The 72089-nt window shown below is 41.9% G+C and overlaps 1 protein-coding gene across 1 annotated transcript; it reads left to right on the top strand.

Moving 5' to 3' along the window:
- Positions 1-35841: 35841 nt before the first annotated feature.
- Positions 35842-69570, top strand: LOC147633183 (uncharacterized). Its single transcript, XM_086806202.1, has 4 exons — positions 35842-35982; positions 50470-50642; positions 57223-57424; positions 68764-69570. The coding sequence occupies exons 1-4, from the start codon at positions 35904-35906 to the stop codon at positions 68997-68999; spliced, it is 690 nt and encodes a 229-aa protein (XP_086662328.1). The 5' UTR covers positions 35842-35903; the 3' UTR covers positions 69000-69570.
- The last annotated feature ends 2519 nt before the right edge of the window (positions 69571-72089 follow it).

The raw sequence follows: 72089 nt of genomic DNA, 5'->3' as shown, positions 1-72089 counted from the left end.
CATGGAACCATTCATGAGTGTGCAATCTTGGCTCGCCTATATAATGCTATAGCTCATATCTCATGAGATTGTTTTGCCTATAAGGATAGATTTGAGATTGGATGCTTTGAACACCAAATCTTGTTTCAAAGCCAATTTCTATTCTAGGAATACATTTTAGGTTGTGGAGTCTTAGGTTTTAAAGCTTCAAGTTGTTGAGCTTCCAGTTGTTTTGGCTTTGGCAAGACAAGTTCAGACTCAACAGTCTCACTCTTAGTCAAGGTTCCTCTGGTCCTAAGAGAAATGTGAAGGATGTTTCATGGATTTCCAAGAAGATGGTTTACTTGCTTTCATCAATATAATACCAAGTGTTGACCAACCACCTCTTTTAGTTATCCTCAGAGATAACTTAAAATTCACATTCGATGTTACCATCCTAAGTAAGAGTTGTGTGTGAGAAGTAACCTCAGACTATGATGTCTTGGCCCTTAGCATCTAGCACATTCATTTGTCTAGGAGTGAGTGTGGTTTGGCCTAAAGATGCCCAGATTCTTCCTGAAATAGTATTATAAGTATCATTGAGGCTAATCACTACTCGTTTTTGTTAAATGTTTTTGTCCACTAGGAACTCTAGCCAAATGTTGATTGGATCCTCAAGAGGTAGCATAGAGGTTTCGATGAATGTTTGCAATTCACTTTCAGATTCATTCATTTGAATTTTATTTCTAAGCTCATATTCTCCTGAAGCACTTTCAAGTCTACAATTATTCATCAAAGGTTAATCAAGAGTTTGAAGGTCATTGCCAAGGTTTACAACACTAATTGTGTACAAAGATGCATATTGTTTACCCCTTCCCATTAGTTGTGTTGACATTCATGTCTCAATTGAATGGACACTTTTGGTTTCACTTGCTTCCCGCTTATCATTGCAATAAGCCAATGACATCATTCTGGCTTTGTACAACACCTTGAGTTTTTTCCAATTTGTTTGTCCCAAGGGTTGAATTGCACTTGGCAAAGGAAAATTGCTCCATTTGGTTTTGTTTCTCTTGTGTGACCATTTGGGAAGTCGATGGGGAGGAGTCAACACAGGTGGTGTAGTGTACCAGTTAACCACATTTCACCCTTGGAATTATGCTCTCCCACGTTTCACCCTTTCTATTAATTTGTCTTCATTTGGTTGGAAGGGTGCACGTGCTTCTATTCCCTTGTTTTCCCATGTGGTGGCATAGGACAAAGTTTTGTTTTTCGTTTTTGTTTGTATCCCTCCATGTAGCACTTTCATCCCTGTCTCTTTATCTTCTATCAAAACTTGCTTTTTGCTATGAACATCAATAGTTTCACATGAAAGTTTTAATGTTTCTTGTGTAGGGGACGTTCCTACATCGAGAGCTGACTTGACTCCCTTTGGTCAGACTATTTTGATTTTCCCTTCCTCATTTGAGCTTGTTTCTACATCCACCTTTTTTTAATTCTAGGTTTTGTTTGGTTTTTTAGGTTCTAGATCCCTTTTCTTTGGTTGAGCTTTTGGTTGGTTGGAAGCTTGTTTGTATGTGTTTAGTTTCCATTTCGATTTTTGAGATTCATCCTTCAGCTTTGGTTACTCAGTGCTCTATATGTATCACAACATTTTCCTCAACCCATTTTGAAGTTTCAGCTTTGGCATATTTTATTTTGGTTTGCATCTTAGCTTGTAGCTATGTCAAAATATTTAATGGTATGGTGGTTAACTGCCCATTATGCACACTAACAATGTTGAGTGGTGTAGTTTCTATTGTGTTTGGCACACTAACAATGTTGAGTGGTGTAAGCCTCTATTGTGTTTAGCATTACTATGTTTAGTTTCAAACAGTCTTTGAACAAACGGTGCAACACACATTTCCTCACATAGGGGTTTCAAAGTGTTGACAAATGTTTGAGAATAGAATGTTCTAGATTGGACAATCTACTATCTTGTGTGGTCCATGAGAATAAAATCATTAGAGTGACGGTCTTGTCACATCCTTAACAATTTCTACCCCTTGTTTGGTCTCATTCGGGGCTAAGGGTGCACCAGAATTTCAAATGTGAGTTCTTGAATTCGTAAGGTTTGAGGGTTTTATATCTCGCATCGTTGATTCATTTGTAGCGTATTTTGTCGAGATTAATGTATGACACTATTCCACCAAGGTTAGTGTACAACTTGTGTTGTGGGATTTATTTGGATCCGTTACACAAACTGTAGGACAAAGTGTGGTTTCATGGCCTTGTTTGCAACAATGATTGCAATATTGTTTATAAACCTTTGTTTGGTTGAGAGATTCCGTACTAAGTAATCATACAGCATGTTGTCATCTAATTGAATAGCCTCTTTGCAACATTGGTGGTCAAAGTTGTGTAAGCCATTTTTCTTTATCCCCATCATAAAACATCATTTCAATTGAGCATCATTCAAATTTCCCCATGGTTCACACCATGAGTCCAAATTTTTTATCAAAAGGATAAAATCTCATATAGTTTCATCAAATTTTCACAATGGCAAAAGGTGCCTTCAAAGGTCTAAAATTTATTTTGATTTCGAGTCATAGTGTGTAAACCATCACTTGGGTTTGCCCGTTAAGCATAATGCAAAAGCTTGAACCTTAGACGGGTAGTTAATAGCTCCAAAAGCTTCACAACGCTTTTCAAACACTTGCATGAACTCATATGAACTTGTGGAACCATTAAATTTATTCATATATTTGGATATTTTCTAGGCAACAGGATTAAGCATATCCCTTGAGCTATGTGGAGCTCCTCCTTGTCCTAGGGCATCTTTCAATCCATGTGCGACCCCTCTTCCTAAATTGTTCAACATGGAAAGAGTTTATTTGCTAAAGGATAAAGGGGGTTAAAATCAGTGTTATGCAAGGGACTTGAGATTGGTAAAATTGGGGTGGTTACTATAGGTTTCCAGTGGAGCACTCATGTGTATAGTGTTAGTCCAATGTAGGTATGAAGTCCCTAAGGAGTGTGAGGCCTCAATGGGTGGCATAGGCCAGCTTTTCGAGGTCTAAATCAGACATCTGCATGTGTAGGGGTAAGTTTTAATCTCCTAGACTAGCCATTATTTCCTCTTTTAATCTTGTTCTTAACAAGCCTCTTAGCTAAGGAGCTCCCTTTTCTCTCAAGTTTCTAGCATATGGGACCCCTTAGTTTGAAAGACACACGACTTTGAGATACCTCTAGGTTGTAGAGTTTAAACTTAAACTTACATTAATACTTCATAGAAAATGCAATTGGTGCAAGCATTTTAGATGTGTAACACTCGTCAAGGCTGTCAGTTTGGACCCCTAGATTTGGACCCCTAGATGACCAAAATTGCACTCGGGTGCAAAACAAGGCCTTTGGAAAACTTTTAGATAGGTTAGGATTCTTGAGCCAAAGTGTAAGCTCCTAGCTTCTTAAAAGCTTCTCCCCACACCCTTTTGCTGTTTCAGGCTCCATCTACCTTCTTTTGATCTTGCTTTTACACCGTGATTTTGTAGGTTTTTCAATTTTCACGATCGTGATTCTGCAAGTTTGCTCATACACAGTGATTCTAGTCATACAAGACGTCATGATTTTTACCATAATTGCAGAATCACGTGGCTCAGATGCAATGATTTGGTCATATGCCGTGTGACTACAAAATCATACAATTTTTGCCTGACTACAGAATCGTGTGGCTTATACACACCGTGATTTGTCCGTATGCCATGACTGCCATGACTACAAAATCATGTCAAGTTTCACCACCGTGAATGACTACAAAATCATGTCGCTTTTACACCATGATTTGTTGATATGCAGATAGGTAAAGGAAAGGAAAATCTTACAATAGTAAGAGTAGTAAGCTTGTGATGTTACTCAGCAACCCATTAGTTAGGTGCTAGCTCTTCTAGATGTTGGACGATAGCTTATAAGAGGGAGGAACAAGTTAGCCTATAATGGGCCACCTTGGGTGTTGTCTAGCCTACCACATCAATGTAGACTTGCTAGTGTGGCTAGAAATAGCAAAAACGCCTACAACAATATAGCTACTAGTGTGGCTAGCAATGAAAAAAACCCCATAAAAGACATTTGTCACATTTTTGCACATATAATGATTGTGCTAACTAACTTCAAACATTATTTATCTATATGATCAATTGTTTCTACTCCCTAAGTTGTTTTCTTTACACATACACCCACCCACCCGAATCCATGGGTTAGCCTACAATCCAACCAGCAGTGAATCTACGAATTTGGTATTTAGGTACACACCCACCCCTAGCTTTAGTTTTCACTCAGGCACACTCATGCACAGCTCCAAAAGTAGGTACGCACATACTCCTCTGAAGATAAATCTTTTGAACAAGTATCATAATATATATTCAATTACAATTTGTACACAAAGATGCATAGAGACCTCTAATGTATAGATTCATAGAGGCCTCTTATGTATCCTCATAAGCCTTTATGCATAGTCTCTATTCATAGGGCTTTATGGTCTCTATTAATGAGGATTTATACATAGTGTATCAGATAGCTTTATTCAAAAGGTATGCATATTGATTACATTAAATGCAAAACCTAGTACTTTTCCCCATACTTATGCTTACATTTCATGCAAAAGGTCATGAATGTCAAGTTAGCATTGGATGCACATTCCTCAAGTGGTTTGTCAAGGCTAAGAGATAGCTTCAAGGGAACCACTTACCTCTACTCACCTTGACATGTGGGGATCTTTTTGATGGTCGAGCTCATAACCCTTGACATCTCCAAGCTCAACATTAACATGGGTAGCTTATCATTTGCCTTCTCTTGCAAGCTTTATCACACGGTTGCATTGCACTAGAGGAACTAGTCCCTTCTCTCACCTCAAATCACTTTACAAACACTCACTAGTATGTATAAGCGACAAGATTAGAGAGAGATTTAGCAAGAAGGAAATCTCAATTGCACAATGGGAGAGTGTTCTTGTATCATAAGAGAAATCGCCTTATATACATAGCGAAAAGTGTTCTCACACACTTAAACTATCACCGGGCAGGCACCCAAAGCTTCTATTTGGTCTATTGCTTGTTCATTTCTTCATCTCATAATACATTGATGCATTACAACACAAGGGAGCACATCCTAGCTCACTTCCAAATGCTCTTGGAGTGGGCAACACCATTAATTATCTATCGGACCTTTAAAAGCGCCCGTCCAAGTTTGAGATTTGGACACCATTACTTGATAGCTTGTTTGTACATGAGTGTGGTGTGTCCATTCTTGATATTTGATATAGATTACTCATGTTTTTGCATACAATTGGTGGGTGTGGCAAACCTTGTTAACTCTAAAATGGGTTAACATCCCCCCATTCTTGATGTCGATTGTGTCCTCATGATCAGATTAAAGACTTTCTCGAGGGGTCAATGCATGCTTGGTGCTAATAAATCGATGTTGTTGTCTTTGACACTCTAGAGAGATGATGAAGCTAGTTCATTAAAAAATGTCAATAGCGGAAGGGATCCTAGTTGGTATAGGTGCCATTGTGTGTAGAGCCATTTGTTGTAAAGAATCAGTGGGCTATTTGGACAAGATCATTGGCTCTGTTGGTGGCTAGGATAAACTTTAAGGAATTCCAGGTGATGGGTCGTAATAAGGGTCAGGTATACACTCGCCATGGTCCCCCAATCCAGAGATGTACCTCAAAGGTGTCTTTAATGAGGTTTCCACCAATGGGTGAGTTAAAGTGTACTCACACACTGAGTAGCTACTTCCTTTTAGACAATAATGATTGGGCAGTAGTGAACTTTTATGAAACTACATAAGAATGGTTTCTATGAAGAGAAAACATTATGGCCATGTATGTAATGTTCCTCCTCAGCTTGAATATTGAATAAGCTTTTACTTCAATGTTTCTAAATACAAGAAAATATTATTTTTCTTTATTTTTGTCTAGTGAGATAAGAATTTCTAGAGAGTGGTAATTCAATATTGAGATATTTTTAGATATATAAGTTCTACAAATATCAAAAATATGTTTCCATGAAACAAAAAATCAAAATAAATTTTCCAAGGTGCAATTGGAATTAATTAAAAATGATTTAACAGACCTTAGCCTAAGGGTCAAGATTTTTTGAAAAATTTGGATTATGGTCCAATTAAGGTTCCTATGGACCAATAAGATTAATCCAAGTGTTGGGATGAGATAAAACAAATGAATAAAAGAAAATACCCAAAAATGAATAAATGCCCACATAAGATGAAGAGTTGACTCAGTACAAGATTTATTAGGTAAAAATTATGAAATATTACTAAAAAAATGAGATATTTTGGAGTAATCATTCATTTTTGACACCTTGGTAAGGAAAGGGGGAGCCTTCAAGGAGGTGCCTATTTCACACATGTGAAGGAGTTTTAAACTCAAAAATATTAAGATATTTTTCTCTCTCCTCTCTTGTGGATCAAACCAAATAAAAAAGGGAGCCAAACTTGTTCAAATTCAGCCAAAATAAAATTCAGCTAAACTGAAGCCAAAAAAATTCTAGAACTTAGTTGGACTCAGTTAGTGGCCTCCGTCACCTATAAATAGACCCTCATTCTTCTGTATTCTCATCTGTGAAACTAGACCATGCTAGTATTGCTCTAAAATAAGCATATTTTCTATTATCCTCTTAAAATCCTCTACAATTTGGAGAGATTGGAGCTTCTCTCTCTCTTCAGCCTTCTTTGGAGTCTTCATCAACATACTAAACTAATTGATTGGTTGGGGACCTTTCCTAACACTAAAGAATCAAGCTAAACAAGAGATAAAGTGTGACTTTATGATTTTTTTTCTTCTTCTAAAATTTTTTCACCTCTCAACCCCTCTCAAGCTTGAGAAGTATTCAATTTAATGGCTCTTCGATGTAAATGAAGCTCTCTAATAAATTTTAGTGATTAATAACATAAATTTTATATTTATGCTTAAATTAAAATGTTTTTTGAATGCATATCTCTCTCTCCCCCAAAGAATGGTCATTCCTATGACCTATTCTATATTCAAATGATGCTTCTCATGGAGCAATTCTCAATTCCAAAAATAAATTCTATAATTGTCAAATTAGAGACCAAAGAAGTGGCTTTTTAATGCTTTTATGCTACTTAAGTTATCAAAAACTTAGGAATCAAGTCCATAATTGGATATTGATCCAAATGATAGTTATTCTATCATATTATATTGCTAAACTTTCCTTACTCGAGTCTCATCTCATTTGCCTTTCACTTGGATTACTTAAACTCAATCAAAGCCTTTGTAACTTACTTCATGGATTCTCCAAGGGAAAGCTAGGCCTTGTGCAAAAAGGCTCCAAAGATAAACTAGTTGCTAATTAGAGTAGATAGGTAAAGAAAAGGAAAAGTTTATAATAGTAAGAGTAGTAGGCTCCAAAGATGAACTAGTTGCTAGTTAGATAGGTAAAGAAAAGGAAAAGTTTACAATAGTAAGAGTAGTGGGCTTGTGATGTTGCTCACCAACCCATTAGTTAGGGTGCTAGCTCTTCTAGATGTTGGATGATATCTTATAAAATGGAGGAACAAGCTAGCCTATAATGGGCCACCTTAGTTGTTGTCTAGCCTACTACCACATCAATGTAGACTTGCTAGTGTGGCTAGAAATAGCAAAAAACCCTACAGCAATATAACTACTAGTGTGGCTAAAAATGGAAAAAACCCTATAAAAGACATTTGTCACATTTTTTCACATATAATGATTGTGCTAACAAAAGTTGGCATTGTTGTTGTGGATTACATCCATTGTAGGCAATTCCTCCAATTTAATCAAATAACGTTAAACATTATTTACCTATATGATCAATTGTTTCTACTCCCCAAGTTGTTTTCTTTACACATACACCCACCCACCCGAATCCATGGGTTGAGCCTCATCCCATCTGGCCCATGGGTTAGCCTATTGTCCAACCACTCAATCTACAAATTTGGTATTTAGATACACACCCACCCCTAGCTTTAGTTTTCACTCATGCACACCTCTAAAAATAGGTACGCACACACTCCTCTGAAGATAAATCTTTTGAACAAGTATCATAATATATATTCAATTACAATTTGTACACATAGATGCATAGAGGCCTCTAATGTATAGATTCATAGAGGCCTCTAATGTATAGATTCATAGAGGCCTCTTATGTATTCTCATAAGCCTTTATGCATAGTCTCTATTCATATGGCTTTATGGGCTCTATTAATGAGGATTTATACATAGCGTATCAGATAGCTTTATTCAAAAGGGATGCATATTGATTACATTAAATGCAAACCCTAATACTTTTCCCCATACTTATGCTTACATTTCATGCAATAGGTCATGACAAATGTTAAGTTAGCATTGGATGCACATTCCTCAAGTGGTGTGTCAAGGCTAAGAGATAGCTTCAAGGGAACCACTTACCTCTACTCACCTGAACATGACATGTCGGGATCTTTTTGATGGTCGAGCTCATAACCCTTGACATCTCCAAGCTCAACATTAACATGGGTAGCTTATCATTTGCCTTCTCTTGTGAGCTTTATCACACCATTGCATTGCACTACAGGAACTAGTCCCTTCTCTCACCTCAAATCACTTTACAAACACTCACTAGTAGAGAGATTTAGCAAGAGGGAAATCTCAATTGCACAATGGGAGAGTGTTCTTGTATCATAAGAGAAATTGCCTTATATACAAAGCCAAAAGTGTTCTCACACACTTGCAGGCACCCAAAGCTTCTATTTGGTCTATTGCTTGTTCATTTCTTCATCTCATAATACATTGATGCATTACAACACAGGGAGCACATACTAGCTCACTACCAAATGCTCTTGGAGTGGGAAGCACCATTAATTATCCATCTGACCTTTAAAAGCGCTCATCCAAGTTTGAGATTTGGACACCATTACTTCATAGCTTGTTTGTACATGAGTGTGGTGTGTCCATTCTTTAAATTTGATATAGATTAATCATGTTTTTGCATATAATTGGTGGGTGTGGCAAACCTTGTTAACCCTAAAATGGGTTAACATCCCCCCATTCTTGATGTCGATCATGTCCTCATTGAATCAGATTAAAGATTTTGTCGAGGGGTCAATGCATGCTTGCTCACACTAAGTAGATACTTCCTTTTATTATAGTAGACAATAATGATTGGCAACTTGAGACTGAGAACCATGGCAGTAGTGAACTTTTATGAAACTACATGAGAATGGTTTCTTTAAAGAGAAAACACTATGGCCATGTAGTTTAACAATTGAGTGAGTTAAGCCTCTATGATTTTGTGAATTAAAAGTCACGGTCGTGATGATTTCTAAAGAATCACAATGATGAAAAACTTGTGTTTACACCATATGATGCTTAATATATATTTAAGCATAAACAAGGGGAAACACATGTTAGAAATGGTTTTTATGGAATTTAAGATACTAAGTCAGTGTGATTATTCAGAGATAAGAATTATGGGCATGATTCCTAGAAGAATCATGGTGATAATATTGCATGTATATTGAGATTAGTAGTTCATACATGATGAGAGAATATCAAAATACCATGCACTTTGAACATTTAGATGAATATTTGTTTGCATGATCACAACATATGAATGTAGAATATACGTATAGAGTGTAATTGGAAAGCAATTCGCATGATTTGAATGCATTTGGACACATGTTAGAAACTATGATTTTGCAGCGTGATTAACCGATCATGGTAATGTTGGCATGATTTTTGATGATCTGGCACACAACATGATTTGTTTAGCATGATTCTTGCAGACATCAGGAATCACGGTGACATAGCCTTGTGGTTTTCTACATTATAATGATGTATAAAGCATATGCAACATCCATGTGTGTGTAGATGGTTGAGCTAAGTGACTCTTTGTTGGCATGATTATTTATTGATCGCGACCATTAACTGGAAATCATGGCGTGACTTCAAATTCACAACAACAAGACCAAACCTTATGGGATTGCTAATGTAGAGGTTCAAGCATACTCCTTCATACGTATGGATTTTTGCTCATACCATTCCTTGCCTGTCTATTGAGTTTTAGAAAGCCTGATTGTGGAACCACGGGTGTGATAATCACGGTGAAAACATATTTGTAGAATTGAGCTTATGTAGCTTCTTTGTCCATTCTAACATGAATTTATTAGTAATCACCACACCTAATTAGGAGCCACAATACCTAGGGCTCAGCTTCTTATATTTTCCAAGTGATAGAGAACTTCGTTTGGGTCGCACTCGTATAGAAGAACTTTGTCTCCTTCCTTGAAGATCCTTTCAGACCTCTTGGTGTTAGCATAATGTTTTTGTCGATCTTGGGCAGCTTTAATATCCTTTTGGATTGCTTTGGTTTGTTCCTCCATTTCTTCGAGCATTTTCCTGGATGCCTCAACTCTTATGGTCGGATCAGAGAAATTTAGAGGAGACAAGCATTCTTGCCCATAGAGTGCTTTGAATGGTGACATTCCTATGCTCTGATGATAAGATGCATTATAGGCAAATTCTACCAGAGGAAGGTATTAAATCCACCTTCTTAGTTCCCGTCCACAATATGCTCTGAGAATGTCTTTAATTACTTGATTGACTCTCTCAGTCTTGCCATCGGTCTCTGGATGATAAGCTGTGCTAAAGCAAAGTTGAGTTCCTAGGGCTTGAAATAAGAACTGCCATAACATTGAAGTGAAGTCAGAATCCCGGTCACTTACTATCCTTTTTGGGAGACCATGAAGTTTGAGGACTTCCTTGATGAATATTCGAGCAACATCAAAAGCTTTGAAGGTCTTCTTTGCTGGTATAAGGTGAGCTACGTTGGTAAGTAAGTCCACTACTACCAGAATGGAGTCATATCCTCCTTGAACAGTGGGGAGACTTGTGACAAAATCTATACTAATGCACTCCCACTTCATTTGGGGAATATCCAAGGATTGAAGTTTCCCAGGCATCTTGACCTTTTCAGCTTTGATCATTTGGCATGAGAGACATTGCTTCAAGTACTGAAAAACATCATTTTTCAAGCTTGCCCAATGAAAGCTCCTTCTTATGGCATTTAATGTTTTTGCATAGCCTGGGTGTCCTGCAGAGCAGGACTATCATGAGCTTCATGGAGGATTAGTTTCTTTAAAGCAGGATCCTTAGGGATACATAGCCTATGATTGAAGTAGAGGCTTCCTTCATGAGTGGAGTATCCCTTGATTAGATTCTTCTCTTTCTCTGAATTTCCCCCTTCTTGTACTAACTTCATCATCCACTGATAATCTGGATCATGAGATGAGACTTCTTCCACCTTGACTAGTATGGGATTATTTGGCATTGAAATTGTACTCAAGAAAGATTTGCGGGGCTAGGTGCATCTGCTACCACATTATCTTTCCCAGGGCAGAATTTGATGTCGAAGTCATATTCTTGTAGAATTTCAATCCATCTCCTTTGCTGCATGTTGAGGTTAGGCTGGGTGAAGATCCACTTTAGACTTTTGTGGCTGGAATTTGTCCCCCAAGAGTTAATGTCTCCATAATTTAAGGTAATGAACAACTACTAAAAGCTCCAAATCATGGGTGGCATAATTTGCTTCATATTGCTTCAGCTTGCGGGAAGTATAAGTGACTGGTCTTCCTTCTTGGCCTAAGACACCACCAAGTGCTAGACTACTGGCATTAGTGACCACTTCAAATTCCTTGGTGAAATCAGGAAGTTTCAGGACTAGGGCAGAAGTAATAATGACCTTGAGCTGATCAAAACTGTTTTGATGGATTGGCAGCCATACTATTTTGCAATCCTTCTTAAGAAGATCCGTCAAAGGTGCAGCTTCCAAGGCATAATCTTTGATAAAAATCCTATACCATCCCATGATTCCCAAAAACCCACGAACTTCACGAACTAATTTAGGGGATGGCCGCTCCAGAATATCTTTGACCTTGGTAGGGTCTACTGAAATGCCATCTTTGGAGACAATGAACCCAAGATACTCAATTTGATGAGCAAAGAAGGTACATCTGCTCTTCTTGGCATAGAGTTTGTGTTTGCGCAACAATTGCAGAACTCTACGCACATGCTCCTCATGCTCTTCCATTGATTTGGAGTAGATTAAGATGTCATCAAAGAAAACAAGCACAAATTCATCCAAGTAAGGATGGAATATATCTTGCATTGGGCGGTTGAAGGTTGCAAGACCATTGGATAACCCGAATGACATTACAGTAAACTCATAGTGGCCATAACGGGTATTGAAGGCTGTCTTGGGTATATCTCCTTCCTTGACTTTGATCTGATATAGTAACCAGACCTCAAATTTATTTTTGAGAAGACTTTGGCCCCATGAAGCCTGTCAAGAAGTTCGTCGATGTGCAAGGGATAGGATACTTATTCTTGACAATGACTTGATTCAGCCCTCGATAATCTATATAGAGGCGGAGAGTTTTGTCCTTCTTTTTTTGGAAAAGGATAGGTGCCCCCCAAGGAGAGCTACTGGGGCATACGAATCCTTGCTCAATGAGTTGGGAAAGTTGCTCTTTAAGTTCAATGGCTTCAGGAAGGGACATTTTATAGGGCATTTTTGAGACGGATTGAGCCCCAGGGATCACCTCGATTTATGATTGACTTCTTGAGGAGGCGGTAGCCCTGTAAGCTCGTCAGGGAAGATGTCAGAGAATTCTTGGAGCCAAGAGGGTTCTGTCTCCTTACTAGGTTCAATGGCTTTGTTGAGCTTGACTAAGAAAACTTACTAACCCTTACGTGTTCCCTTGAGAAGATGTTTTTCCTTGACTACCCTAGATTTAGGTTTTCCTGTTATCCCCTGAATGGATATTACTTGGCCATGCTCATTTTCAAAAGTGATACTCCCCTGGTTACAATGAATGCTAGCCTTGTTTGCAATTAACCAATCCATCCCAAGGACTCCATCATAAATTCCTAATGGCAAGACTCTAAAGTGGCCATGAGTTTGCTCATTACCTAGCTCAAAATCAAGGTTTCCTATAGAGTGGCGAGATACTACTTCTTTCCCACTGGCTAACTCTACAGTCATTCTTCTAGCTGTTTTTTGACCCAAGTTTAATTCTTGCAAACACCTAGGAGAAAGAAATGAATGGGTACTGTCACAATCAATCAAAAGCTGAAATGGCTTACCATGATGAGTGGCTGGGGTTTGGATTACACCAAATTGTTTATTCAGACCTTGGTGTTCTACTGTCGCATGGACGTGGTGCACTCTTCTTTAGCCATTTCCAAGGTCGGTTCTTCACTTATAATACATGCGGTCCTAGCAACTACTCCTCCGCGGCCTCTGCCACGCCCACCGCCTCTTGCACCTTGGTGGATAGGGGTTCCACGGCCTTGATTTCCTCTGCCACCTTGGGGAAATGATGTTGCCATCTTGGGATAGTTGGCCCTAAAGTGTCCTTGCTCATTGCACTCAAAACACAGAGGGCCTTCTCTGGAAGAAGCAGCATATGAGCGGGGGACAAAAGAGTTGCCTTGTCGCCCTCTGTTGTAGTAGGAAAAATTCTGTTGGGGTTTCTTGTAGGGTTGATCTTTAGGATTTGCCTTAGGGTAAGATGTCTTTTGATGCTTAGGTTTGTCAGTCCTCATTTCTTTCACAAGAGGCTCTGCTCGTATGAGAGCATCCTGTAATGTGCTTGGCCTCATTGCTTCAAGGCGGGAATCTAAGGGTTCATTTAACCCTTGGCAAAAACGAGCCACTTCCTAGGAAGTAGTCATAGCCACTTGCTTTGGGAAGTAGTGATAGCTGGGGCATACTTTCGAAGAGTGATAAATTTGGAATAGTAGTCCTCAAAAGTTAAGCTGCACTGCCTAAGACTAAAAAACTCATTCATCTTTATGGATTCATGGGATGGGGGAAGATATCTTTCCTTCACGGCCTACTTGATGTCTTCCCACGTTTGAGAATGCTCGGTGACTCCCTTTTCATGGCACCACTGTTTCCACCAGAGTTTAGCATCTCCGATGAGGCGAAACCGTGCAAGCATAGACTCATTTTTTGCTACTCCAGTATCGACAGCAGAGAAATAATTGTCCATCGCTTCAATCCAGACTTGAGCATCCTTCTCAATCTTTGAACCTTCTCCTTTAAAGGAGGGAGGTTGCATTTGCTTGAGCAAGAGCTTCTTCTCCTGGATATCAGTGTAAAGTGCATTAGGAAGAAGTAGAGGGTGATCGTCCTCCTGGCCATCATTGTAAAACCAATTTTAAGATTACAAGATTCATATTTGCACAATGCTTATTTTGGAGAGTAAAACATTGAAATCATTTTATTTTCAAATATTTACAAGGACAAGTTTTATTACAAAGATCTGAGACTAATATAATTAGTCTTATTTGCCATCAAGGGAAATTCCTAGGCTTGACTATGACATAAGGGTAGAGCGGTCCACATAGGTGAAATATGGGGGTTCCACTGTAGTTTCTAAGACTCTAAAAACTGATGGGTAAGGGTGGTAGACTCTGGTTGGGGTAGGTCCCAACACAATTACTCTGTCACAGCAGCAGGTAAGACTTGCATCACTTGGTCATACACCCAGCGATCCTCCTAAGGTATGCGAATCCCATCTATAGTCACAGAGGTGTCGGCCTTGGGGGTACCGAGACAAACCAAAATAAACGGATCATCTTTAACTTTTCAATCCAACGAATCCGCTTTAGGTCGGTGGTAAGGTTCCCAATTTGATTTGCTCGGATGAAGAAATATCTTGGCCCACGACTCCAAAAATCTCTACCCCATCCTCTTTCAATACGAGAGAAATGAGGGAGGGACATCTTCTCTAGTATCTGCACCATGGTGTCAGCAGTCTCGAAGATGCATTGGAAAACTAGAAACTTCGAGTAGGCATCTTCCTCTTCCTACAATCATTCAAACATCAATTCAACTTGTTTGTTTTAGTAGGATGTTTTTATTAATTAGCATTATGTTAAGTAAAACATTCATTGCAAAACAGTCCTTAAATGGCAATTCCTATAGGAGCTAAATGGGCTCGGATACCAATTGTAAGGTTCCCCCTTTCTAAAATAGGAAAAACACTTAAAATAGTCCACTAAGTCTTAACTTGGAGAAAATTTCCTATTCATCGACACCTTGACCATGTAAAGATTCAAGGATATGATTCATAGTAGGTAAGAGCTTGTAAGATTCCTCCCCAGCCTCTCAAGATATCCAGCATCTTTCCCTGTAATCAATTCCCTCTTCAGAAATATAAAAGATCTTATTTCTAACTGTTTTAACCTACAGAGAGAAAATATTTTAGAGAGAGAATATTCAGATTTTGAATATTTTTAGATAGAAAAATTTCTCATATTATTAAAATGAATTCCCCTGAAACAGAAATTCAAAAAGAACTTTCCAATGTGCAATTGGAATAAATTAGAAATGGGTATAAAGGACCTTAGCCTAAGGGTCTAGATTTTTGGATTATGGTCCAATTAAGGTTCCTTTGGGCCAATAAGATCAATCCATGTGTGGGGAGGAGATAAATCTAATTTTGTAAAAGAAGATACCCAAAAATGAGTAAATGCTCACATAAGATGAAGAGTTGACTATGTACAAGGTTTATTAGTAAGAAACTATGAGCAATATTAAAAATATGAGATATTTTGGATATAATGATTCCATTTTGACACATATGTAAGGAAGGAGAGGCCCTTCAATGCTCACATAAGATGAAGAGTTGAATATGTACAAGGTTTATTAGTAAGAAACTATGAGCAATATTAAAAATATGAGATATTTTGAGTATAATGATTCCATTTTTGACACATATGTAAGGAAGGGGAGGGCCTTTAATGAGGCACCTACTTCACATGTGCAAATTGACATCAAAAATTGAGATATTTCATCTCTCCTCTCTCCTAATTCAAGTCTAGTTCCAAAAAGTTAGCTTAACTGACCTAAAAATGGTCAAAAATTGACCAAACTGATTTGGAAAATTCTAGAATCAGTTTGTTTGGTTAGGAGCTCAATTTTTCCTATAAATAGAACCTCCCCCTTTGTTGAAAAATAATAGTGTTTAATGCATTGTTACTCTATTTCACCCAAGCCAAGAACTATGAATTTATTAATAATTCACTAGTTTTTGACATTTCCCTCTTCCAAAGATTGGTTGGCCACTCTTGTTCAAACAAGAGTTGAACCCTCAAACCATCAAGCCAAAGGAAAGCTTTCAAAGTCATTAGTAAGTTGGTGATTCTTCTTTTCACTTATTTTATGGTTTTTATGGCTTTAAATGTTTTTTATGCTTTATGTCTTCTCTAAAAATGTTATACCTCATTACAAAAAGGTATTTTCCTCTCTTTTCTAACAAACCAACCATTCTCTATTCTAGGTGAATGGTTAATTGATTAATGTCAAGTTTTTATAATGAATATTTTATTGTAAAAGTATTCCTTTTAGCATAATTGAATTTCATGCATAGAGGTATGCATAAAAGATGAATATTTTATTGTAAAAGTGTTACTTTTAGCATAATTGAATTTCATGCATAGAGGTATGCATAAAAGATGATTATTTTATTATAAAAGTATTACTTTTAGCATAATTGAATTTCATGCATAGAGGTATGCATAAAAGATGATTATTTTATTATAAAAGTGTTATTTTTATCATAATTAAAATTCATGCATAGAGGTATGCATAAAAGATGATTATTTTATTATAAAAGTGTTACTTTTAGCATAATTGAATTTCATGCATAGAGGTATGCATAAAAGATGATTATTTTATTATAAAAGTGTTACTTTTAGCATAATTGAATTTCATGCATAGAGGTATGCATAAAAGATGATTATTTTATTATAAAAGTGTTATTTTTATCATAATTGAAATTCATGCATAGAGGTATGCATAAAGATGATTATTTTATTATAAAAGTGTTACTTTTAGCATAATTGAATTTCATGCATAAAGGTATGCATAAAAGATGATTATTTTATTATAAAAGTGTTATTTTTATCATAATTGAAATTCATGCACAGAGGTATGCATAAAGATGATTATTTTATTGTAAAAGTGTTACTTTTATCATATTTGAAATTCATGCATAGGGATATGCATAAAAGATTATTATTTTATTATAAAAGTGTTACTTTTATCATATTTGAAATTCATGCATAGAGATATGCATAAAAAAATGATTATTTTATTATAAAAATGTTACTAAAAATGATTATTTTATTGTAAAAATGTTACTTTTATCATATTGAATTTCATGCATAGAGGTATGAAAAAAATGATTATTTTATTATAAAAATATTACCAAAAAATGATTATTTTATTGTAAAAGTGTTACTTTTATCACATTTGAATTTCATGCATAGAGGTATCATAAAAGATGATTATTTTATTGTAAAAATGTTACTTTTATTATATTTGGATTTCATGCATAGAGGTATGCATAAAAGATATTTTTATACTAAAAGTGTGATTTTCATCGTAAATGGATTTTATGCATATATTAGATGCATAAGAGAAATTCTTTTATTCTAAAAGTGTAATTCCTACTAAATTGAATTTATGCATAGGAAGATGCATAAAAGATTGATTCAAAAGTGTCATTCTCATTTAAAATGAATTTATGCATAGGAAGATGCATAAAAGATTGATTTTTATTTCGAAAGTGTTATTCTCTTTAAAATGGAATTTATGCATAAATAGATGCGTAAAGAAATCTTATGTCAAATATAAGAATTCTCTTGTATTCTATAAATAGATATTGAGATGTGATAAGATGCGTATGGGAAGTGATAGGATGTGATAAGAGGTGTATGAGATGTGATAAGATGTGATAAGATGCATATGGGAAGTGACAGGATGTGATAAGAGGTGTGTGAGATGTGATAGGATGTGATAAGATGTGTATGAGATGTGATAGGATATGATAAGAGGTGTATGAGATGTGATAGGATGTGCTAAGATGAGTTAGGATGTGATAAGATGTGTATGGGATCAAGTAAAGAGTGTATCTGATGGGATAAGATGTATATGGGTTATGATAGGGCGAGAATGGATGTGATGTAAAAGAATAGATGTGAAGGCGTATGGGGTTATATGAATGGGAATGTGGAAATGAATGTATGTATGTGGATGTGTGGTTGTGGAAATGGGAGTGTGGATGTATGAATGTGAAAATGGAAGTATACATGTAGAAGTGTATGTATAGATGTGAATGTGGATATAGATGTAGATGTATGGATGTGAATGACAATGTGGATGTGGATGTGTATGTATGGATGTATGCATATAGATGTGGATGTATGGATGTGAATGTAGATGTAGATGTATGGATGTGAATGTGAAGGTGGATGTGGATGTATGCATGGGATAATGTGGAAAGACAAGAGTTCGATATAGAAACTATATTTTGTGACCTGTTTGTAAATGACTGTTTTATGTCAAGAATGCTGGGAAAGCATTTTGACCGTCTTGTGGATTAAGGTCATGGAGTCCTAACTGATAAAGTTGCAACTGCTGACGGAGAGTCAATGGAGGACGTCTCGTGTAGCAAGGTTGACCGAGGTCTTGACCAACCTCGGTTCGATTTAAATGGTGAGCTTCCGGTACGGTGGATGAGGAACCAAGGTCCAAGCGGCCTATGAGTGAAGCGCTAGGTCACCTGCGAAGGATCCTAGAGGGTGCTAACCATACGGTGCTCGGGCTCTGGGTCGCCGAAGATACCCACATGTGCGTCGTGGAAGATATTGGAACAAGGAGTAAGAGTTGTTTTCTAAAACCGGGCATGGATCTGGTTGATTGACCTTGCTGGTCCTCAACGGATGAGTCCATGGCTCTCTTATGGATCTATTGATTGATCTTGCTGATCTTCAACGAGGATTCCATCTTGATTTTTATATGTGAAAATATTGTCGGGTACTATGAGCTAAGAACTATTGAAAAGGCCCCTGAGTGAACAGGTGGTGGCGTTCTGGTTGCCAATGATGCCATAAGTACACTGATGAATGATTGGAAATATGGATTCAACTAGAGAATTCAAGGATTGTCATCAATGACATAATGGTTTCATTAAAGGATTGTTTTTAAGTTAGTTAATGCTGAGAAAAAGGCAATTTCATATTGGGTGTGTAAGGGGTGTGACTAGTTTTATGTTTGCATGAACTTCCGACTAGGGGGCCTGGGAACTCTTTTCCCTGGTACCCGGGACAAAACCTAACCAAATTCCTAATTGGATCCCATCACTACAGTGGTTGGGAGGTTGGCTAACCCATGGGACTGGATGGGGTTAGGCTGGACTGATGGATCCGTAAATTGAGACTCAATTTTTGTTATTACGATAGAAAAAGTAAATCCCGGATAGTAATTGTTCTATGGATAGGAATCAACGGCTGTGCCTCTTGATGGGGAAAAAAGCATTGATCTCAATGATCCAAGTGCAAGTTTCTTCCTTGATCTGACCGAGTATCTTTATAGGTGCAATCGGATCAGCTTGATCAGTAATGGTCTTGACTACGTTAGAGTAAAGAGTTATCCTGGTGGAATCGCCCATGCTTTCCGGGTGAAGGAAGTTTTTTCGGGTTCAGTTTTGGAAAAACTGATGGATTAGTCTCTTGTCCGGATATCCGTGGGTGAGGCCCCGAGTGTGGGACCCCTGCCGCGTGCATGATGTGCTACTTCCGTTGCTAGCACCCCGAATCCGTTGCGCGGTGGGGACAAGGATTTCACAGTTGGTATCAGAGCCAAGTTGGCTAATAAAGATCAACTGAGAAGCCAAATATGTCAAAAATTTATCAAGAAGCACAAAAAGGTTGTAATTGTGTGATATAAATTCATACAATTTGATATTCAAACTAAAAAATTCGTAAACTAGTAATTGGGTCTGCTAATTGAAGTACTGCAATTGTATGGAATCCTGACTTGCTTGAGGCCTAGACATGATGGTATTTACCTTACAGTTCCAAGTATCATGACTACCCGTATATACCGAGGGTATAACTGCAGCTCTTTATCAGCAGTATATACGAGTAAATCTAAGACTTGAAATTATAAGCATTAATGCTATCCAAATGATGATTTCGAATGTGGTTGATATGATTTTTTAATTCTGTTTGAGAACTGATGAGTTGATTTGGATTCTGAATTGAAAAATGATGATTCCTGAAAATTGGTTGAAATGTAATAAGCTGAGCGAAACCACAATGAGGATGAATGGGACGAGTCCCTGTGATGATATTCATATCTAGAATGATGATAATGATTTCAGCAAATCACTATGAGATTAGTGGATTGTGCTGTCAAATTGCTACTATTAACACTTGACTCGGTAGATCAAGTTAAGGAATGACAAATTGAGAACTTGCCTGACTGAAATTCCCCTGGGGAAATATTCAGAAAGAAATTTTTCGGTCTAATGGACCATTATCGTGTTAAAGATATGAATGATATGATCTGAATGAATTGTTACTTAATGATCAGTTCTATATAAGGGATATTTATCCCAGTATTCTATTGGGTTGACCAGAATATAAGGAACCCCAGAATAAATTGGATCTTAAGAAAAAGAGTTGTCCTCTACTTACGAGATGAGGACATCTCGCACTTTTTTAAGTGGGATAGAATGTAAGATTCTCCCCCAACCTTTGAGGTATACAGGAGTAAGAACCTCCCTTCTGATCTTGTAATTATTCCCTCTCTAAAATAAAAGAAAGATTCTGTTTAAAAAGGAAGACCCTTTCCCCAGAATACTTCTCAGGAGCCCCACCTGTTTTAAGGATTCATAACGATGAGTTTAGAAGTGAGAACCGGTGTTTTGGATGCCAAGGATTTGGTCATCAGTTAAAAGACTGCCTAGGATCGACAGAAGCAGTATGCAGATAAGAAGAGGACAGTCAAAGAATTCAAAGAAGCAGATATGGTCTTCATTCAAGTACGGCCCAAAAGAAGTTCTTTATCTCTTGGGAAGTATAAGAAGTTATCCCCGAGATATTGTGGGCTATATCGGATTTCAATGAAAGTAGGTGACACAGCCTATGAGCTTTTTCTACCTCATCATCTCAAAGTTCATAATGTATTTCATGAAAGCCTTCTAAAGAAAAATGTACCAAACCCAATTCATGGAAAGACGGTAAAACTTCAGTGGCAAGATACCCCGTTGGCTTCTAGGTTACGCTAGTTCCTTCTTTTATATAAGTCGTAACTCTTACTTGTCACTCACAGTAATCTTACTTCCATCGATCTCCTTTCTTTCTTAATCTCCTTTATGGCTTGGCAGTAGGAATTGGTTTTATCCATGATGATTTCTCACCTTCAAGACGCAAGCGAGTCTGTGAAGAAGGATTTTATAGAACTGTATGAGCGCTCACTTTTCCCTCACTTGGGAACTTCTGTAGCTCAGACCAAATGGCGGACCTATCGAGACATAACTAGGGTAACACCGTGGGGTCAGCAGCACTTTCGTAACAATGTCCGCTTGGCTATGGTTATTGAAGCTTTGGGTTTGGGTCCCCGATACTATTGCGTGATGAGATCAAGGCATGTTGGGTTTTCTGAGCGGGTCTTCTTACTAGCGTGTTTTCTTCCTCATCACAAAAGATATGCCTTTGTCAGGCATTTTTCTGAGTGATGTTTTGGGCTCGTGTATATATGAATGCATGGCAGGTGTGAAGGTTTTGGTTTTGGAATGCGTTGCCAGGTGTACAGGGTGGACGGATTTGTTTTGAGCCTGTTTTGCAGGCCTGTCTGGAACATGGGTTGCTAGAGATGATATTAGCTACTCGATGGCTTTGATTGTGGGCGCGTCAAAGAAATAAACGGGCACTCGAAGCTGTTTGAAGGTATGTGGAAAGCATGGGCAAATAAAGATGAAAGTGACCAAGGTAGTATTGGGCATTTGGTGTGAAAAGGTGAGGGTGGCCATCCATTAGGAGAGAGGAGGAAAATAAAAAACATGATATCAACGTGGCCTTCAGGAAAGTATGCGTGGAGTTTGGAGCTGGCGAGAGATGCGCAGCGGAGAGAATAAGCTGATGGTCACCTTGTTTTGTAAGTGGAGGCTCTCAGGCGAAGAGTTCTGGTCGTGTGGGCCATGTGGAAGCCAGTGGACAAGCTGCTGGAGTGGCTGGCGAGGACAGACGGGGGGCCTCCCGTGTAAAGAGGCGCTGGGGCGCAACGCATGGCTGCTGCTCGTGTAGCGGACTGGAGCAGCCGATGTGATTGAGAGGGACGGTGACTCGAGCAGCGACGGGCTGCTGAGCGTGGAGGGCGCGCGTAATAAAGAAGCAGAGGCACAGCTGCAAGACAAAGCAAAGGGTAGCTGCTGGTTACAAGCACGCAGGGTGGCTGCTGGTTACAAGCACGCAGGGTGGCTGCAGGAGGGCCGACATGTGTAGAGGCCGCCTATGGGCTGATGGATGCAGTGGTTGGTGCAGAGCAAAGTACAAAGAGGTAGCTGCAGAGGCTAGTGGGGCCTCCCGTGTGAAGAGGTGAGCGCAGCTGGTAGGAGCTGAGCATGGGCTGAAGTATAAGGACCGCCAGAGCTGGAGGTTTTGGCTGGTGGACAGGCGAGTGGAAGCGAGGTGCTGATAAGCTTGGTGAAGCCGTGTGGGAGCTAGTGGAAGCACTGGTGGGTGATAGCAGTGAAGGGACAGCACAGCTGATAGGCTGGCAAGGGGTTGACAGGTGATCTGCAAGGTTGGTGTGGACATGTAGGTCGGGCTGACAGAGATGGGTCAAGTGGAAGCCGCCTTGGTTTTGGGCATGAAGGGCGAGTGGTGGCGTCAAGTGACAAGCTGACAGGAGCTGTGAAAGCAAAGCGTAGGCTGGTGTGGGCCACGTAAGCTGAGACAGGGCAGTGGACAGAGAGTAGGGTGCCGAGTGAAGCACAGAGGGGACAATGTTGCTGCTTGGTGGTGGGCCGGTAGTAGCAGGGCAGATAAGCTGCAAGAGGAAGGGTTTGAAGAGGCTGGCAGAGGATCAGCACAGAGAGAGAGAAAGAGATGATGGTCGAGCTGCTGCTGCTGACGACACATGCAGAGTAGATGGGCTGCAAAGAGTTGAAGGTTAGCTGGTGTGGGCGCCTTCTGAAGTGAGAGTGGCCGGGTTCTTTCTGGTGTGTATTGGTACAACAGGCAGGTAAGAGGTTCGTGATGATTGGGGATGTGGTGTATCCTCGGCGGTGACAGGCCTGAGTGAGTGTTTGTTTATGGTTGTGTGAGTAAGGCTTCTGTGTCGAGAGAAGCTTGTATGAAGTGTTGATTTGGAAATATATGGCTGGGTGTTTATCTTGGTCTATGGTGCCCCTGTTTTTACTGTCTGTCTAGCGTGGGTTGGGTGGTAAAGTGTGAGAGAGTGTTCCAGCCGGTGGGGCTGGTGGTGCCCCCGTTCGTGTGTGTATTCCAAGTTTGCGAGGTGGAAGGGCTATAGAGGCAGGGTTTTCTTTCTTTTTTTCACCTCACATCCTTCTGGTGCCCCCACTGAGGATAGCTCTGGTGTTGTTCTGTGCCAAGAAGGGCGTATGTGCCACTGAGGAGAGCTCAAGGATTGTTACAGGTTTGTCATGATGTGGTCTTATCCGGAATTTTATGGCAGGAAGGGTGACGATGTGTGTGACTTTTTGGAGCAGATGGAGTTGGCATGCATTAGCAATCATGTCACAGATGAAGAGCAGGTTCTGAAGCTGATAAAGATTTTCTTGAAGGGAGATGCCCGAAGCTGGCTTAAGGATTTTGAAGCACAGGATGTTGGTGTTTTGACCTTAGACAGGTTGAAAGAAGGCCTTTTGGAGCATTTTCAGCAAGTGGAGGATCCTATTGTGCTGTGGGGCAGGAGTTGAGCATCTTGAAGCAGGTACATGGGCAATCATTGGACGATTTTGTGGAGGTATTTACATGTTTGTGGAGTAAGTGGTGTATGACATTGAAGCAGGAAGTTCCTCCAATGTTTCTGAAGAAGAGCTTGTTTATTGATGATTTGCTACCCCATTTGAGGGTCAGGGTCGAGTTGAAGAATCCCAGGTCATTTGATGATGCAGTTAGTGTTGCTAGGGAAAAGGAAGGCAAAGTTTTGAAGCAAATGGAGATGGGTATTTATCCGTATGAAGATGTTGTGTCTGCTGCAAGGGATATGTAGGTAAATTTGGTTGAGGTGGATAAGAGTTCTATGCAAAGTTTGATTAGACAGGAGCCTCAAAGGCCAGTACAGGTACGGAGGGGGATGTTTATATGCCCTCTGATTTTTTTCCAAGGTTTTTAAAGCATGTGCAGGTGGATGAAAAGCAGGTGAAGGAGCAAAGTGAAGATGAGGAGTTGCCAGTGGATTCTTCTTTGGATTTGGAGGTCGTGGCTGTTCATGACAGTGATCTGGATGATATGCATGCACATGGAAGCAAAGAGGATGATGCCTTGGGATTGACTGATGACGAGAAGGAAGAGGAGCTGGATACAGGATGTTTTGAGGAAGATTTTTTACTAGATTCTGCAAGGGAGGAGGATGGGGTAGAGACGTGTGATCAAGTGAAGATGGTTTGTGATGCGGATGTAGAGAGCGTGGAGGAAGATCCTATCATCTTGGATTTTCTTGGACAGCTTGATGGTCGAGTGCCTGCGAGCGATGAATGAAGTGGATGTTTTTCCAATTGATGCATTATGTGCTGAGGAGTCTTTGGACAATGACACCAGGGGGGTTGGCAGCACTCAAGAAAACATGCATGAAGATTTGGCTGATGAAGAGCATTGTGAGGAGAGTATTGTGCCTGAGGATGATATCTGGGAAGTTGCTAGCCTTGATGAGCAGGAGCCAGAAGTGGAGATGGATGCAGATATGGCTGAGAGTGTAGCTAAGGCTTCTTTGCGGGTTGCTGAGAGCTAAGAGCACAGTGCATGGATGACAAGGGTTCTGAACCAGTTGAGCTGTATGGTTGTGAAGAGATGCCTGAAGTGGAGGAACTGGAAGTGCTTGTGGACACTCCCATTGGAAAGGATGTGGATTTTAGTGTGCAGAAAGGTCAAAATGTTGGAACCTGGCCTTCACTGGTGTGGATGAATGGGATGCTAAATGCTGGAATGCCACAGATTTTGAAGACAAAGAGGGTTGTTGTGAGTGAAGAGCAGAGGCTTGAGGATGATGTTGTAGGTGAAGTGGACATGGATGATTTTGTGAGCTATGTGGTTGATGTCTGGTATGCAGTGACGCAGCCATGGTGTTTAACAGATGCTGGGGAATGGGATGGTGAGTTGGAGCTGTTCCCTTTTGATCCTGGTGGATAACTACTGGATTTGCTTTTTGCTGCTGAGCATGAATGCTCTAGCAGACGGGGGGGTGGCAAAGTATGTCAGGCGTTTTTTTGAGTGATGTTTTGGGCTCGTGTATATATGAATGCATGGCAGGTGTGAAGGTTTTGGTTTTGGAATGCGTTGCCAGGTGTACAGGGTGGACGGATTTGTTTTGAGCCTGTTTTGCAGGCCTGTCCGGAACGTGGGTTGCTAGAGCTGATATTAGCTACTCGATGGCTTTGATTGTGGGCGCGTCAAAGAAATAAACGGGCACTCGAAGCTGTTTGAAGGTATGTGGAAAGCATGGGCAAATAAAGATGAAAGTGACCAAGGTAGTATTGGGCATTTGGTGTGAAAAGGTGAGGGTGGCCATCCATTAGGAGAGAGGAGGAAAATAAAAAACATGATATCAACGTGGCCTTCAGGAAAGTATGCGTGGAGTTTGGAGCTGGCGAGAGATGCGCAGCAGAGAGAATAAGCTGATGGTCACCTTGTTTTGTAAGTGGAGGCTCTCAGGCAAAGAGTTCTGGTCGTGTGGGCCGTGTGGAAGCCAGTGGACAAGCTGCTGGAGTGGCTGGCGAGGACAGACGGGGGGCCTCCCGTGTAAAGAGGCGCTGGGGTGCAAAGCATGGCCGCTGCTCGTGTAGCGGACTGGAGCAGCCGATGTGATTGAGAGGGACAGTGACTGGAGCAGCGACGAGCTGCTGAGCGTGGAGGGCGCGTGTAATAAAGAAGCAGAGGCGCAACTGCAAGACAAAGCAAAGGGTAGCTACTGGTTACAAGCACGCAGGGTGGCTGCGTGAGGGCCGACATGTGTAGAGGCCGCCTATGGGCTGATGGACGACATGTGTAGAGGCCGCCTATGGGCTGATGGACGCGGTGGTTGGCGCAGAGCAAAGTACAAAGAGGTAGCTGCAGAGGCTGGTGGGGCTTCGCAGTGTGAAGAGGTGAGCGCAACTGGTAAGGGCTGGCGTGGCTGAAGTGCAAGGGATACTGCTGGCGACAGATTGGCTACGCAAGGAGCGTAGAGGTGTTGGCGTCAAGGTGCAAGACGTGTGGAGGCCGCCAAGTTGATACTAGGGTTCTGGTCATTCTGAGAGCAACGACGAAGACGCAGCTGCTGCTGCAGGTGTGAGAGAAGCCACCTTCGTGACTGAGTGGCTAGCCCCTTGTGAACTGCAGCGAAGAGGCTGTGGACGCCGACGTGTGGGAGAAGGCCAGGTGGTCGCGTGGAGACAGGCTCGTGGGTGTGAGAGGCGAAGACAACAGAGTGGTGAGTAGCTGCCTGGAGGGACGCTGCAGCAGCAGACAGCTGGCGTCAAGACGTGTGCGGTTGGTGGCTGACAGCAGATGTGGACAAGTGATCTACGAGGGCTGGTGTGGGCTGCGTAGGTGAAGCCGACAGTGGACAGAGAGCAGGGTGCCGAGTGAAGCAGAGACAGAGACAGGTGTTGCTGCTTGGTGGTGGGCCGGTAGCAAGGTAGATAAGCTGCTTGGGTTTGTTGTGAGGCTGGCAGAGAATCAGCAGAGAGAGAGAGAGAGAGAGAGAGAGAGTGGAGTGAAGCTGCTGCTGACGACACATGCAGAAGTGATGGGCTGCAGAGACCAGAGGGTTAGCTGGTGGGGCGCCTTCTGAAGAGAGTGAGTGGCCGGGTTCATTCTGATGTGATTAGTACAGCATGCAGGCGAGAGGTTCGTGGTGATTGGGGATGTGGTGTATCCTCGGCAGTGAGACAGGTCCGAGCCTGTGTGTTTGTGAGCTGTGTGAGTAAGGCTTTTGTGTCGGGAGAAGCTTGTATGAAGTGTTGATTTGGAAATATATGGCTGGGTGTTTATCTTGGTCTATGGTGCCCCTGTTTTTACTGTCTGTCTGGCGTGGGTTGGGTGGTGAAGTGTGAGAGAGTGTTCCAGCCGGTGGCTGGTGGTGCCCCCGTTCGTGTGTGTATTCCAAGTTTGCGAGGTGGAAGGGCTATAGAGGCAGGGATTTCTTTCTTTTTTTCACCTCACACCTTTATCCCGTTTTTGGCTTGCCTCTCAGAGGTCCTTTTAATAGGTCACCTCATACCAATGAGATAGGTGCTGCAATAACCGGCTGAATTATTCCCATAGACGAGTTACCTTATACGTGTGCAGCTTGTGAGTGCTGCTTTTGTGACCATATGATGGATGGGCTTATGGACGTGTAAAAAGTTTTTCTATCTTTACTGTATATGTTCCAAGAGTGAATAAAGTTGAAATCTTTGTTCTTGTCTTGAGTCTTGCTCTCTTTGAGACTTTTCTTGGTGGTTAATCTTAATTAAATTTTCTCTCAGTCTCATATTCGAGCATCTTGCGAAATTGTCCCCAGTTTGCGAGATGAGGACATCTCGCGTTTTTCAAGTGGGAGAGAATGTAAGATTCCTCCCCAGCCTCTCAAGATATCCAGCATCTTCCCCTATAATCAATTCCCTCTTCAGAAATATAAAAGATCTTATTTCTAACTGTTTTAACCTAGAGAGAGAAAATATTCTAGAGAGAGAATATTCAGATTTTGAATATTTTTAGATAGAAAAATTTCTCATATTATTAAAATGAATTCCCCTAAAACAGAAATTCAAAAAGAACTTTCCAATGTGCAATTGGAATAAATTGGAAATGGGTATAAAGGACCTTAGCCTAAGGGTCTAGAAATTTGGATTATGGTCCAATTAAGGTTCCTTTGGGCCAATAAGATCAATCCATGTGTGGGGAGGAGATAAATCTAATTTTGTAAAAGAAGATACCCAAAAATGAGTAAATGCTCACATAAGATGAAGAGTTGACTATGTACAAGATTTATTGCCTTCTCCCGTGAGTGTTGTCACACCATCGCTTGCACTACGAGAACTATTCCCTCTTCTCACCTCAAATCACTCACACACACTCACTAGCATGCATTATATAGAAGATTAGAGAGAGTTTTAGTAAGAGAGAAACCTAAATTGCACGCATTATAAGAGAAATCGCCTTATATACCTGGCCATAAGTGTTTACACACACTTAAACTGTGGTCGCACAGGCACCCAAAGCTTCTATATTTGGCTTCTTGCTTGTTCATTGCTTCATATTATAATATATTCATGCATTACAACACTAGGGACGTCATCCTAACTCTGTACCACATGCTCTTTGAGTGGGAAGCACCATTAATTATTCGATGGACCTTTATGGGTGCCTATCCAGTTTGAGATTTGGACACCATTACTTCAAGGGAACCACTTACCTCTACACCTTAACGTGACATGTGGGGATCTTTTTGATGGTCGAGCTCATAACCCTTGACATTTCCATGCTCAACATTGACATGGGTAGCTTATCATTTGCCTTCTCTTGTTGCGAGCTTTATCACACCATTGCATTGCACTTCAGGAACTAGTCCCTTCTCTCACCTCAAATCACTTTACAAACACTCACTAGTATGTATAAGCGACAAGATTAAAGAGAGATTTAGCAAGAGGGAAATCTCAATTGCACAATGGGAGAGTGTTCTTGTATCATAAGAGAAATTGCCTTATATACATAGCCAAAAGTGTTCTCACACACTTAAATTGTGGCCGGGCAAGCACCCAAAGCTTCTATTTGGTCTATTGCTTGTTCATTTCTTCATCTCATAATACATTGATGCATTACAACACAAGGGAGCACATCCTAGCTCATGATGTGATACAAGGATCAAATTGTGTAAGCCATTTTTCTTTAGCCCCATCATAAAACATCATTTCAATTGAGCATCATTCAAATTTCCCCATGGTTCACACCATGTGTCCAAAGTTTTTATCCAAAGGATAAAATCTCATATAGTTTCATCCATTTTTCACAATGGCGAAAGGTGCCTTCAAAGGTCTGAAATTTGTTTTGATTTCAAGCCGTAGTGTGGTAAACCACCAACTGGCTTTGCCCGTTAAGCATAATGCAAAAGCTTGAACCTTAGATGGGTAGTTAATAGCTCCAAAAGCTTCACAATGCTTTTCAAACACTTGCATGAACTCATATGAGCTTGTGGAACCACTAAATTTATTCATATATTTGGATATTTTCTAGGCAACGGGCTTAAGGATATCCCTTGAGCTATGTGCAGCTCCTCCTAGTCCTAGGGCATCTTTCAATCCATGTGCAACCCCTCTTCCTAAATTGTTCAACATGGAAAGAGTTTATTTACTGAAGGATAAAGGGGGTGATTGGGTTAAAATCGTGTTATGCAAGGGACTTGAGATTGGTAAAATTGGGGTGGTTACTATAGGTTTGGGGAAACCCAGTGGAGCACTCATGTGTATAGTGTTAGTCCAATGCAAGTATGAAGTCCCTAAGGAGTGTGAGGCCTCAATGGGTAGCATAGGCCAGCTTTTCGAGGTCTAAATCAGACATCTGCATGTATAGGGGTAAGTTTTAATCTCCTAGACTAGTCATTATTTCCTCTTTTGATCTTGTTCTTAACAAGCCTCTTAGCTAAGGAGCTCCCTTTTCTCTCAAGTTTCTAGCATATGGGACCCCTTAGTTTGAAAGTCACACATGACTTTGAGATACCTCCAGGTTGCAGAGTTTAAACTTAAACTTACATTAATACTTCATAGAAAATGCAATTGGTGCAAGCATTTTAGAAGTGTAACACTCGTCAAGGCTGTTAGTTTAGACCCCTAGATCACCAAAATTGGACTTGGGTGCAAAACAAGGCCTTTGGAAACTTTTAGACAGGTTAGGATTCTTGAGCCAAAGTGTAAGCTCCTGGCTTCGTAAAAGCTTCTCCCCGCTCCCTTTTGCTGTTTAAGGCTCCATCTACCTTCTTTTGATCTTGCTTTTACACCGTGATTTTGCAGGTTTTCCAATTTTCATGATCGTGATTCTGCAAGTCTGCTCGTACTACACAGTGATTCTAGTCATACAAGACGTCATGATTTTTACCATAATTGCAGAATCACGTGGCGTGGATGCCGTGATTTGGTCATCTGCCGTGTGACTACAAAATCATACGATTTTTGCCCGACTGCAGAATCGTGTGGCTCGTACTACACACCGTGATTTGTCCTTATGCCATGACTACCAAATCATGTCAATTTTCACCACTGTTAATGACTGCAAAATCATGTCGATTGTACACCATGATTTGTTCATATGCCATTACTACAAAATCACGCCGATTTTCATGACTTGTCCATACGCCGTGTAACTACAAAATCACACTTATTATCAAGATAAGGTTTACCATTTTTTACCCCATAATCTCAAAAACTGTGGCGAGAATCTTGGGGAAGATAATCAGGACTATTGCTTGTTCATTTCTTCATCTCATAATACATTGATGCATTACAACACAAGGGAGCACATCCTATAAAACATCATTTCAATTGAGCATCATTCAAATTTCCCCATGGTTCACACCATGTGTCCAAAGCTTTTATCCAAAGGATAAAATCTCATATAGTTTCATCCATTTTTCACAGTGGCGAAAGGTGCCTTCAAAGGTTTGAAATTTATTTTGATTTCAAGCTACAGTGTGGTAAACCACCAACTAGCTTTGCCCGTTAAGCATAATGCAAAAGCGTGAACCTTAGATAGGTAGTTAATAGCTCCAAAAGCTTCACAACGCTTTTCAAACACTTGCATGAACTCATATGAGCTTGTGGAACCATTAAATTTATTCATATATTTGGATATTTTCTAGGCAACGGGTTTAAGGATATCCCTTGAGCTATGTTGCAGCTCCTCCTTGTCCTAGGGCATCTTTCAATCCATGTGCGACCCCCTCTTCCTAAATTGTTCAACATGGAAAGAGTTTATTTACTAAAGGATAAAGGGGGTGATGCAAGGGACTTGAGATTGGTAAAATTGGGGTGGTTACTATAGGTTTGGTGAAACCTAGTGGAGCACTCATGTGTATAGTGTTATGCAAGGGACTTGAGATTGGTAAAATTGGGGTGGTTACTATAGGTTTGGTGAAACCCAGTGGAGCACTCATGTGTATAGTGTTAGTCCAATGCAGGTATGAAGTCCCTAAGGAGTGTGAGGCTTCAATGGGTGGCATAGGCCAGCTTTTCGAGGTCTAAATCACACATCTGCATGTATAGGAGTAAGTTTCAATCTCCTAGACTAGCCATTATTTCCTCTTTTAATCTTGTTCTTAACAAGCCTCTTAGCTAAGGAGCTAATATTTCATAGAAAATGCAATTGGTGCAAGCATTTTAGAAGTGTAACACACCTCAAGGTTGTTAGTTTAGACCCCTAGATCACCAAAATTGGACTTGGGTGCAACACAAGGCCTTTGGAAACTTTTAAACAGGTTAGGATTCTTGAGCCAAAGTGTAAGCTCCTAGCTTCATAAAAGCTTCTCCCTGCTCCCTTTTGCTGTTTTAGGCTCCATCTACCTTCTTTTTGATCTTGCTTTTACACCGTGATTTTGCAGGTTTTTCAATTTTTAGGATCGTGATTCTGCAAGTCTACTCGTACTACACATTGATTCTAGTCGTACAAGATGTCATGATTTTTACCATAATTGCAGAATCACGTGGCTCGGATGCCGTGATTTGCCATAAGTGTTTACACACACTTAAACTGTGGTCGGGCAGGCACCCAAAGCTTCTATTTGGCTTCTTGCTTGTTCATTGCTTCATCTCATAATACATTGATGCATTATAGCACTAGGGAGATCATCCTAGCTCACTACCACATGCTCTTGGAGTGGGAAGCACCATTAATTATCCGTCGGACCTTTATGGGTGCCTATCTAGTTTGAGATTTGGACACCATTGCTTCATAGGTTTGGTGTGTCCATGCTTGACATTTAAGGTAGATTACTCATGATTTGGCATATAATTGGGTGTGGAAAACCTTGTTAACTCTAAAATGGGTTAAAATGGTGCCACATTTTACACTGCAATGGTGGTGGCTTAATTCTTTGGGATCTAGTTGAAGTTTAATCCCACATGGAAACCACCACTTTTGTACATAGATATAGAGAAGAGACAATGATGGTATGCCCAATAATGTGTCTACGCGAGTACTTTTGAGTATTTCCCTTGTGTTAATGATTCTTGTTACACTCTTTTGTGAAATGATTTATTGAATTTGCAAGCTCTATGATGCTTGTGAGTACTCTAGCTCTCATTTCATCTCTTGTTTGATGCTATTATGGTATCTATTGAAATTTAAGGTCTATGTTGTGTATGATTCTTACATAGATTTCTCATGAGTGGAAAAGAAACCCTGTACATGCTTGAATGAAGTTAAGCGAGAAGTGAATGGAGCTAGTGAGTTGAGATAAATTAGTGCAAGAGGAAGTGAATAAATTAGCTTTATGAATTGACTATATTGAGGAGTAGTACTATGGGAAGATTAGTATGAGTCTCGTTTGGAGGCTATGACCCATATTGGGAGACTATTCTTCCATTTGTGTTTCCATATGAAGGGTATTCTTTCACTAGGAGAGTAGCTAGGAGAAGGACTTTGCATAAGCAGGCCTCTTCCTTGTGGATGGAAGCTAGCAAATAGAGGATTAACCACTACTTGATTCTCAATTAAGAAGCTTACACTCTTACTCGAGTCTCATCTCATTTGCCTTTCACTTGGATTACTTAAACTCAATCAAAGCCTTTGTAGCTTACTTCATGGATTCTCCAAGGGAAAGCTAGGCCTTGTGCAAAAAGGCTCCAAAGATGGACTAGTTGCTAGTTAGAGTAGATGGGTAAAGAAAAGGAAAAGTTTATAATAGTAAGAGTAGTAGGCTCCAAAGACACAGACTAGTTGCTAATTAGATAGGTAAAGAAAAGGAAAAGTTTACAATAGTAAGAGTAGTGGGCTTGTGATGTTGCTCACCAACCCATTAGTTAGGGTGCTAGCTCTTCTAGATGTTGGATGATAGCTTATAAGAGGGAGGAACAAGTTAGCCACCAACCCCTAAGGAGATTGGAGAATATCCAAATGCTGAAGAAGAAATAAGAAAGCTTGAAGAAGCTAAGGCCCTGATTGAGGAGTGTCAACAAAACCACGAAGCCAAGTTAAGAGCTAACCGGGCTAGGGATGCAGTGTATCTAAGAATTGAGATGTTAAAGGCAACAAGATTAGACGTGCCTACTCCAATCCCAAAAGAGTCCAAGGAAGGGAATCAAAGTGACCTCATGGCAAGAATGTTTAAGGAAGCAGATTAAGATTTCTTAATCCATTCATGCCCATGTTGTCTAGCCTACCACATCAATGTAGACTTGCTAGTGTGGCTAGAAATAGCAAAAAAGCATACAGCAATATAGCTACTAGTGTGGCTAGCAATGGAAAAAACCCCATAAAAGACATTTTTCACATATAATGATTGTGCTAACAAAAATTGGCATTGTTGTTGTGGATTACATCCATTGTAGGCAATTCCTCCAATTTAATCAAATAACTTCAAACATTATTTATCTATATAATCAATTGTTTCTACTCCCCAAGTTGTTTTCTTTACACATATACCCACCCACCCGAATTCATGGGTTGAGCCTCACCCCATGCGGACCACGGGTTAGCCTACTGTCCAACCACTCAATCTACGAATTTGGTATTTAGGTACACACCCACCCTTAGCTTTAGTTTTCACTCATGCACACCTCTTAAAATAGGTACGCACACACTCCTCTGAAGATAAATCTTTTGAACAAGTATCATAATATATATTCAATAACAATTTGTACACATAATTTTAGCATATAATAAGTATGAAATTCAGCATAATCCATCATGATCTAGGGCTCTATACCTGGGACCCATGGTATTACTGTTCCAGGAGCACATAAATTGTTTTGGCCAGAGCAACAAGAACTATACCTTGCTCCCTATATAAACTTGTAGTCTTTAATTTAAATATCATCATATAATACATAATTACTCCAATTTTATAACTAAGCTATCCTACATTCAAACTTGTATCAATGCAACACACACACACACACACACACACATCACATAATACACAATCACTCCAATTTTATAACTAAGTTGTCCTGCATTCAAACTTGTATCAATGCAACACACACATAATCCTTAAACATATTTGGAGACCCTTACGTATGTAGCCAATACTAATGCACATTACAACATAGGTTTCTTCAAACACATGAATAATAGCAGAAGAAAACCATAACCCTATACATATTTGGAATATCTTATGAGTTAATCAAAAAATGGTACAATACTTATGAACATTACAACATACATTTCTTCCAACGCAAATAATAGTGAAAGAAAGCTATGAATTCATAAAAATCGACTTAACAAAAGAATACAAAGCAACAACAAAAAAATGGTACAATACTTATGAACATTACAACATACATTTCTTCCAACGCAAATAATAGTGAAAGAAAGCTATGAATTCATAAAAATCGACTTAACAAAAGAATACAAAGCAACAGCAAACATAATTACTACTTATGGACCTCCCAATCCAAAGATAAATACATTCTTTACGTAGTTCAATCAAATAGAAAAAAAAGCCAAAAACTTTCACAACATTCTAGAAGACTTCAATATAGACATGTTAACACAAACCGTTAATATTATCAGACTTAAAAACATAATGACACATCAAAATTTTCACATTCCTTACGTTGCTCTCAATACACAAATAATACATTCCTTATGTAGCTTAATTAACCAATAAAAAATACTAAAAAAACTTTCATGCAAGCAAATTAAAAAACATAATGACATGTCAAAATTTTTATTTAGTAAACAGTAAACCATTCCTTCCTAGATCACATATGGATAAATGCATCATCACACTTTGAATCAACAACCAATAATAGACCAACATATATGGTATTATCATGATCTTGTATTAGTAGAATATAAACTAACAACATACATGCCAATATTCAAACAAATTAACCACACATGATGATAACAATTACAAAAAAGGAAAAACACACAGATCCCTTACAGCTACAAAAAACAATAAATCGAGCGAAAACTATATTTTGGACAGTAGACAATGTCTATTTGATGTAAAAAATGTCAATGACACCAATCTCAATATTGGGCTATATTTAGACCCATATCACAAACTTAATATGCTAGGTATTTGCCATAAGAAAAAGTTAACTCTCTCTATTTTTTTAGTGGTTACCAAATACCCCCAAATATAACGCATAAACAACGAACTTTCTAATAAAAAAGTCATTAATAACACATCAAATGCAAATTAGGTCTACACCACTTCTCTGTTCCAAGAAAAGACATGTCATATAGTTTAACAATTTATCACAAAATTGTACTTCCCACTGTGTAGCACAGTTGTTTAAAGGATTGGAGTCCCAAAAGCAGCTTTGCGAGTTTGAATCGTGCTATCAACAATGGGTGGATCTCTGCTGAATAAAAAATCACATGGATGTGCTAAACAAAAAGTCAAGTTGACGTGCTAACACACAATCATGTACATTCAAAAATCGTAAGAAAACATTATAAACCAATAGCCTCTTGCTAATTTTTAAGGAAAATGAATTGACTACACCCATGAAAAGTTAAAAAACAATGCCACGAAAAGCATCCTAAAAAGAGGAGGCCAAAAGGCAAAATTTTGGAACTCTCCGTTGAAAAAAAATTTCAATGGGGACAATAAAAAAAACATTAAAAAGGATTTATAAACATCAAAAGGGAAAAGTTAGAGTGCTTTCTTCTTCTCTGTGTAGCTCTAGTAGCGTTAGAGACCATGAGCTCACGAGGAGCCGCCTGGATGCTTTGCCAATCTTTGTTCGTGATCTTCATTTCAACGCTGATTCGCCTGCCAGGTAAGCCTTTGCCAGGAAGATGTAAACGCTGCGGGTGCCAGCAGAATAGATTGTGTTTTTTTTTTCCTTTCTTTCTAGCAACGGTTCGATAGTGAAGTAAGTGTCCAAAGGCACGGTGGCTGATCCCTGGAGTCATGGGCTCAAATCAAAGCTTGTCTGGGCAGAGATCAACCCACATGAACTACGAGGGCAGGCCATGACAATCCCTTTCCTTACAGGATTGGCTGACTCGTGGGTATTTCGTGGGGAGTGGATTTCATAGCAACTTGCAGATTGACAGAATGATGACAGCTCAGTATTCAAACAGATGGGTACGACCATTTCCTGACAGGAATGGCTGAGTTGTGGGTTCCTGTCGGCATCGTTGTGGGGAGTGGATTTCATAGCAACTTGCAGATTGACCAGAACAATGCGTATACGACCAGGTCAGGGGATGGGAGCCCTGCCAAATTAGCTTCCTGGAATTCATGCCACAACCGCCGATGTGTACCAATCCCATGAGCCTTACCAGGAATATATGAGATTGCACGAGCCACAATCCACACGCATGACGAAGGAACCAGGGAAGAAAATTGTGTACAAACTTTTGCGGATAGAGATAACAATTCAAAAAATATAAGATGAGGAACATGTATGACTATACACAACTTACGGAACCATGAGGCTCCCATGGTCATGATGCGTAGGTGTCACTATAGAGAAAAAGCGTTGGTTATAAGAGTCGTGCCTAACTCCCAAGCTAGGATCTTTCATGGTCCTTTTTTTGGGGAGAAATGAGACTTCCGTTAATTGTGAACAGAAAGGCAAAGGGCCTATTGAGCATTATACCAGAAGGCACGTGGTATAATGCTTGGTGTGTGCCGCCAGTTGGGGATTCAATGGTTCCAAGAGACTCCTGAGGGAGCGGAAGAGAAAAAAAGTCCCATGATGCCATTACCTCATGAAAGCAGGGCTGCATTCCGGTCAATAATATCTGCTTAAATGACGAGTATAAAAAGTCTGAGTACCATCCATAGCCTTTATGCATTTGGCCCTCCGAATCTGCCAAGCTGTGATACTCGAAATGATCTCCCAGTAAAGAGTCCACTATGCCTCAGGGTGGTACAAATTGTGAGTTCGGAACATGCCCGAACTGCATTTATGAACCAGTTTTCTATGAATCCATGAGTTTTCTAGACCATTAGTTGGTAAGGTTTGCCGCGGGGTGCTGCCCTGAGATTGCCTCTGATGTCTGCCCTTTATTCCCAGGAGTCTGTGACTTGGGATTGTGGGGTTGGTTGGTATTGGGTTTCCCATTATTGTACTTCATTTTTGCATTTTGTGCGAGCGAGACTGCTTGATTGAACTCTTATATTCGCAAGACAATGACGAGAAGCCCTTGCGGGTGACCCATTTGGCAGCATACAAGACATGGCTCGGGCAAGCCAAAGAACTCCATACACGACGTGACATGACAAGGAAGGATCTCTGGAAAGGCGATGAGCATGTGAAGGGTCGGGAGTCCTGCTGCTCTTGCAACTGCAGCCGATGCTGCCCCGGTGGGTGGTGTGTGGGTGTTCAAGGACCACCCAATGATCGGGAGGATTGTGTGGTGCTCCCTAGGGAGGCTGGGGAAGCAAACCAAGATCGAGAATCTTGAAACTCAAGCTAGCAGGTCTAAGTGAGAAGAGAAGCCATATGAAGTACACCTAGGAGCCCTGCACTGTGATAAATAGGCTCAACCACGTAGTCAAAGTGGATGACTCGAACTCAATGGTTGCCGAGGAATTGAATGCCCGTCATCCATGATGCGTCCTTGCTCACCGACTAGGGCGGCTTGCAAGAGATTCCATATTTGCCCTTGGGTTGAAAGAAAGTGAAGCAAATAGAAAACACAGATGTAGGCCCAGGTACAAGACGTGTAAATGCTGGAAACTGATGTTTATTGCTGAAAACTGAGCACGAGGGAAGCCCGTAGGTGCTATGCAATGGTAAGAAGCAGAAGCAGCTGCTAATGGCCTCAACTGAATGTAAAAGAATGAGATAAACTGGGGGAAAGGGAGTGAGTCCTCATATATTCCCCTAGAGTGCTGGTCGGCCAGCTGTAGCAAGCCGATAGGAAGACGATAGCATAAAATGCTACAAAAATGCCTAAAAATACCAAAAAATGGTAGAAAAATGCTGAATAATCTTTACTAAGATATGCCAATGCAGGGCCTCATAAATGGCCAATACAAGCATGAAAAAAGGTGATGTAGACCCTCTGGAGATGATATAATCCAATAGGGTCGCTACGAACTGTGAAGCCATTGAGGAAGTAAGGAGTTCGAGGACCGTGTTAGATAATTGGTGACAACATGATGGTGGCTTCAGATGGGGTAGACGTAGTGGTTGCCGTGGAGTCCTACGAAGGGAGAAGGTTGAAGGGTGTTGACTTGCTATCCAGAAGCACTGGCAATTGTAAAGTATCACAAACGGAGGGGTGTGGAGCAGCAATGAGTAGGGGGTGGAGGGGCGGAAAGGTGCGCCCTATAAAGAATAGGGGTAGGTGGTACCTAGGGTTGTGCTTGCTATCATACTCAAAAAAATGTTTTTTTAAAAATGTGAGAGGGGCTACTGAAAGTAGATGCCAATATCTTATTGGGAGTAGGTAGATTTGAACCCAATACTTCTTTCTTGGGAGGCATGGGCGCTACCGTCGGCTTTAGCTTAGGGGAAATTGTTGAGGAAGGCATTTATAGAAATATTGTTTGTAGAGGAAGAAGCAAATAGTGAATACAGGACAATCGATATGACATGCTTTAGATTATTTGTATTGTGTGACAGACATCCTACCCATGGTCGCCATTGGTGGAGTTTCCAAATGCTAGTGAGGCAAAGTATGCCAGTGGTAGGCTGCATACAGGTGTAGTGGCAGGATTACAAGAGGTTTTTGTGGCGTATTAGCATAGTTGGGTGGTTGGGTAGTGGAGTTGGCAGTCGAAGTGTGGACGTGGAGCTCAATGACTAAGATATCTAGTGAGTGAGGGAGAGATGCTTCCTCCAATTTCGATATGACTACACAACTCATTTTGACATGATTCCAAACTCTCCTCCTACAAAGAGCAGCGAGCCGGTTGGGAGTGTATCTCGAAGAGTCTTTTGACTCGAGTTTGGTATACACTCGCAGTGTAACTAGAACATAGTTGCCAAAAAATGGAAATGGAAACGAAAATGACCGATCCTCCAGAAACAGAAACGATCCTCAACTAGGAAATGAAAACGGCCAGGAAACAGGATACCTTACAAAGCTCCATAGTATTAAAAAATGGCAAGGAAACAGCATACCTTACAAAGCTCCATAGTATTAAAAAATGGCAAGGAAACGGAAAGCTTTGAAGTTTGGACATTTTCAACTTGAAATCAAGCAAAAAATTCAAACTTCAAATGAAGTTTCAGATACATTGCAGATTGGACATTTTGGAAATGATATGAGCCATGCTATATTAGTCATTTGAAAACTCTCAAACTCTCATGAAAACACTTCTCATAAAGAAAAGAACTACACCAACGTACAATGCTAAATGAAAGTATGAAGAGCTAAATGCTCATAGAGAATTGAAGAAAATACAATATGATAATGAGTTAAATGTCCGGAGACAAGACTCAAGGCTCAAGCATAGATAATATCAACATGTGGACTTTGGTTGCCATCAAAGGCAGCCATGTATATCCAAGTTGTTTCTGCCAACTCAGTGTCCTTGTCTAGAGCCGGAAAGCTCAAGGCACACAAATAGGTGCCAATCTAGAGCATGAAGGCTCAAGCCACACAAACTGGTGCCAATCCAGAGCTCGAAAGCTCAAGGCACACAAACAGTGCCATTATAGAACTGAAGGCTCAAGGAACAGTAAATAGCTATCAATTGAGAGCCAAAAGACTCAAGGACACTCTACCACCTGCACTTCGTGTTGGTCTTCAAATGATACCTTGGAGTTAAAGAGAATGTGGGGGAGAGGGAGAGCTTCAAACCCTAGCAAGCAAACACACACACAAGAGAGAGCAAGACACAAGAGAGATGGATAGTTGAATTTTCTTCTATCTTCTTCTTCTCTACTCAACCAACATAACATAAAGATAAGAGTACACACTATATGGGTTAGTACTCAACTACTGCAACATACAAGGGTTGGTCCATAATGTGAACCCAACTAAATGAGCTGGTGTTATAACTATGCCAGTCTCTAGTAATCCAAAATGGCTGTCACACAGCCTGTCATCCCACTGGCCGCATATCACCCATAATCTCACCAACCATGCCAAGTGGGTCAACAATGTCCGCTGTAGCACTAGTTGAGCTCGATATCTCAACACTCCCCCTCGAGCTCAACTCCACACACTACACTCCAAGTAAGCAGCTCAACCTGTGGAGCTTCTCTGTGCCCAATGCCTTCGTGAAGATGTCAGCCACCTAATCCTCTGTGCTCTGACATATACCAGATCTACATCTCCTGCTAGAACCTTCACCCTCACAAAGTGATAATGTACCTCAATGTGCTTCGTTCTAGCATGATATACTGGGTTACTGTCCTATCCAACGGGCTCTTCCATGTCAGCAAGTAGCTTTTGAAACCAAGCTACCTCTCACAAGCTTCCATAGGAGCACCCCTGTACTCTATCTCTGTACTCGACAAGGCAACTGTTGGCTGCTTCTTACTGCTCCAACTCACAACAACACTCCCAAATGAGAACATAAAACCACTGGTAGATCTCTTGTCTGCAATACTACTAGCCTAATCAACATCTGTGTACCCATGCAACTGTATCTCTGTACCAACCTCATTGAAAAGTCCATAATCAACTGTGGACTTTATGTACCTGAGGATCCGTCTAGCTGCATCCAAGTGTGGCTTCCTAGGGGCCTGCATAAACTGACTCACAAGTCCAACAACATAGCTCAAGTCTGGCCTTGTAACGGTCATGTAGATCAAACTACCCACTATGCGCCTTTATGTAGTGGGGTCCTCCAAAAGCTCACCTGTATCTTGAAAGCTTCGTGTTCTTCTACAACCTGTCATACCATACTTGGACAACATGTCCAAGCCATACTGCCTCTGCAATAGCAAAATGCCATGAGGCGATCTCACCACCTCTATGCCCAAGAAATAGCGCAGCTCACCCAAATCCTTCATCTCAAACTTTTGCTTTAAAAGCATCCTGATATCATGTATGTTTGCATCACTATCACCAGTGATAATCAAGTCATCCACATAGATGACTTATAGCATCATCCCTCTATCTGTCTTTTTCACATATAGTGAAAAATCTGCATTGGATATCTGAAATCCAATGGTAACAAGATACTCCCCGATCTTGTTTGACCATGCTCTTGGTGCCTGCATCAAGCCATACAAGGCTTTGCGTAACCTGCACACAAAATTTGGATGTGCATCACTCTCATAACCTGGTGGCTACATCATGTACACTTCTTCTTGCAAATCACCATGCAAGAAAGCATTCGTCTTTACATCCATTTGATGTAAAGACCAACCCTTCGTTGCAGTCATAGCAATGACAGCTCTCACGGTTGCCATTCTTGCAACCGGGCTGAATGTCTTCTCATAGTCTATGCCGTAAGTTTGCGCATAGCCCTTGGCAACCAATCTTGCCTTGTACCTGCTCACTGAACCATTAACTTTGTGCTTGACTTTTTACATCCACTTACATCGAATTGCCTTCTTTTCCTTAGGCAAAGGCACTAACTTCCATGTTGCATTTGCATCCAATGATGTCATCTCCTCATCCATGGCATCTTTCCATTTCTTATTTCCAATTGCCTGCTCAAAGCAAGTGGGCTCAACCTCTTGTATTGCTTTTACCATGTGGCATGTAAGCATAATGATGGGCTGTATATCCATCATATCTCAACTTGAGACCTGCGTACACTTGGATCATTGCCAGGTGTCCTCAAAACAGCCCTGGTTCTCCTTACACCAGGAGTAACCACAGACGGAATGCCAAGCTCCTCATCAAGGCTCTGCTTAGAGCCACTAGAGTCACCATCCACATATGAGTGACCTGCTGACAAATTAGGCACAAAAGGTTGATCTATCTTTTTCTTCCCTTTCCGTGATACATGTGTACCTGCATCATTCCTCAACCTGCCTGACCATGGACTAACATTGGATCCACTACTCGAGGACTCCCCAGGTCCACTCAGCACTTGTGATTGTTGCTCTACATGTGGTGCAACATCAGTACTTCTTACATCTGTATCTTCTGTTGCCTTCACTATTTCTACTCATCTCATCGAAGACATCTCTGCTTACTCGCATCTCACGAGTGGTTGGGTTATAGCATCTGTAACCTTTTTGCTCTATAGCATAATCAATGAAGATGCATTTCTCTGTCTTTGGATTCAACTTTGTTCTCACTTCATCAGGAACATGTATATATGCAATACACCCAAACACTTTCAAGTGAGATATATCCGGTCTTAGTCTGTAAACTTTTGTTCAGGAGTCATATCATGAACAGCTGCAGTGGGTGTCCTGTTCATAATGTACACAATAGTTGCTACTGCTTCTGCCCAAAAGTAACGTGGCATATTCTTTTCAGCCATCAAGGCACGTGCCACTTCTGCAATGTGCTTGTTTTTCCTTGCTGCAACACCATTCTGTTGCGGAGTGTATTTGCATGTAAACTGTCTCTTGATTCCTTGCTTTCTCAGGAAATCGTTGAACTCATTGGAGAAATATTCTCCCCCACCATCTGATCTTAGGCATTTTATTTGCATGCCTTTTTCCTTCTCGACCAAGGCTTTAAATCTCTAAAAGTGAGCAAACATCTCACTTTTCTCCTTCATGAAATAAACCCACACTTTTCTAGTGTGGTCATCAATGAATGTAACATAGTACCTGCAACCTGCAATTGTTGCAGTCTTGGTCGGTCCCCATACATCTGAATGTATGACATCCAATGGCTTTGCACTGACATGCTTTTCATGTGGAAAAGCATGTTTGGCTTGCTTACTAAGCTGGCATGCTTCACATACCTTATGCATACCGTCAACCTTAAACTTTGGCAAACCTGTAATAATATTTTGGGCCTACATAGACTTCAGTCGCTATACATTCACATGACTAATGCGCTTGTGCCATATGTCAATATCTGCAATGACACCTGTTCCATGCGCAAACATGGTTGCCTTTATCTCATCCATGTTCACATTCAAAGTAAACATCCTGCCATTTCTTTTACCCTTTGCAACCAAGCGACACTTATTTTTGAAGTCTTCCATAAAACATCCTTGAGGATTAAACCTCACTTGCAGATCTTGCTCAACCATCTGTCCAACAGAAACCAGGTTCTTTGTAATATTCGGAACATGAAGTACATCAACCAAGTACTTCATTTTGCCATCTTACATAGACAATGGCACTTTACCAACATGCGCAATGGGATGCGCAGTATCATCACCTGTTTCTACATAACCTGGTTTTTTCATTTTTTGCATATCTCTAAACCACTCAGCATGACTGGTCATGTGGTTAGAGGCGCCAAATTCCACATACCATATATCTTGAGATCCTGACACATTCCCTATTATGGAACTAAGCATGTGCTGCAACACAAACAGCTGCTCACTTTTGTCATCATCTCCATGTTTGCTAGATGATGCATAGTTGCCTTGCTGTAACTTCCACTTTTAATGTCATTCTGCTTTTTGTAGCAGTCCTTTGCCATGTGTCCTGGTTTGCCACAGTAATAGCACTCTATGCTATTTGCATTTTGATTTCTTTGCCAACCACCTCGGCCTCTTTGGCTCCCCCTGCCTCTAGATTGGCCTCTTCCACCTGTGTATGATTGCTCTTGTGAATCATTGGACTGTTGTCCAGAATTCTGATTTCCTTGTTGGCCACCACCTTGGCCTCGACCACGGTCTCTACCTCTGCCTCTACCTGAATTAGAGTAGAAGGCATGTTTCGATGTGTTCTTGCTTTGTGAAAAAGAATCCTTACCTAAAGCCTTTTTTTCTATGATCAGCATAGATATCTAGTCTCGAAAGTTGGGAATATTCTCTCTAACTGCAATGGAGGTCTTGAATGGCTTGTACTCTTTACCAAGCCCATTTAGAGAGACGCTCATATTCATTGATGGACATGCTTTTCTTTTCCACAGTATGTAACTCTTGCTTTAATTGCAACTTCCTTGCCTTTGTGTTAGTCCGGAACATAGTCACAGGGAATGGAAGGGACAAGGGCTTGGAACGGAGAGATGCCGAAACGGGACGGACCGGCGATGGGGACGGCAAGGGACGGACGGACGTCCCCTAGGAATCGTCACTCACAGGGGACGCCGGTGGGGGACGGCAGGGAGCCGTTCCGCGATTTTCTGCCCGTTTCTAGCCGTTTTGTTCACCGTTTCTAGCCGTTTATGGCTGTTGGCTTAGCCGTTTGGGGATGGCTGGGGCCTTGGCCCTTGAGCCTTGAGGCTGGGGCCTTGGCCCTCTCTCTCTCTCTTGCCTATCTATATAAGAACAAGCCTCTACAAGGCTACAATACAAGCACACACAACTTCCAAGCTTTCATGCACACACAACTTTCAAGCTTCTTGAATCTTCTAGCTTCCAACTTCCAAGTTCCAAGCCTCTCACACAAGGCTCGCGGGCTGCCGCCCTACTCTCTAGAGTCTACTATCTAGACTCTCTCTCTCTCTCGCTCTCTCTCACGACAGATATGCTCGCTTAGCCCTAGAGTCTTCACGACAGTTGGCATCACAGGGAGACGGATCATGTTGGTATGCACAGATGACAGCTTGGTTCCAGTTGCATGGCTTTAGTATGGACAGGCTACCTCCATTTCAGTACTCCCTGGATGCACCCTCCCTCTCTCTCACACGGGCAGAGATTACCAGACTTATCAGGCAGGACTTGATTCAGCTGGACACTAGGAGGACATGGATACAGCCGACACAGGAGCTTGGTACGAAGATGGCTTTCTATAGAGATCATCTTCTCCAGCTCACGCAGGATGGGTTTGTGATTAGACCCAGCTACATGGATACTCATCTTTCTCATGCAGTACGGTGTGCTATTGGTCAGATGCGCACATCCTCACGCCGGCTAGAGATTGAGACTGGCAGATTCAGAGGAGTACTAGCTGAGGCCAGGATTTGTCAGCTGTGCCAGATGGAGCCAGAGACAGAGTTACATTACATATGTCACTGTCCAGTATATTATGAGATACGAGGCCGTTTTCACTGCCTGTTTAGAGAGGGTTTCGGACCACTTTCTAGAGTCATGAGATACTAGGATCAGAGATGCCTCGGATTATACTTGCTGGAGCTTCGTAGACATAGAGAGGGTCTCTTGAGAGGGAGGGGATCAGAGAGGGAGAGACACCTACAGAGGCAGATTACAGACTTCTTTCGACCAGAGATTGAGCAGTCAGGCCAGCAGGCATTGCAGCTAGCGAGCATCTCTCAGTTGGCCAGTAGCAGAGGAAAGTCGAGGGCAGCAGAGTCAGTCGGCCAGCATCTGGATCAGCCTATAAGCACAGGACAGTCTCCCACACCAAGGAAAAACAGGGAAAAATATGGAGAGTGGGGAACAATGAGAAAACACCTAAATTAGGCGGGCACACCCACAACAGAGGCCCTGGTGTAAATATACAGACGAGATGACTGCTAACACCCCCTCTCAGCTCTTGGATGTGGAACCAAACCCCAGGGAGCTGGAGTGCCGCCGGAGCATAGCTTGAGATAGAGACTTCGTGAAGAGGTTCACCGCACTGTCCTCCATCGAACATAACTCTAGCAAGATGTCATCAGCAACACAATCTTTTCCCGAACAAAATGCCTCTTGATGACCGCGAGTTCCACCAGTGGAAACCCAATCCCGGCAAGTGACCTCTGCAACCTCACCACCTTGCAAGCAGCACCACAAGCAGCTCGGTACTCTACCTCTGTCGACAACAAGGCATAGTTGGCTGCCTCTTACTGCTTTGTGAAACTGCTCCTGAGCCAAGGGAAAAACTGTAGCTTGATGTGAAGGTCCTTGTGTCTGGCTCTCCTCCCCAATCTGAGTCACTCAAACCGTGGAGTCTAACTCCATCCATCAATCCCCCTCCTGTGTAAAAGAGTCCAAGATCCTTCGCCTGCTGCAGAAACCACAAGATACGCAATCCTGCCTCCCAAAGAGTCCTCTGCAAACATGAGCTCAACAGCCTCATCAAGAAGCTCCTGTCCAATCTGGTATTTAGCAACCAGATCAATGAACCATTCTGCTTTTGAGTTAAGGAGACATCATACTGCTCATAAGGATCAACTACTGTTACGGTGGGATGCCAAGTCTTGGAAACTTGCTGAAAACCACTCAAGGCCTTCGAAAACCTGTAAACCACCCCCTCTGAATCCGGAACCACAAAGCCTGGAGAATGTGCAACATCCACCTCCTCCTACAAGTAATCAACTACCACCTGCCTGGCCTTCCAATAGGTCCCCGTGGAAAGAGCTTCCTCAACTACAGGAGTTTCTTTGTCTCGAATGCTAGGAGACATCAGAGCATAGGTTACCTCTAAAGTTTCCTTTGACTGACGAACACAAGAACTACCAACATTTGTACTGGAAAGTTCCTGCCAACTGCCATCATCTGGCAAGCCATCCACCATCTGGTCCGGGAAAGCCTGCACTTGCAACGTATCCACACGTAAGGCCTGTTGCTTTGTCTCGGAGAGTAACAAAATGCTCATCGAACTCCACCCGTATGCCGGTCTTGCAAACCAATGCACTGACAACAGATGAAAACCAAGTGATGGAACATACAACACTTGGAATGCTTCCCCCTTCTGCCATTGGGAACTATCTCCAACTTGCCCTCATTATGAACTGGGATAGTGGATGTATCCCCAATAAGGATGTGACCAGAATACTTGCAGAGATCCTGTAAAGCCGTGCGGGAAGGAGTCATGTGCCCGGAAGCACCACTGTCTAGAATCCACTCTCGAGTATCCATAGCGGAGAGTCCTCCAACCTCCTCGCGGCACGAAGAAGATGAAACACCGGTGCCCATAACCTCCAGGTGCACAAAAGCTGAAGTCTTCACGGTTGCTGCTAAGGATTCTGCACCCTTCTCGGTGCTCCACTTAGGACACTGCCTCCAATAGTGGACTTTCTCGCCACAATCATTACAGGTCCTCTCTGCCTTTAGTTTCTCTCGGTCTAAGTCGGGCTTCTTCTCATAAGACTTCTCCGATGAAGCCTTCCCTTTGCCCTTGTTATTACGGCCTTTCGACTGTTGGCGAGGTAAGGCCTCAGAACCTCCGCCATGTGGAGGGTTCGTGAATCTTTCCTCCTGGTCCAAGACCATGGGCACAAGCTCCTCCCATGTCATGGTGCTAAGCCTGCCACTGGTAATCAACGAAGAGTAAAAGGCTGAGTATTGAGATGGAAAATGTGATAGCAACGTTATGGCCATATCCTCTGATGATCTCTCTTTCCAGCCTGGAGAACTTCCTGCTGAAGAGCTTGCTGCTTGTTGATGTGCTTCTGTATCGTCGACGACTTTGCAAGATTCATCACCCGCATCTGAACTTCCAAGGAGATCCTCTTCATGGGCGATACCTTGTTGTAGAGAGAAGCCAAATGCTGCCAAATACCTCTGGCTAGCGTCATATGCTTGATATGATTGATTACCTGTAGTGTGCAATTGAGGAAAATGAAAGAACGGACTCTGGCATTGACACGATCCCATAACTGTGCACGTGCCTCACGTTCCTTCCGAATAGAGGGTAACTCCCCTTCCTCTAACTCCGGTCGTGGAACCCCAACAACAATGAAATCATCAAGGTCGTAAGACTCCAAAACAGATTCCATCATTACCTTCCATATGCCGTAGTTATTCCCGTCCAGCTGACGGTCCACTTGGAACGTGGGGAGTGTCAGGATCTTCATGTGCTTCTCAGCCATCTCAAGTAAATTTGCCATTGCGGGGGTGTAACTGAAAAGGGAGGGTGGGTGGGAAAAAATGAAGAACTAACCAATCAGCAACACAAACAGCCCCCCTCTTGATCACACAGCTCCCAAGATCTTCCAAGAGCCTAGAGCTCTGATACCATGTCAGAATATGCAGCGGAGATGAAGACAAGATCTGAAAATACTAGAGCAAGTGCACATCAGAAAAACACAGAGAAGAGAGAGAGAGAGAGAGAAGCGTATAACTCTGCTATATACACAAGAAATCCCGGATACAAGAATACTAAGTGTGGGGAGGCCCAGATGACCAGTCGGCCTGCTGAAAAGCAGCCGATAGCCACCAGAACAGCCACGACCTGCTCCCACCTCCAGTTGGCCAGCATCTCTCAGTCGGCCAGCAGTAGAGGAAAGTCGGCCAGCATGTGGATCAGCCGACAGGCATAGGACAACCTCCTACACCAAGGAAAAATAGGGAAAAAATATGGAGAGTGGGGAAAAATGAGAAAACACCTAAATCGGGCGGGCACACCCACAACAGAGGCCCTGGTGTAAATATACAGACAGGAGACGACTGCTAACAGGTATCGCATTACCCATGCAGGCTCTTTTTTGGAGACAATTGGTAGATCCAACTGGGAGAGACACATCTCCATGTTTTGGTTCCTCAAGCACTGTAGACTCCCCCCCCCCCCTCCCCCCAACCTTCCCTCACATTCAAGCTTGAAGCTCCATAGTTTGTGTGTTAAAAAAAAAACTGTATTTTATCGTACTGTGTCCCAAACTTTCATATCGTACCAAAAATTCCCGTACGGTATCGTATTTTCGTACCGTGACAACTATGATGGAAAGTACTGAAAAGATAGGTATGCTAAGTACGCCACTCATATTATAAAGTAAAATTTGTGGCATACTAAAAACCAATTGTGTAGAGATAATGTGTGCATGGATGAGGAATAGAGACCTTTTGGGAAGGTCTAGAACAAATAGGAAATTCAAAATTATTATAGACGCCTATGACAAGCTCGCTTAGTACACGTGCAATATGCATACTGTATGGATCACACAGTTGTGTATGAGTATGGAATGCAACTATGGTACAGACAATAGGTGCAGGGCTGCACGGCAGTATGGCTGGTGTGTGGACAGCAGGCAGGCTGGCAGGTACAACCACGTGGTTGTGTGACGGCTATATGATGACTGTATGGCCAAGCTAGGACTGCTGCAGGTGCACAAACAGGCAAGACAGCATGTGGAGGTTGTTAACCACTTGATCTTTCTTGCGCGTGGAAGTACCAAGGAGAGAGAGTAGGCCAAAAGTGATCTAAGTGGGTGTATATGATAAATTTAGCAGAACTTATAACTCAATGTCTACGGACACAACCACTTGTGAGAATTTATACCTTAATAGAATGAACACAAAGGCCCTCACACATTAAACCCTCACACACATTAATGTGGTGGGTGGCCTTATGACTAAGTGCTCGCCTTGTCATGTTAATGTGTGTACACATGGGCATATAAATGTGTACATAAACTTAAACCAAAGGTTTAAACAAATAAATGTCACTTGCAAAATAAAACCTAATTCTCATGAACATACAGTTTCACGTGCACAACCGTGAGGTCACTTAGTTCTGGGCATCCCCAGCTCCTCTTGGCACACGAACAGAGTCATGCAGGCGTTGTCCAAACAACATCCTTTACACAGCGTACACATGTCAATTATGCACATGCACACATGTTGTACCGGACAATCTCCTGTTCTCATAGCTTGTACTTAGCCATTAGCCCCCAAGTACACATACCATTATATAGCCCAATAAATGTCCATGGGTCCCAGGTTTACAACCATCATAAACCCAATGCGAATCCATGAGTTGTCCCAGGTACAAAACCATCACATAACCCATAAAAAGACTGGAGAATGCCTGAGTAGTGATAGGAGGTCCCGCTGGTTCAAGAGAGCATGAAAGATGAGGAAGAGAAATTAGCAATTGGTGGAAACAAGCTGGAGAGGTGCTGTAAATGGACCTCAAAATAAGTTATTGGTTGGGCAAAGAGATTGGAAAGGTGCTAAAAATGAGTCCAAGGGGGGAAAAAGAGTACTTGAATAATTTGATTTACAATTAACTTACATCTATAAAAAGGACTCCCATGTCCCCATTTCAGCATTTAGTCTTTTTTACATTTAGAACAGTCAGCATCCTATGGCCTTGCTAGTTGGAGGAGCCTCTCTGCTTGCTGAGATTTAGGCTGTGTTTAGGTTGTTTTGGGATGCAAAGAGTGGCTGGAATAGGCTAATGTTGAAGGAGGATATTGGGAATGCAAATAGTGGCAGGGGTGGGGGTTTAGAATCTAGATTAAGAAAAAAAATCTTCTGTGTTGGTGGGTTGGGCTGTAATCGAAGAGAGTGTGAGGGTGGTATATGCTTATGCTACTCGACACTTTGGTAAAATTAATGATCACTCTTGTTTCAAGATTTATTTTTTAAATCTAAAAGCAACTCAAGTATTAAGCTAATTTAGGCCTAAAGATCTTTACTCTTGTGATGTTTACAGATGTTTTGGCAAATGGTAATGTGACACTTGAAACTCTCACTATCTTTCGCACACATGAATGGCTGGGAAAGCCCTCTGTTTATTTTAGATGTCAAGGAGAAAAGAAGGTTTACTTGCCTGACGTTGTTGTGAAAGATCAGCAGTATAATTTCATTGGTGAAGAGTCATGGCAGGTAACAATGCATGCGTTTGCATCTGTTTTTTTTTTTTGAAGGAATGTGAATTGTATGGCTGCCAATGGTGTTGCATACTGGCCAATAACAAATTCCCATCATTTTAGCTATTTTATTTCTCAATCAAGGATGCTTTTTAATATTTGTTAGAGAGTACTCTATGCAAATGATAGACAGCTCAATGCTATGCGGGGCCTAGTCTATAAAAATGAAAGGCTCATTACCCTCAGTTGGAGGGAGGTTACATGATGGGCTCAGGGGGGTTAGCGGGTTGGTAGCCAAACTTTATGGTGTAGATGGAAAAGTAGCTTAGACCATATAAAAGGAACAGAACCAAATGTAGATCCTCCCTCAATAAGGTTAGGCATATGGTCAATATAAGTCATGCACAGTGATCATCTCCGCTGGTGGAGTGTGGGCCTCTTCCATGGCCTTGGTGCCACCTGCTACACTAGATGTGCCATGAGATTGTTGATCAAACCCTCTAGAGAATCTCACAGAGAATTCAAGGGACTGGTAGATACCATTGTATGTAAATTGGCCGAAATACAGAGTCTGGCAGATGCATTTCAGCCATTTCAATGGTTTCATGCGGGGTTGGCTTGCCTTTTATAGGATGAATGAATTTCCACCCTCTTTCGTTGGTCTGCTGGTCGCATCATTAGGGGCACTACGTGGCATTGCCTCTCGTTTGATTTAATCAGTGGGAGAAAATATGGTGATGGATGTCTAGTCTAGTGTTACATGCACTAGCGGAAGATATGTGATTAAGGCATACGATCGTGTATTAGCTGAAGATAAGAGAGGACAGAGAGCACCAAAGGCCCCCCACCTTGGTGTATTTTCTTTATAATGAATTGGGAACTAAAACTAAAAATTTGACTTGACTTGAGACTACCTTCTTCCTTGTGGGCCTGATTGATGGCCTGTGAATCTGGGCTGAACAAGGGAATTGCTAATCTGAACAGGTACCATGTTGAAGTAGGTAGCCTTCTGAGCATTGGACTCTTGGATGCTTGTTTTGCAGGGCTGAAGCAAATCATTGATTTGCTTGTGCTCCCTTGCTTAAATTGAAGAATGCTGAATTGCCTTCAATTTTCTTGGATGATTGAGCAGGAAAGAGGAGGGGCCTTTAAATAGGGCAATGTGCCCCTGATTTGCTGGTTGAGCAGGTCATGGGCTGGTCGGTTGGCAAAAAATATCATGTTAACCTTTAATTTGAAAGGTGTGTTGGGTGCCCAGATTTGGCTGGCTCAATTAAGGCTGCTCACCGCCCAGGCGCAAAACGTGTGGCCCAAACACATGCAAACTGCCCACCTTTTGCTTGGCGTGGTCCACGATTGTTGTCTTGTGTTTCATGGTTGCCCTTCTACGTTATGGATTGCCAATGTTGCTGTCCACCTCTTCCTGGTCAAGGAATTTTCTGTCTGGCCCATCTACTTTGATGTTCAATCCCTGGTAGAGTCCTAGACGTCTGGACAACAATTCACCATCAAGTGGGTTACAAAACTGCACGGGATTTTGCACCAAACTACCCAAGTACATATACCAGAGACTGTCCCAGATGCAAACCATATTACAACAGATTACCATGGGTCCTCCCATGAGTACTGAAACCCAATCAAGGAACAGATCATTTCCAGAGAGGAGAAGGCCACCTGCTTCTCCAGCAGGAGAGGAACCCACTTCTGTCTACCTTAAAGCAGCATGTTAAACCCTACCTTCACAAGCCCATCAGATCTGGGCACTCTAAAATCCAACGTCACATGAAGACCATCAATCTGGTGGAAAGCACTCCACCCTGGCTTCTCTTCAAAAAATTCATCTTCCAGAGATGTCCAGCAGCATCAATTTGTCTATAACTTCCTGCAGACAAGTAGGCCAACCATCATCATGCTGCTAACTGAGTGTTACTTTTTGCAAAAAATGTGCAACATCACAGCATCAGCTGTACAACACATGTAGCTATATCACAAGCCTTTCATTGCCCATCACTCACTGTACAGAATATGTATCTATAGTATTTCACATACAAAATCCCTCTGGTGCCCAAGCAATTTGTCTACGTGCCAAAAGAATCCCCACCGGAAAAACACCCATAATACATCTCCATAGAAACAATCGTTACTTCAAGGGAAATTTTCACCAATCGTTACTTCTATATCTGTCCCAATGTCGCTTTTCACCAAGGCAAAGATTTAGACATCCTCCGTAGATGGTTCCGCATGCTCATGAACCGAAAGGGGGGGTGGGGGGCGCAAAAGGAGCTTGTATGCCCTAGAAATTGTGAGCTGATGAAAATGGTTGCATCATCTCTATAATGACCCTCCAAATTGACCTATGATGCAATCCCAAATGACAATGTCTGATTGCTTGAGGAAACGAAAAACACCATGCTCATCAATAACATCCTTCCAAGCACGGAAAGGTTATAGGCCTTCCTTGGCTGGGATAATGCAAGCGGCACTTCAAACACCCTACTCCAATGAATGTTGTCACCATTTGGTCCCTTCACTGACTTTGATCAATGTTTTGAGGAAAGCCCACACACACAGAATGGAACCAAGGTGAAAACGGGGATTTTCCACAGAAGAAGGGAGTAAACTGAAGGATTCACTGGCACGGATAGGCTTGAAAGATGGTCACAAAGCATGAGTATCATGGGATTTTAATCATTTACGTGGCTTATAAGGTTTCTGGGTCAATATGTTCAGACATCATTAAAGTTGGCCGAACATCTTATTATTATTCTGGCCTGGATTCATGGACAAAATCAAAGGCATAAACTTAGGATATGTAGTAGCTACACGAAGGGCTGGTGGAGGCCGCCTACCCTGGTCCTGGAGACAACCTTGACCAGCACTGTCGTCGGGCCGATGGCTAGTGTAATCCACCTGCTTCCCTAAGACAAACTCCGCATGAAGACGCTTGTGGTTGAGGGCCAAATTTGGCTTACAAAGCTTGGGCATGAAGTAAGAGGATGCTAAAAGTGGCTTCCCCAAGCATTTTTAGTTGGCTGACCTGCTTTTTGGGGCTGGGCACAGGCCGACAACAATGTATACTGGCCATACAGGAGCTGATTCTCTCCCTTCTGCGCTGGCCGTAAGGAGCTTATTCTTTCTCTTGCTTTGCTGTCGCCTTTGAACTGGTTGATAGCTGTGTTCTATCTTTGCTGGTTGCCCCAGGCTGATTTTATAGCAGTGTTTTCTCTCCTCTTTCGATTGGTGGCTGCGCACAGAAACTAACAGCACAGCAGCAAAAACCTCTCTTTGCAGGCTGCCCTCCACATAGAAAGGGAAGGACTGGTGTTCTCTCTCTCTCCCTCTTCTGGCCGCCTTCAAGGTGGTGGTTGGAGCTCTAAAGTACTTGCCTCCAAACTGGTCGCCTGCTGGCTGTTTGTTGTTGGTTGTATAGACAGCCGTACACCCACACATGTGACAGCAGCAGCTGGTTTTTCTCTTGCTATCTCTCTCTCTATTCTGGCCGTAGAGCATGCTGATTTGGGACTGTTTTGAGACAGATTTTCGGATAGTTTTTTCTTTGGACTGTTTTGTCTTTGGATCTGTGGGGAAGAGAGCCAGGCCTGAGACTTGTTTATGCTTTGTGGAAGGTTGCTCAGTATATTGTGGAAAATTTTGTGCATGATTGCACCCTCGCCTTGGGTTCTCATAATAAAGAAGTTCCTACGGGGGGACTGGCTTGGGTTCTTGTAAAGCTTCTACATAATAAAGAAGTTCCTATGGGGGGCTGGCTGTTCTGGCTCAGTGTGCTATCTATTTATATTTCTTGTGGCTTCCGACTGTTATTCTCTGTTTGCTATTGAAGTGTCGGTCTTTTGTTCTGGGTCCCCCACCAATTGGTCCACTCTCATGTTTTGGACAGTGTCTTGTGAGCGTGGACTTACTACACAAAGGACGTGAATGGGGATTTTTTCCAAGTTATGATGGGTTGCTAGACACTCTGGAACTCATATGGATCGTGGATTTTCTCATACATGGCTCTTACATAGGATATGTAGATTTCATACAAGGCCTAGAAGGACTATGGATGGTCATAAACTGAAGTAGCATCTTCATGGTGAATTATGCTGGAATGGACTGGCCAGAATTATGATTTAAAGTCTTGGATTCCAAGGATTTAATCATTTATATGGTTTGTAAGTGTATGTGTACACAGTTACTGAAGTTGGGCGGCCAAATATTTAATAATTTATATATGAATACACACCAGGTTGGACTTATTTTGATGTATTGAGGCCAAAACTCAACTATGGGCACCCAGAAAGGCTCCTCATAGAAAAACGAGCTGCTATTTTGGGTATGGAGGCTTCTTTTGTAGGGTGTCTAGCTAAAAGAAGCAAACCTTGGCTTGCTTGGCACTCAGTGTGTAATTTTAATGGCTCTTTTGCTCAGAATTGGGTGTGGGTGGTTGATTTTGAAGGTACAAAGTCGGGTGACTTATTCTCTATTGTTTCCAAAGCTTGGTTCTTGATGCCAGTTGTGTTTCCAAAGTTGGTAGACTACTTTGTGGTGTATTCAAAGCACTTTTGTCGCGAGAAGTGTCAATTTTGGGGTTGATTTCGGAGCAATTCCGAGAACTATTGATTTCGTGGCTGATTTTCTGCATATACACATACTCAAGGCTGATCGACTTGTTGTTCTATCTCTGTGGGGCTGGTCGATTGCTGTTTTGAGCTCAAGGGCTGGTCGACTTGCTTTTACACCATCCCTGTGACATGCGAGGGATTCATCGTAGAAAACAACCTTAGGCTAATACTAAACTTCACTTAATGATACTTAAGAGAGAGACAATGGTGTCCCTGCAATGCAATGCAACTATATTAAATGAATGTGTTTACAATGAGATCTAAACAGATCTATGATGCTGTCCTAAAGAATATCCTTCTCGGGATGAGAGAGATATGCTGAATGCTGATGATGAATGATTGATCCTTCTCAAATGCTGAGGGTCCACCCTTAGATGCCGGCTTTCCTCTATGTAGGAGGTAGGAAGATGAATTGTATGTTGTTGAATATGCTATAATGAACTGCTGAATGAAGATGCTGATCTGTTGTCTTCCCTTTGCTCCCTAGGAAGGAAACGTTGAGAATATGTTGGAACTATCAAATGCCTTTTTGACTGAAATGATGCGATGCCTTTTATATGGGTGAATACTGCTGGCCGGCCAGGTGTAGATGCTGTCGGCTGCTGCAAATATGCCCATGACTGGTGTGTATGCTGAGTCGGCTGAACCTACAGCAGTCGGCCAGCCATCTGGGACTTCACGACCTTATTAAATGCTCTAATAATGCTATTAAATGCTATTAAATGTCATAGTATCTAGTCTATACTATGCATGATGGAGTTGATGGTTTATTTTCTTGTGGATGACTACCATGAGGTTATAAATTGCACTTTCTTATAAGGTGAACTTGGGCATGTTCCCGGATTCATCTAGGTATATATATTAAATGCTTTGTGCTACTGTGGGTGTTGTAGAAGCCCCCCTATACTGCTGGAAATGCTGTCATAAATGATTGAATGCTTGGATGATGCCTGATGATCTTGAATGCTATCTGTTAAATGCTTATGAATGCTCTAATATGGCATGTCACTGGTACACCTAATGGGTGTGCATGTGACAATCCCGAGGCTGGTAGGGTTGCTACAAAGATGCTTTCACACATGTATGGAAAGATGGCAGTGTCTGGAAGCCTGTTGAAGGTTGTATTTTATGTTTTGAGACTGATTTTCAGCCCTTAGGCTGTGTGGATAGCAAACCCTAATTGCGTACAGTGCATGTATGCAAAGGGAAAGATTCTACGGATACCTAGAAGACAATTGAAGGCTGTTTTTGCTGTTTTTAGGACTGTTTTCAGCATGTAGACAGTGTGGGCAGCTAGTAGGGTTCATGAGAAGACCAGGAGTGTCCATGGAGTGAGCCTACAGGTGTTGACAGAACTTGGACATGAAGCTCAAAGTTGCTTTTTGTGGAAAGCAGTGTGCATGGACACACTTATTTATCTTATGTACTTGGAAAACTCCGGTGCTGGTGCAAGACTCATAGGGGGGCTCAAACCTTAGAGTAATTATTGGCCACATGGCAAGCGCTTGGCAAGGGGGTATGTGGTCTAGCATAGAGTCGTGCATGGTTGAGGGATAAGCTATTGAACTTAGGTTTTTTCCCTATTTGAGTCAATACTCTGATAATCTTGTAATTCCTGAAATGTGGGGATTTTAGTTCAGGATCTCCCCTCACCTAGTAACAAGCCCTCAGCACTAGGCTATGTGCCCGTCAGCGAGATGGCCTTTGTTCACTTAGATGATATGCATATTTGCAAACTTTGTAAAATGGACCTATATTTTATGACCTTCCGTATGCAAATGATGGGGAAGTTTAAGATATCTTAGACTGAGGCTCTTGGGACTTCACTCTAGGTCTCCAATCACTTTTGGTACAAAGTCTAGTCTATATATTCTGCTTGAACGCATATGCTTGTCAAATAGAATGTAATGTGAAGATATTATTAGGTACAAGAGCCTATTGTTGTACTGACTTGATTGTGGTTTTGTTTTGAAGCCTTTGACAGTATTGGAGGGTTCAAAGTGCAAACGATGTGGTCTATATGAAGAAGATCAACTCAAGCGTGATGATGTTTTTGATGAATGGGAATTATGCCCAATCAATTTCAGCTCTGAACGTGAGGGGCGTTACAATCATTTCAAGGAAAAAGAGCTCAATATAACATTTCTGTGTCCTCATTGCCACCCGTCAGATGCAAGTATGATTATCATCTCTCCTATTTTTACTTCTGAATCAAATTGTCTACTTTTGTCTGTGTGTTTCTTGTTTCTAATGCCCAAAAACTGATGTCATTTTTATGTTGCTGTCTTTTCTTTTCCACTGAATGAATAATCCTCCATATGGCATAGGCTTTGGAAACAATTTTTCTTCTTGCTGTACAATAGTTGTTTTGAGCACCTTGCTTGATTAGAAGATTGTGAGAGAAGCAAGAAAGTAGGACATAAATAACTAAAGCAAGGTGGCATATGTCTAGAAAAGATCCTATGGCTATTTTGTAGACCCGTTGTTGGCAGACTAAATAAAGAGACAAGATCGTGGCATCTCTTTTAGGAGACTACTGCTTTCACAGTGCTTTGCAGAAACCCTGGTTTATGGAAAAAAAAGCTCAAGGAAAGAAAACTAACCTTGATCGTCAGGGCTGGCCATACTACACGGCATCTCTTTTAGGAAACTACTTCTTTCAGAGTGCTTTGCAGGAACCCTAGCATATGGTTTGTCTCTAATGAGTCCAAAAAAACTCAAGGAGAGCAAACTAACCTTGATTGTCAGGGCTGGCCATACTTAATACATACTTCTTTGCAAGGTCCTCGACTCTTGACAATCAAACCCTGAAGCCACTTATGCATCAAAGCAACAGACAAGGCCCTTGTCTTCACTGAGACTTAAACTCTGTCTGAGGTGGAATTGAAGGGAGCACCGAGGCTGTGTTTCAACCTCTTAGACCTAGAATTTCGAAGTACATAAATTTTTTTTTGGGAGTTCTGTTAGGATAGTGTTTTCTCACTAGACATAGGATTTTAAGATACATAAGGTATTTGGAAGTTCAGACCAGTGAATGAACAAAAAAAGGTGCTGCTTTTTGCTTCTAAGGAATTAGTATACATTAAGAGACTAGAGTGGGTGGCAACACCAAAGCAGAGATCCAATTGATCATTGTCTCCAAGTTTATGACACGGAAGCATAAATTTAACAGTTCCTGTAAGCTCATTGCCTTAAACAAAGGTATGCAACCCAATTGACCCTAATTTTTCTGATTTGCTTCAATTTCATAAATCCCAAATCCAAGCTTCATATAGGGCTTTCTTCTCTATTCCTCTCCCATCCACGACTCAGCCTTGCACTTCTGTCACAAAACCCCCCTTTTGGGCTCCAGATTCCTTGCCAGACTCAATTTCCTCTTGCCCATTGGGTGCCATGTGGCCAACGTCTTTTCTAAGGTTAAACCCTTTTGGTCCTTAACCCATTGACACGACAATTTATTCAATCCTTTTCACATTGGCCATCTCACCCGGTGGCCTAGCCCTATTTATGCACGTGCTCTCAAGGGAAATTCCATTAATACAGGACATGTAACAGTTCCTTTCCTAGGAAACATTTACATCCTGGGAAACAACATTAAGGAATTTCCTTTTTAAACTGCTAACTTCTCTCATACTTGATTCCTTAGAAACTCAAATTCACGAAACTATCTTCTAGCCACTTGGAAAGATAAGCGAGATTACCTTCAAACTATATATGCCAAAAGGATGTATAGCACATCAATGTTGCATGTAAGTTGCTTATGAAGAAAACTAGATGATCAAGATAATTTGGTAGATCATGAAACCCTTAACAGATTTTTGATGTGGAAACTAACCATGCTTAGAATATCTGGTAAAGTGGAGGGATAGGCAAGAGACAAGCTTAATCCTTAAAAACGACTTCTTTATTCCCATTGTATCTCACATATAGATTAATAAAGCAATGAAAAAGGTTTTTTACGTGTACTTGGTTTTTGTTTGTGATAATGTTGAACATAGTAATCATGGTTGTTTTCGTACGCCGTACGATAGCTTATCGTACGGAATGTTGTACAGCACGATACCGTAGGGTCTAGATTCCGACCATTGCCACCTGTGCAAAGTAGCCGTTTGCGATTGTTTTTTGACCATTTTCGACCGTTTGGATGTCCGTTTGGGCCTTGTCATATATGATATATGATATATATTATATACCATGGCCCATATGCATAGCCTCTACCATATAAGGCTCAAGCCTCCTTCTCCATGCCTTCAAGCTCCTTTTCCATGCCTTCAAGCTCTAAGGCTTAAGGCTTAAGCTCTCAAGCCTTTGAGCGCATTATCACTTGTAGGTCAATGTGGGCGAGTTCAAGCTCACAAGCGACTCTATCGAGAGTGTCCACAAGGAGGTACATGAGGAGGAGGAGAGATTGTATGCGGAGCTTGAGGAGATTGATCGACGAGTTTCTCGTACTCGTCGTGGGCGTGCAACAACTACTAGGTCGAGTAGGTACTCGCAGATGCACCTTTCATCTCGGCTCGAGTAGCACAGTGTAAACCTACACACGACGAGGTTCCGGTAGTTCTTCCTCCGTTCCTGCAATTGAGGACGCTCTGATTGCCTTGTCATAGGACATTAGAGAGTCCGAGTTTGATGACAAGGGCAATATCCTTAGCGAAGGTGACTTCTGCGAGCGCTCTGATGGGCACTCTTTTGTACACCACTTGTACTTACTACTACTTGCGCCTAGAGCGCCTCGCATTGTATGACTTAGCCTATGATGATTCATCTATGTATGTTTTCAACTTGGGTTTAATGGAATTTTGGTTTGTGTCATGTGACAACTTGTCTTCATTCCTTGCAACTGCCAACGCGCTCTGATTGTCAGTAAAGATATAAGTGGAGGATGGTTGTTTGGCACTCAAATTAGCCAAAAGGTGTTTGAGCCAAACACACTCAATTGTCGCTGTAAAAGTTGCCTTGTACTCAGCTTCACAGCTTGAAGGGGCCATTGTGGATTGCTTCTTGTTGAGCCATGATATGTATGAATCACCAAGATGCAAAAACCGCTAGTAGACACCCTGGTGTCGTAACCAATTGAAATCATTGAAGGCATGTGGTTATGTGTATGGCTCAGACGCCTTTTGGCAGATCTTAGTGTTGGACAACAGTCCTCCACTCCTATCTACACAGACTATGGTCACTCCACGGGGGTTTGTAGACATCTATGTTATGGGAAGTGGTGTGTGAACACTCTTGGACTAGCTAGGACACTATTTCCGGAAACGTTGAAGGGAGGCTAGGCTCTGGCGGAGACTTCTCTCCTAGTCTCTACACTCTGCTAGCTTGGCGTAAGCTACCTCTCTCGGATATGCAGAGGCTTTGCTAACTATCATGTTGCCAAGCTTTCTTTGCAGGAATATGGCAATTGTGCAATAGACCAACAATAATTGACCATTAAGAGGATGGGCTGTTTTAGAACATTTCAAAATGCGTGAAATGTTGGAGATGCAATCCACACTTCTAGAGAGAACCAACTCACGTGGTGAGATTGGGTTTGAATCTTGGCAAGTTGAGGTTTCTACAAATTGGATTACGGAGGTCACCTAACACCTTAAGGTTTTGGGGTCTGGATGGCTAGACCAATTTGTGGAACACCTGAGTTAAGCGCGCTTGCCCAGGAACACAACTGGGATGGGTGACCTCTTGGGAAGTGGGAGGATCCATGTTTCCAACATGGTATCAGAGCCTAGGTACTGTCAAAGGTTGCAATTGGCTAATTTCAGTGTATTCTTACACAAGGCTGATTTTGCATGAGCCACCTGCATCCTAGTTTCCCCCATATACCATCTACCATAATCCTGAATGATAGCTTGCATGTGCATCACAAGAACCATACCAAGAAACATCTAAATCCTCTCTCATGTGAAGCATAAGAGAGATGGGCAACGGCATTTACTATCTATATAAAGGGAGCATGCGATAGATACCTGTTATTACCATCAGTAACCTTCTATCATGCAAAGCACGATCATGGATCGACATACCAAAATATAACCTAAGCCATATAGGCGCATGATCCGAAAGCCTCAATGTACAATCAATCCACATTTTTTTTTGGGAAAAAGATTCTTCCATTAGTTACCGATAAAACAACTAACATGGCTAAGTACAAATCCGTCTCCATAGGGAAATGCAAGTCAAGATGAACAAAGGGGAGGATGCACTTTTCCTCCGGCTGGCCGTTCTAGGAGGAGCAAGTTATCTCATACAATGGGCGGAGGAGGAAATAACCATATAGGTGGTTTGTAATGCCAAGTGGGCTCGCCACTAGTATCTGTAAGAAAAGGACCGTGCCGCAAGATCCTGAGGAAGGCCCCCTGCCGCTTCCTCATGTGGTCTGGGCCACCGTGAAGGTGCTCCCATTGACCTGTGACCTTGAGGGTATGAATGATATGGAGGTAGATGCTCCAGATACACTCCGTTGGTGGGGTGAGGGTGCCTTCGATGGCTTCGCTGCATCGAGCTCTCCATATATGCCGCGCGGCTATACTATTGCAAATCTCCCATCTTTGGCTAGAACTTGGGGTCCAACAACCAGTAGGCGGAACTCGAACTGGCACAGTGGAAATACAAAGGTGAGAGACTTATAGGGCTAGTCCACACCTTCCTCCTCATACAGCATGACGATTGCAGCTTGAGTGGCCCAAGCAATAGTGTCCCACGTAACAATACGAGCGGGAGCCCAATCCATAGAGAAAATGCATAGGATCCTCTGCCACACCTGCGAGGCCTTTGGGCAATCCCAAAGGCAGTGACACTGAGACCCCTAGCGATGGCCACACCTTTGACACAATGTTGGTTTGAATGTAACTATTTGGTCCTCCTAGCTCTATTTCACATCATGAAAACCCGGACACTAGACAGGTGGAAGAAGACATGGGAACAGGGTTCATAAGGTCAAAAAGGAGGAAAAAGCAAAAAGTCAAACAAGGTTGACTGCGAGCCAAAGGGCACCATTGGAAAGAGGAGACGGAGCCGGACCAAAAAGCTAAAAGGCGCTTTCTCAAAAAGAAGCTCTAAGGCCAAAAACCAAGGCCTTAAAGCCATAAAAGCAAAGCATAAAAAGGCAAAGCAAAGCTTTTTGGCAAAAAGCAAGGCCCCCTCCCCAAGAATAAAAGAAGCTAGAGCCTTCTTGTTTTGGGCATCAAGCTTGTGGAGAGCAAGGAGACCCTCATCTTCATCCACTCGTTGCCGCCGCTCAACCCCTAGCTCAGCCACCCTAGAGCTGCCACCCAGCCTCCGCCCAGTTGCCCATCTTTGGAATCTTGGACATGGAAGCGTGAACTTGGACGTATAACTTGGGCATGAAGCTTGGACATGAATATAGACCTTAGACATGGACCTTGGACATGAACATGGAACTTGGACATAGAGCTTGGACATGGAACATGAAACTTGGACATGAACATAGAGCTTGGACATGGAACATAGAGCTTAGACATGGAGCGTGGACATGAACATAGAACTTGGACATAGAGCTTGGACATGAACATGGAACTTGGACATAGAGATTGGACATGGAGCAGAGAGCTTAGACATGGAGCTTGGATTTTGGACCTGGATCTAGACTTGGATTTGATTTGGATTTGGACTTGGATATGGAATTGGACTTGGATATGGACTTGAACTTGGATTTGGATTCATTGGATTTGGATATTGGATCTGATACTAGCCTGGTGAGAGATACTTGTGGGTCATCCCTGTGGTGTGCTTGGCATCAGAGATCTCGTGTCTCGACATCGACATCGACTTGGATATCCTACATCGGCATATCTGTTTGTTTTGTATTCATTGATTGTATTGATCCTGGCTAGTGTGCCTGTGGATTATTCCTTAATAAATTCTTGAAAGAGGGCATGGCTTGTTTCCGCCTCAGTGTGGTGTACTGTGCAAGATCCCTATTCCCTTCTCTGTAAATCAGCACATTAGTTTTGTAGTTCCTGGTGAGGAACATAAAGTATGCAGGTTACACAAAGCCTTGTATGGGTTAAAGCAAGCTCCAAGAGCTTGGTACGATAAGGTACATGCTCATCTAACCAGCCAAGGTTATGAGAATAGTCCAGCTGAAAGCACATTGTATGTGAAGAAAACCAATGCCGATATATTCTCTGTCATCTTGTATGCAGATGACATGCTCATTACAGGTACTAGCAAAGCACAAATTTCAGATTTCAAAGCTGAATTTGATATGTTAGATTTGGGACCTTTACACTACTATCTCGGCATACAGTTTATGCATACAGATGATGGCATTGTTATGTAGCAAACTAAGTACATAAAAAGTTTGCTAAAAAGGTTTCACATGGATGAATGTAAGCCCATTTCTACTCTAGTAGAACCAAGTGTACGGCTTACTATGCATGATATTGGAGAGTCTTTTGAGGCCGTTGCATGTTACATTGGTATCAGATTCAACTTGTCCACACACATTGCATCCTAGCGTGAGAGCATTCTTGGATGGTCATACTTTGCTCCGGCTTGACCACTGACTTCAGTAACATGTCCATAGAGGAGAGTACACATCAATAGGAAGACATCTCCCCCAAAGGAGACCTTACTCTTCCTCCTACTACAGATACGATAGCTCTACTCCGAGCAGAGAACTAGCTTCTTATGGAGCGTCTCCAACTCTTGGAGGCAACAATAGAAGTCGTTACCCTCTTCTTTCAGATGGAACAACAAAGACGAGAGGATGAAGCTAGACGGTGAGAAGAAAAAGCAGACAGACAGGACTATGAGGAAGTCCAATGTAGGCTTGAAGAAGACTGGCGTAAGGCTGAACTCGTTGCTCGGGAGCACCAACAAGAGCTCGATTGAGAGCGCATGTTACTCGAACACCAACGGGAAAATGAGGCCTTGCATCTGAAATATCTGCACCTCTCTTCAGTTTCCCCAACCATAGGTGCCACCAGCCAGAATCCCGCGACACGACAACCGTCATCCGAATTTTAGTAAGTATGATCATTTAGTTGTCAACAAATTTATTCATCAATTTAATGCTTATTTTTCATTGGCAAAGCTAACAGATCCTCAAGACAAAATCCATGTAGCGGCTCCCCACCTCACAGGTGAGGCAGTCACTTGGTGGCAGCATTAGTCTAGTTTCCATACAGACCACATCATAGGTGTCATAGCTTTTCGCTAGGATACCTTTGTCCATGACCTTAAGACCAGATTTCTCCCTCCCCAGTATTTGACCAACCTGGTAGATTAGTTCTATGGACTCAGACAGAATGGGTCACCCATGCTTCAGTTTTCTGGTAAGGTTATAACTTTAGCACAACAGTTAGGGTTACCTGAGTAGGCCAAGATGAATCAATTCATTCGTGGATTAGATCCTAACATCCGGTTCATAGTTCGTAACTTTGAATCCAGCACATATGACCGGGCTTTGATTCTAGCTCAAAATAAAGAAATGAAGATGAATGGAGGCAAGCCCAAGCAACTGCAGTCTAGTACCAAATCCAAGTATCAGCAATCTGCTCGCAGCCGGGGAAAGGTAATGCCTCTTCTAAAGACACTAGGAAGGACAACAGTTCTGGCTCTAGTTCAAAGGGGGTAAGAAGCATAAGGAATCCAAACCTAAGGAAACCCTGTAGGAAAAGGCTAAAGCAGGCATCACTGGAGGCTATCCTCCTCCAGAGGAGCAAAGGAAGTACCAGTCAGAGAACAAATACTTTTTTTGTCATACCATTGGGGCATGGTTAGAAGGATTGCCAGAAATGGCAAACGGAGCAAGCCTCCAAACCACCTTCTTCCACAGTACACAGGAGGGAGTGCATGCCACGCATCTTGGATGCACGGAAGGCAGGGAAATGTGCAGTGTCCAGAGATGGGAGGGTAATCGTCACCGAGCGACGTGCCCAATGACGGTGTGAGACCTATGAGACCAAACTAGAGATTGCAGTTTGGAATTGCAATGGCGCCTTGTGGACAGATGTAGGTTTGTTCGAGGAGACATTTAGAGGGAGAGACTTGGTCTTATACACAGAGACACATCAATGCTAGGGGAGTCGGCTTCTAGATGTGAGAGGATACAGATGGGAATCTATTCACCGCCCACAACCACGCACAGTACGGGGTACCCGGGGTTCGGGAGGGGTGGCTTTACTATACAGGGAGGAGCTTCAGCAGGTGATTGGGTGGGATTAGGTTGCATGGTTCTTGTGGGTGAGGATCCAGACAGAGGTCACAGGACATCTACCTTGCATAGCAGCTATAAAACACGTTTTTTATATATTGGACGCGACGGGACGTTTTTTATAATAAAAAAACTCCAATTGATAAAAAACGTGATTTTTTTTAATTTTTTTTCAAAAAAAACGTAAAAAACGTTTTTTAAAAATAAAAAACGTTTTTTATTTAAAAAACGTTTTTTATTTAAAAAACGTGAGTTTTTTTATCATTAATAAAAAACTTGCTGAATGTTTTTTTTTTCTAATACATACATTAATAAAAACCTTTTTTAATGCTTTTCATGTATGTATGCATGTTATCACCTATATGTATATATACATATATGAGTATATACATATATATATATATATATATATATATATATATATATATATATATATATATATATATATATATATATAAAACCTTTTTTGATGTTTTTCATGTATGTATGCATGTTAACACCTATGTCTATATGTACATATATTTGTATATGCACATGTGTATATATACATGTGTGTGTGTGTGTGTGTGTGTGTGTGTACATATATGTATGTACACACACACACGCGCTCGCGCGCACACACACACACACACACACACACACATATATATATATATATATATATATGTATGTATGTATGTATGTATGTATGTATGTATGTATGTATGTATGTATGTACACACACACACACACACACACACACACATATATATATATATATATGTATATATGTATGTATGTATGTATGTATGTATATGTATATGTGTGTGTGTGTGTGTATGTGTGTGTGTGTGTGTGTGTATGTATGTATGTATGTATGTATGTACATACATTATATATATATATATATATAATGTATGTACATACATACATACATACATACATACACACACACACACACACACACACACACACACACACGTTTTTTATTATTAAAAAAAATGGCGTTTTTTATTTTGGCTTGATAAAAACGACGTATTATACACGTATTATACTTTGCCGTATTATACGTCCCGTCTTGTACCTGGCTGCTATGCTACCTTGCAGTGTGCTACTTTCCACCCTCCACTTCTAAATATGCCACCCATGGAGAGTCCCAATACCTGCCCCTTTATGATGACATTATGAAGTTTTCCAGTCTAGGGGACATCCTCCTGGTTGGAGACTCGCACCGCATGTGCACAGGTACCCTTCTTTGAGATAGATGATCCCATGTACCAGGAGACTAACATGGTGGGTACGGATCTGGAACATGGCCCGGCTCCAACACCTTCACCTCCTACCCCTTCGGACATGGAGCCAGTACAGTGGACTATCTAATGGGATCCCTCTCTCTGATCCCATTCATTCCGGAGTTTACCATCTCGCCTCGCCCCATCGGTGTTGCAGCCGACCATGCATACCTGGCCTTCTCCCTCACATGCTGATACACCACCCAACCACTTGCTTTGCCCGTCACCGCCCGTACCACTTCACTAGAGAGACCTCTTCCATCTATTTTGATCACGTCTACCACATCCTCTCCAACCTTGACCACCACATCCCACTTGATGAGCTTACCACACAACTCGCAGCCACCCTCCATACATCCGCTGCAGCCGCCTTCCCGCACTCCAGAGCCACCCCTACATCACCAGGACATAATAGTTGCTGGTACGACGAGGAATGTCGTGATACCCAAGTCCGTCTACATCGAGAGGTGGTGCTAGGATCCACCACTCACCAGCAGGCGTGAGTGATCTTCCGACGTCTCACACAGAGGAAGAAGAGAGCCTACCTAGCCAGGCTTGAGCAGGAGCTATACCAGCTATTTCTTGGGAGGGATGCAAGGAGGCTTGGAGGATCTTCTACGATCATCGCCTGCAAAATTTGATTACTTCACCTTGCACCTGGCACACCTATGCCACCTCTCTCTACCATGCCCCCAAGCAGCCACCTGTCTCCCATATGCCCAAACCTCATCCCCCACACTCTTCCTTCTTTCACCTATGCCACCTCTCTCTACTATTGACAGGATGTAGATTGGGAGAGCACATGATCATGATGGACTCCTCACCAAGCATTTCTCTCATGCTAGGGACATGCTAGCCCCTTTATTGGTTCACATATTTAACAGGGCTCTATGTGAGGGATTCCGCGCCAGCTGGTGATCGAATACTATTGTACCTATCTTGAAAGCAGGTGACCCCATGGACCCCAACAAGTGGTCTTGTACAAAGATCACCTCCTATGCTTGATAGAGGATGGTTTCATCATCCGCCCATGCTACATGGACACACACCTATCTTTTGGGGTGAGACGTGCGATCGGCCAAATCCGCACCTCGTCCCACCAGTTGAGAGTGAAGATTGCCAGATATGGGCCTAGGGCGGCTGCACCAGAGGAAAGGATATGCCAGCTCTGTCACACAGAGCTCGAGACAGAGGATCATTACATATGCCGATGCCTTGTATACTATGAGATTCGGGGGAGGTTCCACTGCCTCTTCTGAGCTGGGTTTGGACCACTTTCCAGGATCATGGGCTTCCCGGATTAGAGATGCCGGGGACTTTTTCTTCTAGAGCTCTACAGACACAGGGAGTCCTTAGTGAGATCCAGATCAGCTGCACTTGCTCGAGGACCAGCACAGAGAGCTCTCACTGACTTCTTCCATACTAGCACTCCGAGGGCCGATCCACCCACCATACTTGGACCGCAGGCTAGTGCAGGAGCTTGGCCAAGAGGTGTGACACTCGACAGAGCCATTGAGTTATGTAGAGCTCGACGCCCCAGACCCCCCGTTGCCCACGCCCATGCCCATGCCACCAGAGGGTCCGGGCCATCATCTCCCATCATCGTAGGACCTTTGCGCGCCGGCTCAGTTTTACCACCTTCAGCACCATGTCACAGCAGCCCATGAGCGATGTATTAGGGTGATATGAGAGCTCTCTGCTCATGTACCTAGATCAGATTTTTTAGTTCTAGATTTTTGTTATCTTTCTTTATTACTATTTTGTACCTAGGATGATGTACCTCATGGATATGATGTAACCTTTTGGTCTCATAGGTCATTTTGGCCTTTTGATGACGTTAATACAACTTTCTCTCTTTCTCTCTGTCTCTCTCTCTCTCTCTCACACACACACACACACACACACACACACACACACACGTGTGAAATGGTATGATGAAGGACTATCTGCAGTAGCTTAAGCATATTCCTGTAGCTAGGCAAACCTGGGTTTTTATATTGCATGCATTGTACGTAGGGCAGTGTGTCTTACAAAGTGATTTCTGTGCTCTGTTTGTTTCAGTACCAGGTGATGAACCTGCAGCTGCCAAACACAATGAGGAGAAAAACTCGGGGAAAAAACGTTCTGCCCTAATCGTCATGCTGGTGTTTTTTGGTTCAGTGACTCTTATAGCAATCATTTCTATCGGGTACATGAGGTGGCAAAAAAAGAAGAGGGACGAGCAGCAAGCTCGCTTCATAAAGCTTTTTGAAGACGACGATGATCTGGAGGCGGAACTTGGATTGAGAGATTTATGAGTCATGCTGGCTGGAGGCAATATCCAGCCGTTTGTTACATCCCTAAAGGAAGGCCAAATGTACATTACTTGGTACGGAACCAACTCTACTACCACATTAGCTGTGATGAGCAGGTTTAGGTGAGCATAAAGGCATTAGAGTGGCTGTGGCTTTTGGTGTAGTATCACATGGCATCTCCTGAGTTTTCGTGGTTATCCAATTCATGCACAATTTTGAGGAGACTCACTTTGTACGAAAATTGAGGACGGGCTCAGTGACCTTACATGGCCATGCTGATGGCCGATGCAGGATTCTTATTAGAGGCCCCATGGCATGTGCCTTTATGTAGAAGTAAATGTGTTTCAGATGCATGCAACTTGGTAAGTGAATCCTTGCATATCAATATTGTGTCTTTATGATGAGGATTGGGCCTGGTCTTAGAAGATGACAATGTGTTTTAACACCAGCAGTGAGCAAACAAAGACCTTACTTGAAAACGTGTGAGCAAAACTCCAAAGACAGGAGGATGTAAATGGAAACTCAATTTATATCGTCAATATATATTGTGGAAGTGCATATTCCTTTACTTGAAGCTTTGGTTATGAAAGTACTGATAGCAGCTTACTGTTTTTAGTTTGGCAACACGCCCATGATTTACTTTTTAGAGAGAATCTTAGCTATTTTTTGCATGCTACATGGCAAATAGTTTCTATATAATCACATTTAATATAATCATGTGATGTGGTAAATATAGTGCTATATTATTTTTAAAAATTAATCATACCCATCACTTGACATGACGATCGCACGTCATATGATGGTCATGACCATCAATCACATGACATGCCCATCTCATAAAATGCATGTGATTCATGCCCCCCATCATTCATGCCCATGATTCACGCGTCATCATTTATGTCCATGTGGATCTCTCTCTCTCTCTCTCTCTCTCTCTCTCTCTCTCTCTCTCTGTGCATAAAGTTATTCCATGATAAAGTTATTCCACGGCATTGCATAAATGTATTGTTTTATATTTATTCTATGATAAACTTACTTCATGGATATATATTGTAACAACTTTGGTCCCAGAGATCCTTTGGTCTTTTTTCTTTCTTCCTTTCTATGTAGTATTTCAAAAAAAAAAAAAAAGCGATAGAAAATCACAGAGGAGGTGGAGGGAGGTGTAAGTGGGGGGCACCTTTTGGTTTATGAAATAAAGGAAACGATGACATAGCCATTGAAAACCTTGGTAATACATTAATAAGAGGCCTTAGAAATCTTTCTTAGAGGTTATTGAGGGAAAGGAAAGATGATTTCGTGAGAATTTGCTCGGATTCTATGAAGACTAATAAAATGGAAAATCGAAGAGGGAATGGATGCATAAGTATCTTGAAGAATCGAAGGATCATTCGGGCTTCGCTTATGTTTCTCCCTTCTTGGCATAGTTACCTTCCCCTCTTTTCTTCTCCTTCTCCTTCTCCTCGTCCTCTTGTTGTTGCTCCTTCACCTCCTCTTGCTTCCATCCAAACGATCTCAGATGGCCATGGGGCTTGGAGTTGCTCGAAGTCCCAACAACGGGACTTTTTGTAATCTAATATGGTCCCAGTCACATGATATGGTCAGGTGGTCATTTTGGATTAAGTCATGGGTTTTGACCAACGTGGGCGAGACCTACGTCCACGCTAATGGACTTGACAACTAGAGAACAATGTGTCCCCGGTGTGTTGTCCCCAGCACTTAATTCAATCACATAGCCTACATAAGCATGCATCTTACTTGACAAAGTGCCAAGTCTATAGAATCTATCTCCTAACCATTTGGTCACACTTGGCCCCACCATCATCTAGTGTCTAAACTGGGAACTGTCGGGTGCCCTAGTGCTCACAACAATGGCTACTTCTCATAAAGGGGGCCTTACATAATAGAGCACATCCGCCACTTGCAGAAACAACATGAGGGTGAGCATTGAGCAAATGCTTTTCCAACACCCCCCCCCCTCAGTGTCCACTCGTAGAGTTGAACTACCTCTTCTTGGTCCAATGTCGAGTCGATGAAGATGGTGCTCCAATAAATCTTTCCCTAGCCTTTGTAAAAATGTATGCACAATTCTTTGTTGTTGAATAGTAGACAAGATCCACCTCTCCATCCATGATAAGCTCACACACATGATACTACATCTCAATGTGCTTCATTCGAACATGAAACACCGGGTTCTTTGCAATCGCCATGCAACTCTAATTGTCTCGCACAACACTATCACTTCCTTTGGAGCAACACCCATGTCTCCTAAGATCCTTCTCAACCAGAATTCTTCAATGATAGAGAACATTCACCACCTGTAGAAACAACACGAGGGTAGAGCGTTGAGCAAATGCTTTTCCAACACCCCCCTCAATGTCCACTTGTAGGTCTAAACCTAAAGCTTGATCTATGAGAGTGTGTGAGTACAATGCATTTCTGTTTGATTGCATTAAGGATTAACATTGGCGCCACTCTTGGGGATTTATGATTGTTATCCTAGCCTGTGGTAGTTTTTGATGGTTTTCCAAATATTTTTTCCATTCTGTGAGCTCACTGTGTGAGAGTTCAAGTGTTGGCACATTGCCATGTGTTGCAGTCTTGAGCCCAAATTACCATCGTTATTGAAGTCCTTCTCTGAGCACTCCATCTTCTCTCGGGTTTGTTGGGAATTTTGGAGATTCAGTCTCTCACTAGTTTCTTAATTTGATCACCTTTGTTCTTCCACACAAAAGGTTCTCTCCCCAATCTTATTTCTCAAATTTATTATACAAATATCTTGCGTGTGCACCCCCAAGATACAAGCGCAATTTCATAGGATAATTGTCTCAACATGTGAGGATATTCAAATTAAGCATTGGGGCTACTTCTTCTCCTAAGAACAAACATAAATTTAAAGGGGAAAAATGGAATCAACCCAATAGGTTAATCTAGTTGTGGGCATGAATCTCTCCTGAAAGTCAAACCTTTTGATCTCTGTAAACCCTTCGCCACATGAGCCTATTCCCACAATACTAGCCTTGCCACCTAGGTTTGAGATAAATCAAGTGAATGACCAAACCAGTGGTGTTGATTTTTTTAGAAGTTACTGTG

The sequence above is a fragment of the Cibotium barometz genome, chromosome 12 (assembly GCF_041138505.1).
Source record: "Cibotium barometz isolate CiBa-2024 chromosome 12, ASM4113850v1, whole genome shotgun sequence".
Lineage (NCBI taxonomy): Eukaryota > Viridiplantae > Streptophyta > Polypodiopsida > Cyatheales > Cibotiaceae > Cibotium > Cibotium barometz.
The sequence above is the reverse complement of the archived record's forward strand: the minus strand, read 5'-3'. Positions and strand labels throughout refer to the sequence as shown.

Excerpts from the sequence above, each read along its gene's own strand:
- LOC147633183 (XM_086806202.1), top strand. The coding sequence starts at position 35,904 with ATGAGCTCACGAGGAGCCGCCTGGATGCTTTGCCAATCTTTGTTCGTG. Across the intron at positions 50,643-57,222 it reads TTGGTGAAGAGTCATGGCAG|CCTTTGACAGTATTGGAGGG; the intron begins GTAACAATGCAT and ends TTTGTTTTGAAG. Across the intron at positions 57,425-68,763 it reads TTGCCACCCGTCAGATGCAA|TACCAGGTGATGAACCTGCA; the intron begins GTATGATTATCA and ends TGTTTGTTTCAG.